This window comes from Nothobranchius furzeri, chromosome 4 (assembly GCF_043380555.1).
Source record: "Nothobranchius furzeri strain GRZ-AD chromosome 4, NfurGRZ-RIMD1, whole genome shotgun sequence".
Classification (NCBI taxonomy): Eukaryota; Metazoa; Chordata; class Actinopteri; order Cyprinodontiformes; family Nothobranchiidae; genus Nothobranchius; species Nothobranchius furzeri.
Genome location: NC_091744.1, coordinates 20725571 through 20797659, shown reverse-complemented (window position 1 = coordinate 20797659; position 72089 = coordinate 20725571). Strand labels below are relative to the sequence as shown.

At 41.4% G+C, this 72089-nt stretch overlaps 2 protein-coding genes across 3 annotated transcripts; both read left to right on the top strand.

The window, feature by feature from the left end:
* The first annotated feature begins 16564 nt into the window (after window positions 1-16564).
* Window positions 16565-26032, top strand: msmo1 (methylsterol monooxygenase 1). Of its 2 annotated transcripts, none has more exons than XM_015942271.3 (6): window positions 16565-16674; window positions 17891-18174; window positions 18258-18406; window positions 18567-18693; window positions 18787-18941; window positions 25293-26032. In XM_015942271.3, exons 2-6 carry the CDS (start codon window positions 17920-17922, stop codon window positions 25480-25482), a joined length of 876 nt encoding a protein of 291 aa, XP_015797757.1. In that variant the 5' UTR covers window positions 16565-16674; window positions 17891-17919; the 3' UTR covers window positions 25483-26032. The 2 variants fall into 2 exon arrangements, with proteins under 2 accessions (XP_015797757.1, XP_015797759.1); XM_015942273.3 differs by lacking the exon at window positions 16565-16674 and adding an exon at window positions 17281-17595.
* Window positions 26033-26890: 858 nt separating this feature from the next.
* On the top strand, window positions 26891-55383 carry cpe (carboxypeptidase E). Its single transcript, XM_015942270.3, has 9 exons — window positions 26891-27301; window positions 47529-47725; window positions 47810-47977; window positions 50041-50158; window positions 50420-50602; window positions 51618-51757; window positions 52084-52183; window positions 52417-52535; window positions 54291-55383. Exons 1-9 carry the CDS (start codon window positions 27061-27063, stop codon window positions 54387-54389), a joined length of 1365 nt encoding a protein of 454 aa, XP_015797756.1. The 5' UTR covers window positions 26891-27060; the 3' UTR covers window positions 54390-55383.
* The last annotated feature ends 16706 nt before the right edge of the window (window positions 55384-72089 follow it).

Sequence of the window (72089 nt, the reverse complement as noted above, 5' to 3'; positions counted from 1 at the left end):
ACCACCGACACCAATCCAGAAGCCGCCAGATTCAACGGCACCGGATCCAACTGGTGCTCCGGCGTCCCACCGTCCCCCTCAGAGCCAACAACTCCACACACAGCATCCGACATGCCACGTCGAGCCGATCCCAGCTTCATCCGGCGTCCGGCACGCTTCCCCCGTCTCCGGCGCCTCCTCCATCTAGGTAAGTTTGTCACGTAGCCCACGTAGCCCAAAGAACCATCCAGTAGTGGCGATCTATTCTGCCCAAAACCTCCAGAGAACGATAAGCCTTCAGCTGCTTGGCAAATCCCAAACAAGGTTTTACGATCATACACCCGGATTGAACTGCTAAATTGCAAGGAAAGAAAGACTAACATGAAGCAAAGGAAAAGCTTCAGGAGCAATAGACGAGCTGCCACATACACCGGCGCCATCTTGAGAATGTTGAGAATGCTGCCACAGAGAATGTGTAGACAGTGATTTAGAATACAAATACATATATTTATACCTGAACTGTCATGATCCTGTTCCTGCCGTGACCTGTTGCCACAGCAACCACAGCCCACACCTAATCAGCCTCATTCATTCCACCTGTTCCATCATCAATCCTCATTTACCACACCTGCTCCCCCTGCTATATAATAACCATCCAGCTACCCAGTCATTGCCAGATTATTGAAAGCCCTGCTAGAAAATTCTCCAGCCTGTTACTCACCTTGTCTTCAGATCCCAAACCCTGCTCCATTCCCGACCTCATCTCCTGGATTACCTTGTCTGCTCTGTTGCTTCTCCGATCCTCTGGTTCCGATCCTGTTCCATCCCTGACCTCGACTCTTGGATTTACCCTGTCTGCTCTGCTGCTTCTCTGATCCTCAGGCTCCAATCCTGCTCCATCCCCGACTTCGCTTCTTGGATTTCCCTAACAGACTATTCTCACTTAAGACCTCCTGGTAACGACCTCCTGCCTCCTGACCTAGCCTCAGCCTCTCTCCTTTTAATAAACATCGTTTAACTGTCATTCTGTGTTGGGTGTTTTTACGAATCCACCAGTCAGCTCGTGACATGAACGACAGATACTTTGGTATGTTTTTCAACCAGCATTAATCAAAAACTATCTTCTGGAGTCTTGTTAGTGCTGCAGAGCTCTTTGTAATCCATTCTTTATCTCTATCTTCCTCCAATGGACCATGTCGACAGGCCCCGAAGTACCACTGATGTTCATCCATCACATGATGCAGAATTCCAGTCCATAGATCCTGTAATACAATTTATAAGGTTAGTGAATCATGTTCCCTATGAGATTATTAGAAACACACCATTTCCACAATTTCTTATAAATTATATCTAGGAAATAAAACTTACAATGAAAGCTTCAAAAGATGTGGCTTCCTTACAGCAGTACCAAAAGTAGTTGCAAATGTCTCTGTTCCAAATCAGAAGCAGGGCACAGTCCTTCTCTCGTCCAGCCTGTAAAAATAAAGAGTATAGGAATGAAATAATTCGTATCTTACCAGAATAAAAGAAGAACAGGAACAGCACACATACAGCTTGAATCTTTTTACAGAGGTTCTTTGCACTGTGCCAGATATCCAGGCTGTGTTTAACGCCACAGATTTTGTATTGCCCATTGTCTGTAAAACATCCGATCAGAAATCTTATTATTAAAACATCAGTAATATGTATAATGTATTAAACATCATTAATACATCAGTATTTTTATGTGAACAATATTGGTAACAGACACTTACTAAAAAGTGCTGATATTTGAATGTTGGTGTCTGTGCAAAACTCTGTGACATTCCCCAGCTTTGGACAGTGTATCCATGGTCTCCATGAATGTCGCCTTTTCCATAGCCACAGAGTTCCCTCCAACCTGTCTTTTGTCCATGTTGACAATCAAAACTATACTTCTGGTGTCTTTCTCCATAGCAGTGTATGTGCAAAACTCAGCACAGAACCCAGGACTGTCTATCCGGGCATCACCTTCCAATGACAAATGGAATACACTAGTTCAAACTTTATATGACAATGCCCACAGATCAATGCTTTTTTGAAATATAAGTAGCAGTCATCTAATTTACTAACCGAGTAGAACAACAGAGTCCTGTGAAGTGAACTTGCTGATGATATTGCTAATATCCATCTTTCAAAAGTCTATGTTTGACAGACAAAATTTGGTTTGGATTTTGTAGAAGGTGTTTCGGTTAATTATCCCTATGTTCATAAACTTGTGGAGCAGAGCGATTTTGTTGAAGTTGTTCCCAGACAGGAGGATGTTTACACCTAACATGAAATCCCCAGCAAGCATTCCATACTTGAAATGTCGCTGCAAAGTCCATTTCCAAACTGTGTGACCATGAGGACATGTCTTGTTGGTCTTTTTCTTCTATGAGACCAGACAGGTTCGGAGTAAATGGAGAGAAAAACCTATCATTGGTAGAGAGTGGAGTCAAATAATCAGAAGGATCGATCTGTTTTTCGCCGCTGCAGAGGGAGAACACAGCAGCTTCTCAGCTAAACCCGCACTTAGCTCTTGTCTGCTGCACCCAAGTGTTCTGGTCTCCCTCTGACCATACAGCTGTATTTATTGAGAAATAATGGAATGTAACATATGCAGTCTGACATTTTCACCTGCAGTTGCACACGTCATTAGTCTTGATAAGCAGGAGCTAATTGCCTTGTTAGTCAGGAACTAATATATCACAAGAACATGTAATTCTGAGATAAGCAGGAACATCCTGGAACATCCTTGATAACAGAGACACACACTGGTACTGAGAGGAGCTGGAATGTTTCATTCTTTTCTTTTTAGGTACGCAGCTGTTTAGAGCTTGTGCAGAAAAGCACTGAGAGGCACTTGATATTATAACAGGATTCCATAATGTAGAAAATAGCATATGATAATGTATAAAAGAGCTTATGATAATGTATAAAGAGCATATATGAGAGATACATATATTTTCAATCCCCCTTTTGAACTCTTTTAAGAGTTCAACAAAGATTAGATCTATAAAAGTTAATAAAGACAGTAAAAGAACAACATCAAATATCACTAAAAGAACCCATCTCAAAACACGAGATGAAGTGCCAGAACAACACAGCAACGTTAAGCTCCAAGCCCCCTTCACACAGGCAGGAGAAAGACCTGGCCGCAGAAATACTGCAGCTCGGTGAGTTGGTAGATAGTGCTTGATGTTAGAAGTCTGTATGCCATCAGATAAACTCGCTCTTTTTTTTGTTTTGGTGAGGCTTACATTGAGGTGCGCTCGAGTCCGTAAATTATGGTAAATATTTTAAACCCATATGCTTAATTAGTTCTTTGTATGAAGTTTTCCTCTAGGTGATCCAGAGAGGCTTGACCTTTGGGTAAGCAACCAAAGAAGAGAGTGCTGGACTCCCAATTCACACTCCCGCTTGTGCAGTGAACACTTTGAGAGTCATCACTTCACCACGGACTCCAGGGTACAAACACATTACTTCATATTTTAGTTAAGATTGAGAAAATTGAAGCATTAGCTGTATAATACACAGATGTTACATTGCTGTGTAACTAGAAGAAAATCTTCCCCACCCTTGAATTGTCTGTGACTAGGGCTGTTTAGATGGGAAACAATTATGTTATTAATTTCCATCTAATTCTATGGTTAATTACTCAGAGAAACAATTTAATTTTTTGACAGTCTTTAATGTGTAACTTTATGTATTGGGATGAATGACAAATATTCATGTTAAACTAAAACGTTAGGCATTTAAGGAGAAAAAACAAAATAATAAACATTCTACTGGTGTCAAATAAATCAAACTGTAATTAAACTATATATTTTCAAAGTCTCGTTTCTGGATAAAATCCAACAACATATGCTTTATAAATAACAAACACTCCACATGGCTTACACACACGCGCGCACACGCACACACGCGCGCGCACACACACACACACACACACACACACACACACACACACACACACACACACACACACACACACACACACACACACACACACACACACACACACACACACACACACACACACACACACACACACACACACACACGTGCACTGGTGTACCAGTGTGTTTTTGAGATGCAGAAATTGACAATGTCTAATGTGTGTATATGTGAATCTTTTTTTTTATTACTTAATTTTTTATTTTATTTTAGGGGAGAGTTTGCCTGAAGGACACAGCCGTACCTACAATCTTCTTGTCCTTTAAGGTCAAAAACCCTCTTCCAAGAAGGGAAGAACAGGTAAGTAGGAATGACAAGGTAAGTTTTGAGAAGGTTGCAGATGTAGATGCAGGTTGTAGACGGTGCCATAAAAGTTGCTGTTGATCTGAGCAATATAACGATGCGTGAAGACTCACCTCAAGAGGCCTTTGTTACTCAAAATGTAACACCTGATGACATTCCTCTGCAAGCTGTTGAGTGTTATACTGCTCATTCTGGTCACAGTGTTCAACACCAGAATGACTCCAACTCTGGTCAGTTTAACGCTGTACCATTACAGCCAAATAGCATCCTGAGTGACCATTGCTATCAAATCACAGTCTCCCAAAACGCTTAAAAGGAGAGTTCTGTCAGCAAATGCAAAGGTACGTGTAGTTCAGAAAAAGCTTAGATTGCAATCCCAGCAGACAAGGAGATTTAAGGAAAAAATTTCTTCTTTGAAAAGTGTCACCAAAATTCTTCAGAAGAAACTTTTAATATCAACTGAATGTGCCTCTCTTCTTGATGGTTTGGATGGTGTTCCAAAAGAGTTGTTTCAGAAAATGAATCAGAAGAAAAGATAATCTTTTTCTGAAAACTTGAAGCAATTTGCAACTACGCTGCATTTCTACTCTCCTAAGGCTTGTGACTATGCTAGAGAACACTTTCACTTGGCTTTGCCTCATCCACAGACCATTCGCAACTGGTACAGCAGTATCTCTGCAGATCCTGGTTTTACTCTTTCTTCATTTACGGCTTTAAAAAGTCATGTTGTTGAGAAGAAGAAGGAAGGAAAAGAAACTGTTTGCTCTTTGATGTTAGATGAAATGTATATCCATAAGCAAACTGAGTTTGATGGGAACCAGATTCATGGCTATGTTGACATTGGAGCTGGTGAGATTGAAAATGTTGTTGCTACACAAGCATTGGTCATCATGGTTGTTGCCATCAACGAGTCTTGGAAGCTCCCGATTGCCTACTTTCTTATCAACAGCATGAATGGGAAAGAAAGGGCTAGCCTAATTCAAGAGAGTCTGTGTAGGCTTCATGACATCGGAGTTAGGGTTGTATCCTTGACATGTGATTGCCCCTCCCAAAACATGGCCATGATCAGGGAGCTTGGTGCCAATCTGGACATAATGGACATGAGATCATACTTTGTCCATCCAGCAGATCACACACAGAAAATCCATGTTCTCTTGGATCCATGTCACATGCTCAAGCTTCTTCGCAATGTCTTTTCAACTGTTAAAGTTATTGTTAGGGAAGATGGCCAGCTGATACGTTGGCAGTACATTGAGGAGTTGCACAAGCTTCAGGAGAGGGAAGGCTTGCGTCTTGGCAACAAACTCAAAATGGCTCACATTCAGTGGCAACATCAAAAAATGAAGGTTCATCTTGCGGCCCAAATCTTTAGCAGCAGCGTGGCTGCTGCTCTTGAGTACTGCGAGCTACAACTGAGGTATCCACAGTTTAGTGGATGTGCAGCCACAGTTGATTTCCTGCGCACAGTTGATGCTGCTTTTGATGTCCTAAATAGCCGCAATCCACTTGGAAAAGGACACAAAGCACCCATCACAGCAACAACTAAAGAAAATGCCATGGTCACTTTAAAAGAAACAGAGTCTCTCCTCAGAGGGCTCAAAATCATAGGGAAAGGCAACAGAGTGGTACATGTGCATTCCACACAGAAAAGGACACCCATCTATGGTTTCATTGCCTGCTTTAAAAGTGTGATCGGCATCTACGAAGACCTTGTAGAGCATCCAGCTGCTCTTTGTCGATATCTTCTGACTTACAAACTCAGTCAGGACCACTTGGAGCTGTTCTTCTCTGCCAAGAGAAGCAGTCTAACCCAAGCAGTTTTCTCTGGAAGGGTGCGGCTTATATAAATTCTGTGAGCCAATTAAGGGTCATTGCCATCAGCTGCTCAGCTGGCAGCTACATCCTTCACTTGGAGAAAACCTAGTGGTCAGGCATCCTCAAGAATTGACTATTGGCTAATATCTAATGCTATAGCAGACTATAAATGTTCTTCAACAATATCAAGTAGTCCTTTAACAGATCACTGTGTAGTTAATTTAAACATAACATGTTTACAAGAAGAAAAAAATATATTCGAGATTACTGGAAATTGAATCATAGTCTACTAGAAAATAGGGAATATTGTGACGGCATAAAGATAATTATAAGAGACACTAAAAAAAATAATGATCTTCAAACAGCTGTACAAAAATGGGAATTTCTAAAATTTTCAATAAGGAAACACTATTTTCTTTAGCAAAAAACTAAAAAGACAAAAAAATGAGAAGGAGTCAAATCTCATTCAAGTCATTCTTGATATATATGGTAAAATTGATTGGTGTGAAGAAGACAGAATAAATTTAGCCAAAGCACAAAACGAATTGGATGAAATTTATTTACAGAAAGCTCAAGGAGCTTATATTTGGTCAAGAGCCAGATGGATGGAGGAGGGGGAAAGAAGTACAGCGTACTTCTGCAGGTTAGAAAAACAAAGACAAAGTAAAAATTCTATCTCATCCCTCATAATTGAGGACAAAGAATGTACAGACTCTAAAAAAATTGCTAAAGAAGTATTTCAATTTTACAGCAAAATCTATGAAGCCTCATTTGATGAAGGAAATGCGGAAACATTTTTTAACTTAATTCAGCATAATATCCCCAAAACTGAAAACAGTTTTAAAAATGAATGTGAGGTAGACTTGAAATTAGTAGCGCTGGATGAGGCAATAAAAAAGATGCGCTTAAATCATTCACCTGGTCCTGATGGTCTGACGTCAAACTTCTATAAACATTTTTGGGATGAAATTAAATGTTTATAATGCTATAAAGGAATGTATTAATTCAAATGAACTAATGGTAACAATGAAACAAGGAATAATTAAATTAATACCCAAACCTGGTAAAGACAAACGATTTCTAAATAATCTAAGACCAATAACTTTATTAAACACAGATTATAAAATCCTGACAACTGCATTGGCTACTAGATTGAAAAAGGGTTACTTAAAAGTTATTAGTCCAACTCAATCAGGTTTTTTAAAAGGAAGATCAATACACAATAATATTCGTATGGTTCTTGATATTATGGATTACAAATCTTTGTTCCCAGATGACGGATTGATCTTATTCTTGGATTTTAGTGAACACATTTTGGCATCACTAGTTAACTAGGTGACACAAAAATGGCTCACTAGTTAACTAGTAAAGGCCAAAATGCATACCAGTCAGCTAGTTGAAGGTTTTTGTGTCTCACTAGTTAACTAGTGATGGCCAAAATGTGCACACCAGTTAACTAGTGACAGAAGAAATGCCCACTAGTTGACAAGTGAACACAGTTTGGCTTCCTAGTTAACTAGGTGACACAAAAATGGCTCACTAGTTAACTAGTAAAGGCTAAAATGCATACCAGTCAGCTAGTTGAAGGTTTTTGTGTCTCACTAGTTAACTAGTGACAGTTCAAAGTGTCCACATGTTCACTAGTGAAGGCACAACTCCTAACCAGTTGGAGTAGGTCAGTGCCACTAGTTAACTAGTGAACCATTAATGGCTCACTAGCTAGCTAGTTGATTGTAGCAGGCTCACTAGTTACCTAGTTGATGCATCCATTGTCCAAACTAGTTAACTAGTGAGGACATAAATGTATTCTAGTAAACTAGTTCAAGCCTACATTCACACTAGCTAGCTAGTTGCACAGAATTCTAATTAGGAGGCGGAGAATTTTTCAAATTGAGGCTTTCTATTGGCTCACTATGTCAAAATAAAATATGACAACCAATCACAGTGCGGAATTTCGCAAAATCCCACCCCAAACATTTGCATGCGGCACACAAGTTAACATGCTGGCCAGAGGAACCTCAGCTAGTGAACTAGTGGCTTCAGTGTGACACTTACATGTAAACTTGTGAAGGCGGAACTGCTCACTAGTTAACTAGTGAGGGTACAAATGTCCACTAGTTAACTAGTGAGGTGCAAAATAAGTGTCACTAGTTCACTAGTGGGCCCCAAAATGCCCACAAGTTAACCAGTAAGGTGCGGATATGCTCACTGGTTAACTAGTGAGGTGCAGATTTGCTCACTAGTTAACTAGTGCACCCTAAAGCGCCCACTACTTAACTAGTAAAGTGCAGATATGCTCACTAGTTAACTAGTGGGCCCCAAAACGCCAACTAGTTAACTAGTAGGGTGCGGATTTGCTCACGAGTTAACTAGTGAGGCGCAGATATGCTCACTAGTTAACTAGTGAAGTGCGGATTTGCTCACTAGTTAACTAGTGAGGCGCAGATATTCTCACTAGTTAACTAGTGAAGTGCGGATTTGCTCACTAGTTAACTAGTGAGGTGCGGATTTGCTCACTAGTTAACTAGTGATGTGCGGATTTGCTCACTAGTTAACTAGTGAGGTGCGGATTTGCTCACTAGTTAACTAGTGAGGTGCAGATATGCTCACTAGTTAACTAGTGAGGTGCGGATATGCTCACTAGTTAACTAGTGAGGTGCGGATTTGCTCACTAGTTAACTAGTTACACCTAAAAACACATACAAGCTGACCATTTTTGTCCACTAGTTAACTAGTGGAACAATTGAAGTTTCACCAGTTTACATGTGTGGCAGTGCAGCAGCTCACTATTTAACTAGTGCCTGAAACACAAATTATGCATATTCTAATGAGAAGGCGGGTAGAAGACTCCTGTTGGGTATAAGAATCTCACCCAGTCAAAAATGTATGTGCTGTGGCCTCGCAATCACATACTGATGGGTGCCCCTGAGCGCCAAGGCTTGCACTCATTAGTCATGGTTTGACACCTACTGGTTGGTCGTTGCGGCGGGTTCGAATCCCGCAGATGTCATTCCGCAATTGCCGCAACATTATTTATTTTCTCTTTGTGTTGTAATGTTCAAAGTTTTATTGTTTTACTGCTTTTATTCCCCCCTCCCGAATCAAGTAAAGCACCTCGTTTGGTGTCATGTAAGGGAGATCAGATGGCGAGTTCAAGTCCCATTGAGGAGAATTGGAATTTAGTGTGCCAGTTATCTATTTTATTGTAGTTCATTTTTGTTTGGTATTGAAAGTTTGGTATTGAAAAAGGCTATATTAAAAATAATTATATATATATATATATATATATATATATATATATATATATATATATATATATATATATGTATCCATCCATCCATCCATCTTCCCAAGAAATAGATCAAATGACACTGAGGGAAAAAACTGTGGTTATTTTAAGCTAGTACCAGAAGACAGTGTAAACTTTTTTAGTTCTCTCCAGTCAAAACAAAACTTTAGACTTTTTTCTTTTTTAATTTAACAGGGAACAGCAATCAATTGAACAGGGAACTGCAACCAGTAGTCACACAACAAAATAAAATCACACAAACAAAATAAAGTTACTCTCCTCTTTTCTTGGTGTCTGAAAAGGGCAGGGAAAACCATCAGACTCCAGTCACCCATCGAATGGACTCTTCACCCTCCTGCCCTCTGGGAAGCGCTACAGGAGCCTATGGACTAAGACTACCAGGTCCCAAAACAGTTTCTTCCCCACAGCTGTCAGACTCCTAAACTCTGCCTGCTGACATAACACCCCAAACCAGCAGCACCCTACATAAACTCTGTAGAAACAAGAAAGCCCCGCAAATCGACGCAGAGCGTCGCGGGATATGCCTGACTGGTCATATATATTACCTCCCATGACACTGACCTCTGACCCTATGAGCTTGTGTATGTGAAGAGTTTATTTACCTTTGATAGGGAGTTATGACCTCGGATTTTGTCAAAATCCTTCAACCCGTTCAGGAGATATTGCACACAAAAGCCAAATTTTCATATATATGGCCTCACACAACCTTGACCTTTGACCCTATGAGGTTTTGTACCTCATTAGTTTATTTACCTTTGATAGGGAGTTCTCACCTGCGATTTGGTCAACATATTTTAACCCGTTCAGAAGATATTGCACACAAAAACCAATTTTTCATATATACGGCCTCACACGACCTTTACCTTTGACCCTATGAGGTTATGACCTGATCAGTTTATCTACCTTTGATAGGGAGCTATCACCTCTGATTTGGTCAAAATCATTCAACCCGTTCAGGCAATTTTTGATATATATGACCTCACACAACCTTGACCTTTGACCCTATGACCTTGTGTTCCTAATCAGTTCATGTACCCTTCATAGTGAATTAGTACCTGTGATTTGGTCAAGATCCTCCAACTCTTTCAGGAGATATCACGCACACAAGCCAATTTTTCATATATATGACCGCACACGACCTTGACCTTTGACCCTTTTACCTTGTATACCTGATCAGTTTATCTACCTTTGATAGGGAGTCCTCACCTCTGATTTGTTCAAAATCCTTCGATCCATTCAGGAGATACTGCACACACAAGGCAATTTTTGATATATATGACCTCACACGACCTTGACCTTTGACCCTATGACCTTGTGTTCCTAATCAGTTCATCTACCCTTCATAGTGAATTAGTAGCTCTGATTTGGTCCAAATCCTCCAAGTCGTTCAGGAGATATCGTGCACACAAGATATCTATCACGCACGTACGTACGGACGTACGCACGCACGGACAGACAACTGGAAAACAGTATGCCTCCGGCCTTGTCGGCGGCGGAGGCGTAATGATCCAGACTGCACTACTGTACAATTCTTTGTAATAATCATTCTGTACAATACTTTATTGATTATTCTTTAATTGTACTACCGTTATAACATACATAGTATACCTGTATATCATATTACCGCATAGTTTTTGTCATATTAATAACATACTTCACACTGTGTACGTTATAATAGACCCATTCTGTAATATACTGACATATCAATACTATTGCTAATACATACAGTTTTCGCAATATACTTTATCACTGGTTTATTACTGGTTGGTTCAAAATGGGTTGAAATGTTCACATTTCTTCTTTGCTTTACATGCTGATCACTAAAGCGTGCTTTAATTAATATTACGTTTTCGTAAAACGTAAGAGCAAACAAGGGGGATTTTAATTGACAAAAATAATAAAATCAGCACATTTCCAAGCCAACTGTGGTTAACATTGGCATGTCGGCTTGAAAAATATCTCCTTTTTGCCATAAATAACAGACATTTCATAGCTGTTGTGGGTTATTTATGTGTTCATCAGTGCTTGAGAACTGTAACTTTGGGGAGCGGGTTGTAAATGTGGGCTTTTAATGTGGTGCTGTCTGTGGCGAGGAGTTGGTAGGGTCTGATCGGAGCTGCAGCCAGAGCGTTTCTCCCGACCAGCAGCTGCTGGGAGCTGGTCCACGGTGAAGCAGCCCACGCAGCCGAACGAGGGCTTCCCGGCTCTACCTAAGAGCTGACCGCAGCGGCCCCGACGACCGCGGGCCAGCGACCCGAGAAATAACATGGGGAGCCCTGCTGCTGCTCTGATCGTCCGGCTGGGGACCGTAGCAGCAGAGCAGAGAGAGCCTCTTCCCTCCAATGAGTGCGTCATGGGTCTCTGGACAAAAGCTGACCGCGGCTGCTGCCTGGCTGGGGGACCGCCACCAGCCCGGGAGTTTGGGGGATTTAAGGAAGGACCGTGTTGATGTGCTGTGTTGCCCGCCTTAATTCTGAAATGCAATGGTGCTCCTTAAATGTTAACGACAGAAAATTTCTCCAATCACAATATTTGGGGTTTGTGCCTGCGATTATTTGGGTATATGATGAATATGGAATATAAACATAATAAAAATGTTGTTTTTTTCCCGTAGTAAATCCCTGAAAATGCAGAGACTCAACAAGTCCAATAGAGCCTTTTTTATTATTATAAACTTGTCGCTTCCGTACAAATGTGAAATATATCTGACGGAGATTTCTGCGGAGTTTCTGCACTTTCCTGTCAACAGAAACAGACATGCTGTCTGCCGCTGCCTTCCGCCTCCAGGCTTTTTCAGACTAATAACTGAAAACTAAAGACTGTACACGTTAACTGAACAAAGATTACAGCAATACACCACAACTTTCTTGCTACAAATGTCTTCAAAACATATTTATATGCTCAAACGATCTTAGTTTATCAAATTTTCTCTTAGAACAGCCTGAACAGAGTCCGCCATACTTTCTCTGTTTCTCAGTCCTAAATGGACCAATCACATTGCTGTTCTGCATTTCTTCATTTGCATGTAAAGGCCGGATTTGCTCACTAGTCAACTAGTGAGCAGTACGGTGGTCGAACTAGTTAACATGTTACACAGAATGCCAGCCAAGTGTGTATTAATTCAAATTCCACTAATTTACTAGTTTTAGGGGCATTTTTCTGCAGCTAGTTAACTAGTGACAGTGTTTTGTGCTCACTACTTAACATGTAAGGCTCAGTTTGCCCTCTATAAGCTACTGAGAAAAAAATTATAATGCAGATATGCTCACTAGTTAACTAGTGAGTGCGTCCTGTCCCATTACAAGTGAACTAGAAAGGCCAAATATGTCAACTAGTTAACTAGTGAAGGTAAATTTGTCACTAGTTAACTAGTAAGAACACATTTTTAAATAACAAGTACACTAGATTGCTCCAAAAACAGCAACTAGTGTGCGTCTTGTGCGCACTAGTTAACTAGTGAACATATCTGCACCTCACTAGTTAACTAGTGAGCATATCTGCACCTCACTAGTTAACTAGTGAGCAAATCTGCACCTCACTAGTTAACTAGTGAGAATATCTGCGCCTTACTAGTTAACTAGTGAGCATATCTGCACCTCACTAGTTAACTAGCGAGCAAATCCGCACCTCACTAGTTAACTAGCGAGCATATCTGCACCTCACTAGTTAACTAGTGAGCAAATCCGCACCTCACTAGTTAACTAGTAAACAAATCCGTACCTCACTAGTAAACTAATGAGCATATCTGCGCCTCACTAGTTAACTAGTGAGCAAATCTGCACCCTACTAGTTAACTTGTTGGTGTTTTGGGGCCCACTAGTTAACTAGTGAGCATATCTGCACTTTACAAGTTAACTAGTGATGCTTTTTGCACCTTACTAGTTAACTAGTGGGCGCTTTAGGGCGCACTAGTTAACTAGTGAGCAAATCTGCACCTCACTAGTTAACTAGTGAGCATATCCGTACCTTACTAGTTAACTTGTGGGAGTTTTGGGGCCCACTAGTGAACTAGTGACACTTATTTTGCACCTCACTAGTTAACTAGTGGACATTTGTACCCTCTCTAGTTAACTAGTGAGCAGTTCCGCCTTCACAAGTTTACATGTAAGTGTCACACTGAAGCCACTAGTTCACTAGCTGAGGTTCCTCTGGCCAGCATGTTAACTTGTGTGCCGCATGCAAATGTTTGGGGTGGGATTTTGCGAAATTCCGCACTGTGATTGGTTGTCATATTTTATTTTGACACAGGGAGCCAATAGAGAGTCTTAATTTGAGAAATTCTCCGCCTCCTAATTAGAATTCTGCGCAACTAGCTAACTAGTGTGAATGTAGACTTGAACTAGTTAACTAGTATACATTTATGTCCTCACTAGTTAACTAGTTTGGACAATGGATGCATACACTAGGTAACTAGTGAGCCTGCTGCCATCAACTAGCTAGCTAGTGAGCCATTAATGGTTCACTAGTTAACTAGTGGCACTGACCTACTCCAACTAGTTAACTAGTTAGGAGTTATGCCTTCACTAGTTAACTAGTGTGCACATTTTGGCCATCAATAGTTAACTAGTGAGACACAAAAACCTTCAACTAGCTGACTGGTATGCACTTTAGCCTTTACTAGTTAACTAGTAAGCCATTTATGTGTCAACTAGTTAACTAGTGAAGCCAAAATGTGTTCACTTGTCAACTAGTGGGCATTTCTTCTGTCACTAGTTAACTGGTGTGCACATTTTGGCCATCACTAGTTAACTAGTGAGACACAAAAACCTTCAACTAGCTGACTGGTATGCATTTTGGTCTTTACTAGTTAACTACTGAGCCATTTATGTGCCAACTAGTTAACTAGTGAAGCCAAAATGTGTTCACTAGTTAACTAGTGCGCATTTATGTCTACCACAAGTTAAGTAGTGTGCACATTTTGACCTTCACTAGTTAACTAGTGAGACAAATACCTTCAAGTAGCTGACTGGTATGCATTTCTGCTTTTACTAGTTAACTAGTGAGCAGTTTTTGTGTCAACTAGTTAACTACTGAAGCCTAAATGTGTTCACTAGTTAACTAGTGCGCATTTCTGCTGTCACTAGTTAACTAGTGGGCACAGTTTCACCCTCGATATTTAACTAGTTGACACAAACATGGCTAACTAGTTAACTAGTGGACAGAAATGGCTTACATGTTCATGACAATTCTGGCTGAAATCCTGATATCAGAATAAATGCTCATTAGGCTTGCCATAAAAGGCCCGGAGACCTCCTTGTTTAACATCCCTGTTAAAAAAGAAGTCTGCTATCTAGGAATTTATATTACAAATGTTCCAAGTGATAGAAACCAGAAGAACTTTCTGAACACAGTAGAAAAAAACAAGAAAATTTTAAATAGTTGGCTTCAAAGAGATCTGACAGTATTTGGAAGAACTCTTCTAACAAAGATGGAATCCATTTCTAGACTGATATACCCTGCTCAATCATTGGCCATATCTCCTAAAATTATTACAAAAATAAATAAAATGAATCTTGATTTTATATGGAAGAACAAAAATCACTACATTCGAAAAAGTGATTTAATTAAGAATTATGAAGATGGTGGTATAAAAGCAATAGATTTTGAAATTTTGAATGGAGTATTAAAAATTAAATGGCTTAAATCCTTCTTAATAAATAGAGAGGAAATTTGGCATACAATTCCAAAATTTATATTTGAAAAAGTTGGAGGAATGGAATTCCTATTAAGATGTGATTTTGAAATCCCGAAGTTGCCTCTCAAACTTTCTGAATTCCACAGACAAGTCCTCTTTTTTGGGAAAATGGTTTTCAAACATAACTTCAGCCCACATGATGTTCCGATATGGAATATTAGAACTATTTTGGATAGAACCAAAACCATATTTGTAAAAAGTTGGATGGACAGAGGAATTTGGTCAGTGACACATATTTTAGACGAAAATGGAAATATTCTTTCACTTAAAAACTTCAATCTCAAATATGATGTTGACATTTCTGAAAATGAATATAATAAGGTGATTAAAAATATCCCAAGTGCTCTGGTTCATTAAAGCTTCTATCGGTTATATATTTAACCCTAGACTCAAAATATTACCAGTTGATGGGATAGAAATTTTCAATAAAAAATGCAATAATATTTTCCTGAGAAAATATTAGACAAAACCTTTTATCCAAACCCAATACTCTGATTCTCGTTACTACAAAACTTTTCAAAAGAAGAAATTAAAATTTTGAGAACCAACTATCTAAAATTCTCTTTACCCCCAAAGTATAAAGAAGTCCATTTTAAAACCTTGAATGATATTTACCCATCTAACCATTTTATACAAACTAGATTTAAGTTCAATGTGGAAAAATGTTACTTATGCAAACAAAACGATGAATCGACCAAACATCTTTTCTATGAATGTGATAAAATTTTAATGATGTGGAATTCACTCCAGGATTGGCTGAACTCCAATCAAATTTATATAAACAATTTCACAGTTGAAGATATCTTATTTGGCATTATACTAAAAGATAAAAATGATGAATTTCTAATTAATAATCTCATAATCTTAACAAAATTTTTCATACACATATGCCGATATCTCAAAAATCCACCTACGTGGAATAATCTCAAAAATGAAATTAAACTGCTGTCGAGATCCTTAGGTAAAATGTCCACCCCCAGTGCTATAAAGCTTTATTATTTCATTATGAACACTAATCTCTAGCCGCTTTTTTGGATGGTATACACAATAGACCTTGTTTGCTCTTTAACTTCCCCCTTGTAAAACTTTATTTATATACACATAATTTGTTTATTCATGCTGTCTTACTTGTATCCTTTCATGTTCTACATATTTTTTTATTTTTATTTTATTTTTTAAATTGTCTTCTTGCTATACCAAGTTGAATTGTATCTACAAAATGCAAGTTGAGATGAACACGGACTTCGGACATTCTGCTAACAAATTTTGAAATGTAGTCACTTTTGTTCGTTTTGAAAAGGTTCAATAAAGGTTCTTTTAAAAAAAACTTAAGGAACACCCATGACTGAAGTTCTCCGGACAGACCCCCACCACCCCATGTCTTCCCTCATACAGCCAGTTACGCTGAGGAAAACCAAGCTAGCCTCTAATTGGCTAACACTGTAGAGCCCTCCTGTCTCACTATTATCACTCCATTCAGCCAACCAATCAGCGAAGCCTCTCTGCTCCCTGACGTAACTCACCTCTCTTCTCATCCAATGGAATTCGTCAATATTACTGAACTTGACTCAGTCCACGGCCTAGCGTTCAGTGGAACGGATCAGACAACGGAAGGGTGAGTGCCTCCTGGGAATATCTATCCGCACCTGAAGCTACAGAACAAACGTTCCTTGTTTTTGTAGATAGATAAACCTCCAAGGGAAGAATTGCGTCTAGAGCAGCTGGCTGCAGACCTCCACTGTCAGGCTGCTTCCGGTGGAGGCTCCACTGTCAGTATTACTGTATTACGTAAAATCTATCAATTATTTCTCTATAGTTCATATATAGTTGTCATTTAGTAAACCTTAGTTTTGTTTGTCATGTTTGGTGTGTGCTTTCCTTTACTGTTGCACAACGTGGTCATTATGATATATTCTGTCATAATCTAAGACATAATATTAAAAAATGAATGCGTTTCTGAGGAGAGCGATTCAACTGTACAGCATTTGGGACTTTATTTAGAAATATGACGACCGGAAGTATGTTGGCGTACGTTAGCGTTTAATGTTGAAACTTATCGCGGCCATTTGTTAATTCATTTTGAAAAATTACAACCGTAAGTATGTTAAATAATAATAATAATAATAATTATTATTATAATTATAATAATAATAATACAACAATAAACAATAAAAATGACAACTACATATGAACTATAGAGAAATAATCGATAGATTTTACGGAATATTTTATATTGAAACCTATCAGTTACAAGCGTAAGTATGTTTGCCGTTTTATTTTGTAATTATCCCGTGCATTTTCCGTCCTGACAGTCCTGACGGTGGAGGCTCCACCGGAAGCAGCCTGACGGTGGAGGTCTGCAGCCAGGAAGTGTCGCGCTATTTAAGCGTTTTATTTTCTCTCCACAATCTATCGTGTTTGAACTCAGACTTGTCATGGGCATATTCGGGTTCTTTGAATGCGTAACACCAAACCCAGACGTTGTGATGATGCTCCAATGCGTTTCTAGAGAAAACTATTCACCCACCCAGATGTGGTACGTAATGACCCTATTCAAGATTTCGGAGATTATTCAGACTTAAACGAAATTTATTCATAATCTTCGTACTAATAGGAAAAAAACTATTTACAGTTTCAGCAAACATTTCTGTATACCCACCCCCCTCCCCATGTGTCATGCATATGATAATGAATATTGCCCTTTTGATAATTTGCTTATTCTCACAAAACAGATTTGTTTTTTACTAACTTATAAGAACATATACATTCAATAACTTATAAGAACATGCATTGTGTAAGTTTTGTATATTTAAAGATGCTTGATCTTGCAGCCCTCTGCAGTCACCTTGCAGCGTGCATCATGGCGGTGAACGGCACAGCAGACATATTAAGCTCTGCCTATCTGGCAGTGGAGTATGTGGACGCTGTGCTTCCAGGAAACCCCCTTCAGCCCTCTCTGAAACACGCCTGGAGCTACATGCTGGACAACTACACCAAGTTCCAGATTGCTACATGGGGGTCGCTCATTGTCCATGAGTTAATCTATTTTCTGTTCTGTTTGCCCGGCTTCATCTTTCAGTTTTTACCCTTTATGCAAAAATACAAAATCCAACAGGTAGGTGTGTGTTTTTCTATTTGTTTTTATTTTTTTACTTTAGCTAAATGAATGTTTGTGATGACTGATGTGTGTTTGAGCAGGATAAGCCAGAGACGTGGGAGAAACAATGGAGATGCTTCAAAATGCTGCTGTTCAACCATTTTTTCATCCAGTTTCCTCTAATTTGTGGGACGTACTACTTCACTGAGTTCTTCAGCATCCCCTACGACTGGGACTCAATGCCACGCTGGTCAGTGCACGGACAAAATAACAAGGAACAAATCACACCTACATGACATTACCTTCTTCTAAAATCCTTAACGTGCACTTCTTACCGCCATTGTAAAACAGGGTGATTATTACTTTTGAACCATTTATAAAATCTCTATTTTGAATCTCCTCTCATCCAGGACTTCTCTCCTGGCTCGGTGCTTTGGCTGTGCCGTCGTCGAGGACACGTGGCATTACTTCCTTCATCGCCTGCTGCACCACAGACGGATCTATAAATATATCCACAAAGTCCACCACGAGTTCACTGTGAGTAGAACTCACCAGCGATGAAAGTCAACAAACTGTCTTTACTGAAGAGTTATTAATTAAACACGCCGTGTTACCCCTGCTTTTCCCCAGTCTCCCTTCGGCATGCAGGCAGAGTACGCTCATCCTGCTGAGACCATCATCCTCGGAGCTGGATTTTTCATTGGCATAATGATGTTCTGTAACCACGTCTTCTTCCTTTGGGCCTGGGTGGCTTTCCGTCTGCTGGAGACCATTGATGTTCACAGGTGGGATAAAATCATAGTTTCATCAGACACGGTCAAACAACTTTCTGTTTAATCAGAAACAGATCGGTTCAGTTGTACAACTGGATGTTTCTTAGAGTTCACATTGTCTGTAGTTGGTTGGGTTGACCACCGGGGGGCGACAGATTTACAAAAGATCATGTATCTTCTGCAGACTCCATAATAGCCTTTATGTTTGAAAACAACTATTTAAATAGTGTATTTTTACATATCCTGTGTTATATTCTGATATTGTTTTTTGTAGTGCTTTGTGATCTTTTTTCTATGTGAATTTGATGCTAGCCTAGAAATCTAGATCAACCGTAGCAGCTACGTAGATTTTGCTCTGCAGGTTGGTCTGGCCAAGCTCCATTGTAGCCTCAGCAGATCTACCATGTGTCTCTTGCCCATCACTGTGCTATACGTTTGTCTCAGCTCAACTCAGTCTTTTTTTATGTAGCGCCTTACAGGCATAAAATGACACCAAGGAGCTTCACAGTCACAAACAAAACAACCAAGAGTGAACACCAAATAGTTAAAGCAGGCCTTCAGCCTAGTTTTAAAAACCGTCAGGGAGTGGAAGCCCTTATGTACAATAGAAGCTCATTTCAGAGCTTCAGACCTGCCATGGAGGATGCTCTGTTTTCTCTCGTCTTTAGGCTTGTTCTGAACACCAGTAGGTTCTCCGAGCGAAGCCTTCGTGCCAGAGTGTGGTTGTAACTAGGAGTGGGAATTGATAAGTTTTTATCAATGTCAATGGCATGGTCGATTCTGTCCATCGATCCAATTCCTTATCAGTTCGAGAGTAGTTAAACAGGTGACAACAAACTAGCTGCACACGCCTCCTGCCATATAATTGTCAGTTTCTTTATGATAAATAATCAGTTGTACCTGTATCGGTTGGAATTTGGGCTGAAACGATTCCTCGAGTACCTCGAATAATTCCAGTACAAAAAATCCTCGAGTCAAATTCTCTGCCTCGAGGCTTCTTTAATTCATGTTTAATTAATTCATGGCTTTGCAATCGCCCGGGGTCATGTTTCACCCGGACCAAAATAAGTGATGCACATACACACTGAACTGAATGCACACGCGAGTAGCGAATGTAACTTAACTTTCTCTTAAGCCATGGCGGACAACATGAACCCCGGTGGAGTGCGAAAAAGACAGAAAATGTCAAAGGTGTGGGACCATTTTTCATGTCGTAAGGCGGAAACGTAGTCCAGTATAAATACTGTAAAATGGATTTAGCCTACCACAACACCACATCCTCCATTCTGCAGCACCTGACCAGGTAACATCCACATGTAAATGTCTCTTCTGCAAGCGGACTCGGAGGTCCATTATATATTCTGCAGACACTATGCGACTTTTTCATTTGTAGCACTCAGTTTCAGCTCACACTGTGTCTGCTAGCAACACGTCGGACCTAAAAATGTACTAAAAATAGCAGTTTTTACACAACCCGTCAGACTTTTTATTGTGTTGTTATTGACGTCTGTTGTCCCTCGGGATTGCTGCAGGAGGATGTGGGTATTTATGAGAGGAAAATGAAATGAAGTAAATGAATGTTTCAGGGTGTCCGTTGGGTTTTTAAAAAGTATTAAAAAGTGATAAATAAAAATAGTCAAATTTAAGGCCATTAAAAGTGTTAAATTTGGTCCCAGAGGTATTATTTTTTCCAAATTAGGTATTATTTTTTTCAGACTATCAGGTGTCGTATTCTGAAAATCGACATAGAAATATATTCCGAATGAAATGTTTTGAACGATTATAAAAACAAAACAAGCCGATTATTTGCTCCTCCCACTTGCGCTGCCCTGAGTTACAAATGAAGCGCTCCTCCCACAGTGTAGCCAACTTAGCGACTTTGACGCTATTTCCAACAGCTTCTCAGACCCACTTCTTGACTTTTTAAATCTTATAAGTACCTGGCGAACACCTCAGAAACATCTCTGGTAACCCTTAGCTACTTTCTGGATAACTGTCGTAGACATTTCCTGCAGGTTAGCTGAACACTCCGCCTGCGCTCCGGACCGTTCTTCAGGACATTAGGAAAGGGAATGATATAGTGATGTGTCAGTCGCTAAAGAAACGGCTCCCGGAGCCGGTGTTGTGCCATAAATCGACTCGCTGCCAAAAAATGATTAGCTTAGTTTTTTTCCAGTTCGGAAGTTGTTTTAAGTGTTGCTATTTGTCTTAAACGTTCACAATGAGGATATTTTAATCCTTTTTTGCAATATTTGCGATTGAAAGATGGTTTGTGGTAAGAACTGGCTTTCTTTATGTTACAGCCTTGATACTAAAAAATTAATAAACAATGTAAAATGGCGCCCTGTATTGAATGTAAACGTTGTATAAATGTAAATAAACAATTCTCCAGCGATTTGATTTTTTTCCCCTTCCTTTCTTTAGTGGCTAATCATTTTTTGGCAGCGAGTCGATTTATGGCACAACACCGGCTCCCTGTTGGATTAACCAGAGAGAGTGACACACACACCGCACCTGCGGGCTCCTGAGCCACTAAAAATGGCTAAATGTGCGCGTGCGGCGCGCTAAACACACGTGCAGCTTGCCCCGATTGCTGAGACCAGTTTGGGGGGTGGGGGTGCAGCTGTGGTTGGGACAATTATTACATTAACTGATGGACTTGTAAATAAATAGTTTATAAATAAGGTAGAAATAAGTTCCTCACGCTGATAACTAATAACTAATCTCTCTTGAGGACATGGTGCTAGTGCACTCTCCTACAGCACCTTGACGCGACTCAATAAATGTTATGCAACATTTTGTGAACATCAATTTATCTGCATTTATTTGTTATAAATGCCACTGTATAATTCTTGCTGTCAGTATTTGCAAGATATTGGTATTTGGGTCTGTACTGGTTAGACTTAAATGAGTTAAACCAATGACTAAAGCCCTTGGGTCATAGACTATGAGCTATAAGTATATTGGTCTTTTTATACTGGTAATCAGGAGTTATTTTAGTGATCATCTTGTTTCTTATTTTTGTCCTGATTGTGCCCTGAGCAGTTTTGACTGAATTAAAAAAAAATAAAAATCTACATAAATTGAAAAATCGTCTTAAATAATCGAGATCTCAATTTCAGTCACAATAATCGTGATTATTGTTTTTGCCATAATTGAGCAGCCCTTTAGCATATCCGGTCACATAATGATGACGTCATATTCAGTGGTCGTTCTGCATCATTTCAGGCCTCGTGGTCAACTGAACCGCTTAACAGAAGTGCCTGGCTTATTCTCTAAGTAAAATAAATATGTGCAATACGTTGTCAACATCAGTGAGTCTCTAAGTCTATTCTTTTTGTATGTTATATATGTTAAAATATGTGTAAATAGGTCGCTGATTAACACTTGCAATTTAGTGTTGTGATGGTTTTAAAAAAATTCTGAAGGTACTAAAAATAAGTATTAAAAAGTAGTAAATTTTACTTAAGGATTGCTGTATATACCCTGTGTTTAGTGATCAGCATAATTTGACATAACCACGGCAAACATGCTTTCTCAACAATCCTTGTTATTGTGTGAGAAAAAAAAAGTGCAGAAATTAAAACGGACGTGTGTTAATAGGGAAATAGTTGATGAGCCATGTTTGCGCATGTGCCGTGAGCGGTTCTGGTGCTGTATGGACCGCAGCCGCTCGCAGCGCTACTTCAACAGTTATCCTCCAAGTTTTTGTCTGGCTTGCCGGGCTAGTAGATTCTTGCACGAGGGGAAAATCGGCTCTGCCGATATACTTACTTTTTGCACAGGCATGTGTTTACTGTGAAGTAAAGTTGAAGTGCTGAAGTTTTGAAAACTAATTTTGAATAAAACTTGAAGAATAACTGGCAATTGCGTGCTCATTTTAAGAGGTCTTTCATATTTTATAACATGCTATTTGATATAATGGTTTACAAACACAAAAGGGTAATTAGAGTACTCGATTACTTGATAAAAGATTCAATAGAGTGTACTCGATTACAAAAGTATTCGACAGCTGCAGCCCTAGTTGGAATTATCTTTCCAAATGTTCTCCTTTATGCGCCTTGTGAAGGCAGAGTCGTCTTCTTGTTGTTGTAGCTTTTGTAGAGTAGGACAAACCTCTCCACAGGTCAGACCTTTGTCACTGGAGTCTACTCGTGTGGAGTTGTGTACAGGGGCGGATTTAGGACTGAAGAAGATCCGGGGCTTAACACACGCACACACGCGAGCACGTACACACGCACGCGCACTAGTCAATATCATATATATATATCTTGTACCACATAATTTTTAATCTGAAGCTACATATTCAGCATATTCAGGGCAGAGTATTGTTCCTGTTAGTGTTTAGTGTGAGATTATAGTAAATATTCCCTTTCTTTCTCCATCAACTTTACCTGATAGTGAGCTAACTTTAGGCAAACCAGCAGCACAACAAATATTTTCAAATAAGACTCACAAACCTGAGTCAACACCAGTATCATCAAAGCTGGGGTTCTGTCGTCGTACTTTTGTCTAAAAAACGTCCTTATGTCCATCTTCACACATGCATTTCAGACAGAGACTGCAGAAGAAGCCGGCTGCTGAAGGGCTTCTTCTTCAGTGGTGGAGGCTCAGGCAGGCTGTATACAAACTACTGCCAGCTGCGCCCTCTCTGTTGGACTTTGGTACTGCATGTTACTTCCGCGATTTAGATCCGGGGCTTATCATGAAAGATCCGGGGCTTCAGCCTAAGTAGCCGGGCCTAACGCCGCCCCTGGGTGTGTATATAAGGTAAATGATGCTAACATGATAGGCAGTGGTAGTTGATTAGTTACCTGCAGTGTTAACAGGAGAGGACGTGCGAACATCACTGCTGCTGCTGCTGCGTTGAAATTCACTAGTCCAGAGTGGGTCAAAACATCAATAACTTTAAGTTATCGCGTATTTTGTGCCCAAAGGCTTTAGTATGTTCGTAATGCTTCCACTACTTTGCAATTATTGCAAGTTACCCTCTTGTCATGCTATCTTGTAAATTATAGCCAAACTTTCAAGTGTTTGTGCCGCTTAGAGGCCATGTTACCTGCTATCGTAAGCTACGCAACATGTGCCGTGACGTCATTTGAGCTGACTAAAATCGATAAGGGGAATCGTTTGCAAAAGTGGTGAATGATTCCTAGTAGTGATGCACCGATATGAAATTTTTGTGCCGATATCCGATATAAAGATCACTGTTATGGCCGATAACCGATATTTGCCGATACCGATAAACTGACATTAATGCTTCTAAAATCAGCAGATTTTGTATAGAATGAAAATTATTAAAGCTGAATAATGTACACACAACACACACATTTATGGTTCTGAGATTATTTCATTCACTGTTCATATGAATAAACAATTGCACATCACCCCCTCACCCTCTGAAAACAAATGGAAACAATATGGAAAAAATATCGGCCCGGTTTTATTTATCGAACCGATACCGATATGTTAAAAATTACTAAAATCGTCCGATTCCGATATTGATGCCGATATATTGTCCATCCCTAATTCCTAGGCATTGAAACATTGGTAACCAACCAGTTTTCGATTCCCAACCCAAGTTGTAAGAGACTGATGAGTGGGCTTAACGCTAGAGCTGCAACAAAGAAAAACTACAAAGATGGCATCGGCTCAGGAAAGGCGATTAAAACGGCTTTGACATCAACTTTAGATGATTTAGACTTGGGCTTTTCTTTGAGACATGAGCAGAGGTGCTTAAGTCATTTATGTAGAAAAAGCATATATTGTATTTTCTTTTTCCACGCTGCATGACGGACTCCCCCGTTGACTAATCTGTCACGTTGTTTGTTGCTCTGATTTGTCCTATCACTGCTCAATTGCATGCAGAGACGGTTTAAACGACAACCACAACTGTGTTGTTTCAGTGGCTCGTGGTCAGACTATATTTACATATTTATTTCCCAAACTAAATCATACTTACAACAGTATGCAACAGGTAAATAGGTCTAACAGCAATAATTCTCAACCTTATAGAAAAGTTTTTGTCACTTTCAAAGTTGTGAAAAGACCACATTGAGAGATTGTGTATTTAAAGGGCTAAAACAAACCTTTATAACTACCAATACAGGATGTTCATTTGTTGTCAGACTCTGTACACAGGGCAAAGTTAAAAGCATGTTTATTTAAATATTTTGTCATTTTTCACAACAAATTACAAGTAAACATCAGTTTTTGCAGCATCATCCTCACTAGACCATTTCCTCCCATCTGACATATTTGTGCTTTAGAAGAAGTGTTGTAATTCATGTTTAATTTCATTTTTTATCGGTCCCTATTTAGTCTGAGAATGTGACTCTTCATCTCATTTATTGTCCCCGTCAGTGGTTACGACATCCCTCTTAACCCGCTCCACTTGATCCCGTTCTACGCCGGAGCCCGCTTTCACGATTTCCACCACATGAACTTTGTTGGGAACTATGCCTCCACCTTCACCTGGTGGGATAAAGTTCTGAGCACTGACAGTCAGTACAACAAGCACATGCAGAAGGAAGGAGAGAAGAAGGAGCAGTAAACAGCAGAGCCTCTACCCACACCGGGTCTTCAGCCGAGAGGAACAGAACTCTGACCGTAAAGATGCAGATCCAGGCCTTATTCTGAGTCGAGCTGAAAGTTGACTTCAGTGTGCCTTAATAAATAAATAAATATGTCCGGTGTTTGGCAGCAGCTTCCTTCTGGATTAAAACCAGCATCCTCTTTTCATGAGTTGCATGTCATCTGCAGGGGGGAAAAGAAAGATGTGACTTTTGTGAAAAGCGCTTGTTAACCTCTGAATGTTTCAGCACTTTAGCACTTCCTCTTGAGTTGATCTGAGTCACAATGACCATCTGAAATGTTGCAGTTCCATCCATTGAAACTATAGATCTATGGAAACTGCCTAAACTTAGAAGTGACTTTATGCAAATACATGATGTTTGAATGAAATGGGACCTAGCTTATGTCTTTTCCAGGTTTGACTGTATATTCTTTAAGGTTATTATAATGATTAAATGCTGTTTAATTTTAACAACACAATAAACTTTTGTTTCTCTATTTGTAATAAAAAATAAAAATATTTGAAAAGATGCATTTGTGGATTTATGTATAGGTTCAAAATTACTGAGAAAACTGCAGTTTTTCTATAAATCTGGGTATTTTGGAACAAATGTGACAGTGGACTAGAATAGAAAATCCCTTTATTGTTCCTCAGTGGGGAAACCTTGGTGTCAAAGCAGCATTTACATTTCTTATTGGAGTTAACGGGAGAGTAGGCTATACAAGACAACAACAGAAATGCTTAAAAGATGAAAATACTCAAAGATTAAGCATAAAAAAACCTCAATATTTACAGCCTGCACTCATGACACACCCCTACAGCAACATCCTGCTCAAGCGCACGCAGGCACTCACACACACACACACACACACACACACACACACACACACACACACACACACACACACACACACACACACACACACACACACACACACACACACTCACACTCGAGAGTCTCGTCAATTCACCTAAGAACACTGAGCCGGAAGTGAGGCAGGATTTCCATATTAAACATGCGCAGCTTTGCGGCATGGGAAAATTCTAATATATTCTATATAATTTGTTTAAATGACATAGGTTTCAGTTTCCACCCATTTTTGTTTGAGTGATTCTTTTGTCCAGACATAATTGGTTTTGGGGATATTTTATAAACTATTCACTGCAGGAATTATTGACATGTCCAGAATTGACCCTCTTCTTTACTCCGCAGTGGAAAAGCAACATCCATAAACCTGGTAAAAATAAAAAATGCATGTGTTTGTTGGTTATCCAACAAGTTGCGTTTAAAAATGAGACCAACCAATACATTTCTCCTGACTTAATTAGCTAAACTAATAACGAAAAGCTTTTATTTTGTAAGTCCTGCTTGTGGATGTGAGCGCGTTGTCTGGCTTTACGCAGGAGTTGGAGGATCTTGCGCTCTGCTCAGGTACATCAGTGCATCACACTCGCACAGCCAGATTATTTATAGCCCAGAGCGAAGCTGCAGCACAGAAATCAGGCTTGGGACTAAGCCGCAGGCAGACAGGGCTTTAGCTCACACGAAGACACAAAATGAAACAATCTTTTTGGGTTTTGTTGTTCGGGTCCGCGCTGATCGTCCTCGCCAGCGCAGCCGGTTCCGACGCCGGGATCTCCTTCGAGTACCACCGCTATGAGGAGCTGCGGAAAGCGCTGCTGTCCGTGTGGCTGCAGTGTCCCACCATCACCCGCATCTACACCATCGGAGAGAGCTTCGAGAGGCGAGAGCTGCTGGTGCTGGAGATGTCCGACAATCCCGGGACGCACGAGCCTGGTCAGTCTTTACGCACGCTCCCCGCTGCTTCATGATGCGTCGAACACACACACACACACACTCGTCCCATCCCATTGTGCCAGCTGTCTCTGTCTGAGGGACAACCTTCATTATCATGTAATAACGCAAACACACACTTTTGCGCATATGGCGCAGATTTTGTGTGAGGGTTATGTACAGCAAACCTGAGCGGATGATAAAACAGGTGAGCAGGTGGTGTGTGTTCTAGCTGCATGTGATCACAGGGCCTGCCGCGGCACCTCTCAGGATTTCACGTGATACATTGTGGGATCAGCAACGCAAATCCGCCATTTTGCTGGCTGATAAGGATCTGCTCATGCCTCTAAGGCTTGACTCTGAAGAAAACACCTGAAATGTGATGCCTGCAGGTGTTTGGAGTTAATTTCACCCAAATAAGCGTTTCTTCCTCACACCATGAAAAAGACCAAGCGTGATGGCCCCAGCTACAAATAAACATCTCAGGCAGAAGAGGGAAGTGTGTCACTTTTGTAGAATGATAGAAATGTGTTACCTCTAAAGCACAACGAAGCCAGGAACTCAGTGTTCCTATTGTGATTCAGTAGGGAGTAAAGCTTAACTCTAAATAAAGAAATGTTTATATTAATGATTTTTGTACCAGAGCTTTTAAAGACCATGCCCAGGAACTTGAGCTTCATTTCACACTAATGGGCAACATTAACACCCATCTATTTCCTTTTATTTAGCATTTGTGGCTTCATTTTCAGAACCTTTTTTCCTGTATTGCCTTTTTTATTTTTATTTTTTCTGTTTGAACCATTAACTCAAGGATAGAAAAATACAGCATTTCCAGATGAGTATTATCCTACAACTCCCAGCAGTTTTAACAGGAAGTGATTAATACTATTTTCAGAGATTTGATCTCTTATTTGTCATGTAGTTGTTTTGTTTTTTGCAAAAAGGTGTGTTTTCTCCTCTGGGTGTGTCTGAACAGTTCACCGCAGGATTTTTTGTGGATCTCGGCTCACATGGCCAGGCACACATAATGGTCATGCATGTTATAGAGCCTGTAATAGTGCTGTGGGCGTGTGCAGGCATGAGTCACAGTAGCATCCAAGCCCTTATTACTACCAGATGAGTTTCCAAGCCACTTCTTTGTACCGCCTCCTCCTCCTCTTCTCCCTTTTCTGCTGAGCAAAACATCTGTTTCATGAAAGAGAGTGACAGGATGAGCCGAGGAAGAAGGAGGGAGATGAGTTGATGAGACTGAGAAAAGAAAGATGATAACCACAGCAGATGTGTCTTTAACCTGAAGAGTACAGTCTGCAGCTTTTATTCCCACTGCGAGGTGTCTCACATATCTAGTGTGACTCTGCAGTATGTTCAGGCAAAGGTGGAGCTAAAATAATGGTTGCTAGGGCAACAGATCAGCTTAGTGCACTGAGAAGACTGACGGCCCGTGGTTGGCTGGCCGGCAGACAATGTTTCTGAGCGGATGCATCAGTCAGTACATAGCCATCTGTCATCTACACTGCAGCACAGGGACTTCACATAGACTAGGAAGTAAACAAGATAGATAGATAGATAGATAGATAGGTAGGTAGGTAGGTAGGTAGGTAGGTAGGTAGATGATAGATAGGTAGATAGATGATAGATAGATAGATAGATAGATAGATAGATAGATGATAGATTGATAGATAGATAGATAGATAGATAGATGATAGATAGATAGATGGATAGATGGATAGATGGATAGATAGATAGATAGATAGATTGATTGATTGATTGATTGATAGATGATAGATAGATAGATAGATAGATAGATAGATAGATAGATAGATAGATAGATAGATAGATAGATAGATAGTGTCACGATGGTCGACTGGGTACGGGAGTTGAGCTTGGTAAGGATGTTTGATGTCTGGATTATTTGGTAGAGAAACTCTGATCATGGGTTTCAATGAAACGATGACTGAGTGAAGAGCCGGTGCGGCGTCTTCCATATATAGGCTTGGGTGTGACTGGGAGATTGCCGGGAGTTCCCGCGAGGAGCATGCTGGGAAATGTGGTCCAAGATGGAGGCCGGTTAGCTGGGAGAGGCCGGTCTGGGGGCTTGGGTTCTGACAGGACCCCCCGGTCCAGGGACGGCTCCAGAAGTCCCAGGGCGACCTCGGCGGTCCCAGAAGTAAGAGACAAGGGCAGGGTCCAAGATGGAGCGGCCCGGCTCCCAGGAGCATTCCTTGGGGCCGTAGTCCGCCCAATCGACCAGATACTGCCAGCCCCGTCCCCTGCGTCCAGGATGCGCCGGACGGTGTAGATGGGCTCACCGTCAAGGAAGCGGGCAGGCGGAGGAGCCGGAGGCGGAAGGAGGGAGGATTCCACGTAGGGCTTGAGCCGGGAGATATGGAAGGTGGGATGGATGCGGAGACTCGCAGGCAGCCGCAGCCGGTACGTGACCGGGTTGATGATCCTTTGCACGGGGTAAGGCCCAAGGAACCGGGGAGGGAGCTTCCTGGACCCGGCACAGACACGGAGGTCTGCCGTGAACACCCAGACCTTATCCCCTGGAGCATAGGAGGGACCAGGACGGTGTCTGCGGAGGTGTTGGTGAGAGTAACGGGCGTTAGCTCGGGTTATGGAGGCCCGCGCCTTGATCCAGGCGTTCCTGCAGCGCCTCACCAGGGATTGAGCGGCCGGCACCGCAACTTCGGGTTCCTGGTGGGCAAAGACCGAGGGCTGGTAGCCATAGCAGACTTCGAACGGGGACATCAGAGTGGCCGAGGAGGTGTGGAGATTGTGGGATAACTCAGCCCAGAGGAGGTACTTAGGTCACTGCGAGGGTTGGTCCGAGACAAAGCAGCGGAGGTACCGACCCAGTTGTTGGTTTGTCTGCTCCGTTTGGCCATTGGTCTGCGGGTGATAGCCCGAAGATAGGCTGACTGATGCTCCCAACAGATGACAAAAGCCCTCCAGAACCGGGCCGTGAACTGGGGACCACGGTCCGAGACCACGTCGACAGGAAACCCATGGAGACGCACCACATTCTCCAGGAACAACTCAGCTGTGCGTCGGGCTGAGGGGAGGCCCGGAAGGGTGATGAAGTGAACAGCCTTAGAAAACCGGTTAGTGACCGTCATGATGGTATTAAGGTCGTTGACTGGTGGGAGTCCTGTGACGAAGTCCAACCCCACATGGGACCAGGGGCGGCTGGGTACCGGAAGAGGTCTGAGGGTACCAACCGAGGCCTGGTTGGATGTCTTGGAGCGGACACAGACGTCACAGGCGCTCGTATAGTCCTTTACATCCCTCTCCATACGTGGCCACCAGAGAGCTCGTTTAAGGAACCTGAGTTCGTGAGAAGCCCGCGTTGCCAGACAGGCGTGATGAGAGGGCCCAGGACAATGCCTCGCTGCGATAGGCCGTGGGGACGTAGAGCCGACCCGCGGGGGTCTCTGGAGGCGCGGGATCGTCTCGGAGGGCGTTTTGGATAGCCTCCTCCAGTGGCCACCTCAGGTGGGCCAAGAAACGGTGCTCAGGGAGGATAGGTGCCGGCTCGGACGTGGGCGTTGGATGTGTGATCTGGCAGGAAAGGGCATCCGCCTTCTGGTTCTTTGTCCCTGGGCGGTAGGCGAGATGGAATTCATAGGGCTCGAAGAAGAGGGCCCAGCAGGCCTGGCGAGGATTGAGCTGCTTGGCTGATCTGATGTGAGTCAGGTTCTCGTGGTCCGTCCAGATGGTGAACGGCTGAGTGGTGCCCAGAAGCCACTGCCTACATTCCTCCAATGCCCACTTTATGGCCAGCAGCTCATGATCCCCTACGCCATACTTCTGCTGGGTGGTGGAAAACTTCCTGGAGAAGTAGGCGCAGGGATGAAGCCTGTCGTCAGTCCCGGCTTGGGACAAGATGGCACCGGCGCCAACATCCGAGGCGTTGACCTCGACCACAAAGGGGACTGCATGATCCGGATGGCGGAGGATAGGAGCCGACGTGAAACGGGCGACTAGGTATTGGAAGGCCCGAACGGCGTCTGGAGTCAGCCGGAACGGTTGGCCGGGAGGGCTTGGTCGGGTGAGAGAAGTGAGAGGTGCCACAATGGTGCTAAAGTCCTTAATAAAACGGCGGTAAAAGTTGCAGAAACCCAGAAATCTCTGCAGTTGTTTCAGGCTTGTCGGGAGGGGCCAGTCTGTCACCGCCTGGACTTTCTGAGGGTCCATGGTTAGTCCTTTATCCGAAATCACGTAGCCCAGGAATGATACGGACCGCTGGTGGAAGGAGCACTTCTCGGGCTTACAGAACAGGTTATTGTCCAGGAGCCGGGTTAGAACAGCGCGAACATGGTGGAGGTGTTCGGCCTCGGACTTGGAGTACATCAGGGTGTCATCCAGGTAGGCAAACACCCACCGTCCCAACATGTCTCAGAGGACATCGTTTATGAGGCGTTGAAAAACGGCGGGGCTATTGCACAGCCCGAAGGGCATGACCTGGTACTCCCAGTGACCGGTGGGTGTGATGAAAGTGGTCTTCCACTCATCTCCATCTTTAATACGGACCAGATTGTAGGCGCTTCGGAGGTCCAGCTTGGTGAAGATCCGCGCCTGGGAGATGGCGTCCAGGGCAGATGTGAGGAGCGGCAGAGGATGACGGTCTTTGACTGTGATTTTGTTCAGACCTCGGTAATCGATACAGGGGCGGAGATCACCCTCCTTTTTCCTGACAAAGAAGAAGCCTGCGGCACCTGGGGAGGAGGAAGGTTGGATGAAACCCTGCTGGAGGGCCTGGTCAATATATTCCTCCATGGCTCTGGACTCGGCGGGAGAGAGAGAAAAAAGGCGCCCCCGGGGTGGACTGGTTCCTGGTTGCAGCTTGATTTCCATGTTGTACGGGCGGTGAGGCGGCAGTGTGGTGGCGCGCCGCTTATCGAACACCGCAGCCAGGTCCCGGTAGGGCAGTGGCAGATTGGGCGGTGTTGGGCCAGGGTCACCGTCTGGGCGGTCTGGCATGGATGGAGGAGGAGAGAGGTGGGCCTGGCACTGGGTCCCCCATTCCAAAAGGCGGCCCTGGGACCAGGAAATCCGGGGGTCGTGGAGACGGAGCCAGGGAAATCCCAGGATTAAAGGAGAGGAGGGAGCACATATGATCAGGAACTGGAGGGTCTCTCGGTGGCCTTGGACAATCATCTGGAGTGGCTGGGTTCGGTTTTGGACCGGATAGGGTTGGAGGGGCCTACCATCCACCGAGGTCACTGGCACAACTCTCTCCAAGGGGGTCATGGGGATCCATAGGCGCTTAGCCAGATCCATGTCCATAAAATTGTCAGCGGCCCCCGAGTCCAACAGCGCGTGCATCTGAAGTGAGGTCTCACCATGAAGGAGGGTAACATGAAGAAGGAGTCGATTTGGAGAGGCGGGGGCTGAAGGTGACCCAGGCTGAGCAACCCCGATACTCAGTGGGTTCCTTCGTTTCCCAAACGTAATGGACAGTTCAGGCGTCTGTGGTGGGAGGAGCCACAATGGGCACAGAGACCCTCGCGCCACCGTCACTGTCTCCTCTGGAGGAAGGTGGCCTAATTGCATGGGCTCATCAGTAGAAGTGGGTCCGGGAGCAGGCGTGGGGGAACGAGGAAGAGGTCCAGGCGCCCTGGAGGGGCGAGTGAAGGGCTTGGGCCGAACCAGAACTTGCTGATCCATGCGCAGCGCCAGATCGACCACTTCATCCAGGGTCTGGGGCAGTTCGTTTCCCGCCATCTCATCACGGATGTAGGTCGCCAGTCCCTCAAAGAAGACGGCTCGGAGGGCAGAGTCATCCCACCGCAGCTTGGCGGAGATGGTGTGGAACTCCGACGCATAAGCGCACACCGTGCGCTCCCGCTGGCGGAGCTTTAGGAGTTGTGTTTCTGCTCCCACTTCGCTGCTGGGTGGAACAAAAGTCTTTCTGAGGGTGGACACAAAAGCAGCATAGTCATTGCAAGCCGGTGATTTGGAATTATAAAGCGCAGCGGCCCACTCAGCCGTGCGTCCGGAGAGCAGGGAGGTGAGATGCGCCACCCGAGAGCGCGCAGTGGGGAAGCATCCTGGCTGGCACTCAAACTGCATGTCGAGGGTGGCGAGCAGACCGTCTAGGCTCCCCGTCTCACCATTCCACCTCTCCGGGAGACTGAAGTGCGGCCCCTCTCTTGGTGGAGCGAGGGCTTGCTGCTGGAGAGCATGGAGGGCTGTGGATAATTGCAGGATGAGATCGGTCTGGGAGTTTTGTTTGGTGTGGAGCCGATCGATCAGGGCATGGAGCTGAATGAGTTCATTTTCCATTTGCTACATCTTTCTTTTCATGCGCTCGAACTCCGCTGGATCTACGGACTCAGTCATCCTGTCACGATGGTCGACTGGGTACGGGAGTTGAGCTTGGTATTGGGCGACGGTGGCACAGGAGTTAAGTGCTCGCCCCGTAATCGGAAGGTTGCAGGTTCGAGCCCCGCTCAGTCTATCGCTGTCGTTGTGTCCTTGAGCAAGACACTTAACCCACGTTGCCTGCTGGTGGTGGTCGGAGGGGCCGGTGGCGCCAGTGCTCAGCAGCCTCACCTCTGTCAGTGCGCCCCAGGGCAGCTGTGGCTACATCGTAGCTCATCCCCACCAGTGTGTGAATGTGTGTGTGAATGGGTGAATGACTGATTGTGTTGTAAAGCACCTTGAGGGGTTCCAGGACTCTAGAAGGCGCTATATCAAATACAGGCCATTTACCATTCACCATTTGGTAAGGATGTTTGATGTCTGGATTATTTGGTAGAGAAACTCTGATCATGGGTTTCAATGAAACGATGACTGAGTGAAGAGCCGGTGCGGCGTCTTCCATATATAGGCTTGGGTGTGACTGGGAGAATGCCGGGAGTTCCCGCGAGGAGTATGCTGGGAAATGTGGTCCAAGATGGAGGCCGGTTAGCTGGGAGAGGCCGGTCTGGGGGCTTGGGTTCTGATTGATTGATTGATTGATTGATTGATTGATAGATAGATAGATAGATAGATAGATAGATAGATAGATAGATAGAATATGATATATGGATCATTGACTGTGATGTGATGTTTGCTGTTGTCTCTGAGTCAGTCACAATGCCGTTTTGATTTCATTCCATTCAGGATTCACTGATCGATATAAAATAATGTTCCCAGTGATTGATCACAATCATTTCCCAGAGGAGAGACATTTTCTTCACTGAGTGATTTCCCACTGGTCCCCACGACACTGCTAGCTTCATTGTTTAACTTGGTGATGTACAGGAACAGGTGGAAGACGGCATGTCAGCAGAACTTCAAAATAAAGGTGTTTTCTACGTAAATTAAGGTGCATTTGATTAATAGTTATTTTATCGATTTTTGCATTTTGGATAGATAACCATATTCAATGTAGATTAATATATTGTGACATTTCTATAAGCCAGTGGTTCCCAAACTTATTTAGCCGCGCACCCCCTTCTATGTACCGACCATGTCGACGCACCCCCAACCCCACGTCAGTGCATGGCTATATATATGTATATATATATATCAGACTTCAAGCTAGAAAGACAGGGTTAAAAAAATATGATCGACCTTTTTCCCCATCACTTTCATTTTTTAAATAGTAATTAATAAACATTCGATACCATTACAATTTCCTTTGATTTAATTTTAAATAAATATTTAGAGTGCCCAGGTAGCACATCAACAATACAATTTAACAGTTTTCTTAAAGAAGGAACGTTTAACCTGTGCGGCCAGAGCGCTCTCCTTCCTTCTGCTCCGTGTAAACCTGAGCTGATCACCTACTTGAGCGTAATCAAATGTCTGTAGGGGAAAAGATGGAAAAGCTATAGCCATGAGGTTCACTTTTGTCTCAAACTGACTTATTGCTGTTTTATGGTGTGGCTGAATCTGCGATCCACTGCCACGCGGACAGGAATAACAAATGCTGCAGTAACATGGGTTGTAGTCAGGTTCATGAGGAGTCACTGGCTTGAGCGGACTCGACTTTAATACGTCATCTCAAAATAGAAGCTAATATCTTAATTTGACCTGGAATGAAAAATGTTGTTATAAAACCTCTTAAAAGTTTTTATCACAGAGGAGGCAGAGCTCATTTCTGTCTTCAGTCTGACGGCGCGCCGGAGTTTGCGCGCTTATTGAATCTCTCTGTGTGTGTGTGTGTGTGTGTGTGTGTGTGTGTGCACGCGCGGCACAGCTCCATGAGCCGCTCGAGTCACCGCGTCTCGTTATCGGTGCTATTTAAACCGATGTTGTAAAATTACTTCTGCCCAGCCCTGATGTGCTCACATGTGCACCAGTGGGCCGTGGTTCCGCTGAAACGCGTCTGACCTTTGACAGACGCACTCTGAACTTCAGTTCTTCAGCGCACTGTTAATAGCCTGAATGGGAATAATTTGTTGATTTATTTAGTTACATCCACAATGTTCTGTGTGTGAGGTTTACAATGTCAGAACACGTGCATGAGACAGGGTGTTAATTACAATCTGCCAGAATGACTCGCCACCTTCAGATTTCTCCAACATCGTTAAAAATGATCAAATACGGAACATATCGGCGTGCGCAGGCCAGAGTGCTGAAGCTCGGCGCATTGTTATTATGAAGCTAGGGCACATGTGGAGGACACGCGCGCGCGCGCAAAGATATACTTGTTTTCAATTACATTTATTGGGCCCACTTACTTTTTCTTAGGCCCACCCACAAATGAGTTTCTGGCTACTCTAATGGTGACATATGACAGACTTCTCTGAGCTCCGCAGCCATTACACTTTTCACGTCGCGCACCCCCTAGCGGCAGCTTACGCACCCCCAGGGGTGCGCGCACCACACTTTGGGAATCCCTGCTATAAGCAATACACTTTGGTCTCTGTTGCACTTAGGCTGGGCTGCATGGTGTTGCTTTGCAGCAAGAAGGTTGCAGGTTCGAAACCCGACTGTGGTCTTTCTGCGTGGAGTTGCATGCTCTCCCCATGCATGTGTGGGTTCCCCCAGGGTGCTCCGGTTTCCCCCACAGATCGCAACATGCCCTATAGGTTAACAATCGTACAACGCTTTGGATAAAAGCGTCTGCGAAATAAATAAACATAAACATAGCCTAGCTGTTAGCCTGTCAGTTCTGCAGTTTTAACACACTGTAGCATAACTTGGAATAGAGTCACTCTCTCTCTTTCCCAGTTAGATGTCAAAGCCCCAACTTCTCACTAATTACTGATACCACCAGTTTCTTTATCATCCTCCTTCAGCCGATGGTTTTATTCCATCTTCTGGTGTTCCTTCCTGCTGACGTCCCTTTCACTTGGGATCACTACATCTATCATTACCTTTCCATAGTTTGTCACCCATCATGTAACTTAAAACGGTTGTGTGTTCGAATTCCAGTTCAAACTCTTCTCAGACACGATAACAATGTCATGCTTGGATGTTGAACCAAAGTAAGAAGGTCAAACATAGCTTAGCTTTACTGCTAATCTACATGTAGCCTGCAAGCTGAGTCCTTCCAGTCTTCTCCACTGCATCCACCTGAGTGTAATCCTTTCTGCTACAGAACATTTGAGTTTGGACGGTTTCACTCGTGGTTGATTTGGAGACATCTGAGCTTATTAGAAACAGCAAACACAGTTTATCTTCATAGCTGCAGGTCAGGCAGTTGTGGATGCTGCAACATAAACTGTTATTCATGTTTTTGATAGACTAGCATTAAACTGATGTTGGAAAAATGAATGGAAGTGAAAAAAAAAAGAAATACGGAGCAGCCAGCCACATTACTATGTGTCCTATTAGGTAACATATGGTATATTCAATATGATGTGGCTTTTAAAGGGCTCAAATTTCTGCTAGAAGGCCTCATACTGGGGAATGAATCCTATAAAACTCCACACATTTTTGGATGTTTTCCTGTTCGAAGACTTGGCGCCTCTTCCTGTTGAGCAGTTGATGGAAAAGAGAGATAAAAAAGAAGGGGACATCGATGGAGAAAACTGCAATCGTCCCAGAAATATGAGTGTGACGAGGGAATATAAAACGGGTTGGTGGACGGAAAGGAGTGGGTATGAACGAGAGGCAGAAAGTGGATGAGATTAAGGCCAATGCATCAGCTAGAGATCATTTATTGTACATTAGACACACACACACACACTTATATATATACATATATCTATCCATCCATCCATTTTCTGAACCCGCTTGTCCACGCGGGGGGGACACACACACACCTCAGGACAATTTGGACAGACCAATAAACCTAACAGTCATGTTTTTTGGACTGTGGGAGGAAGCCGGAGTACCTGGAGAGAACCCACGCATGCTCAAGGAGAACATGCACACTTCATGCAGAAAGATCCCAGGCTGGCAAGCGAACCCAGGACCTTTTTGCTGCAAGGCAACAGCTCTAGCCACTGCGCAGCCTATATGTGTGTGTATATATATACATATATATATATATATGTGTGTATATATACATATACATATATGTATATGTACATATATATATACATATATGTATATGTACATATATATATATATGTATATGTACATATATATACATATATGTATATGTACATATATATACATATATGTATATGTACATATATACATATGTATATGTACATATATATATATATATATATGTACATTTTTTTTATTTATTTATTTAGGAAGAGGGGCAATACATATTAATGAACATTTCAATAAATGTAAATATGCCAGATTATAGCCTTGGGCTAATTTCCATCTGCAGACCCTCCGGCAGGTTGATGTTAGACACAAAGTAGTGTAAACATACAGAGATAGTATTTACAAGTCATGTGACAGAGACAAAAACAGTCATCCCATTATACTAACACAAACAAATGTCCAAGAAAGTGGACACAGAGAACAACATAGACAGCAATAACGGAAACACATCAATTGTATTGCACAAACCCTGATACTGCATATGCCCTGACTGTCGTGAGATTACATTCACCCATTACACTAGCAGTTGTTTCCCTTTTAATACTGTACCAACTCTTTTCCCGGGCAAATAAAAAATATAAGTATTAGACATGATCACATGTTTGTGTGTCCCTCAGCCGCTGTTTTAAGTGACTCTTAAAGATGTTTAGATTGGTACTTTCCCTCACAGATAGTGGAAGACTATTCCAGAAGGTCACTCCCTGGTATGACAGAGCAGTCTGTGAAAAGGTAGTCCGCCTGAATGTCAGTTCACAGTCACCTCTAGCAGTGGCTCGAGTCAGTCGAGACCCGATAACACTGCTAGACTTTTGTTTAATAAAATCACTCATTGGTGGTGGTGCCAGACCATGTATAACTTTATATATTAAACAGGCTGATTTAAATAATTTAAAATTAGTAAAATTTAAAAACTTGTATTTATCTAAAATTTGACAGTGGTGATATGAGAGAGGTTTTTTATCTAATATTTTCAATGCTCTTTTGTAGCATACTTCAATTGGCCCAATAGCAGCCGAGCTCGTATAGGACCAACTGGTAATACAATATTCAATATGAGCCAGTATCATAGAATGCAGGAATGTAATCACTGCTGTGTCTGTTAATGACGTACGGATATATCTAAAGTTCCGTATATTAACATTAACAGTTTTCACTACTTTACTATTATGTTTTTTAAAAGTTAATTTAGAGTCTAATCGCACTCCCAAATACTTAAATTCCTCAACATTAATTAATTCATGTACACCCAAGCAAACTTTTCCTGCAGCCACGGTTGTTTGAGGTTTACTGAAAAACATTGATACGGTCTTGTTAAAATTAAGGCACAGGCATGAGTCTTTCAGCCATTTTCGTAAATCACGTAATGCCAGTGAAAGCTGATGGGCTGCATCATCCGGAGTTTCGGCTTGCGTAAAAATTACCGAATCATCAGCATACATAATTGTGTCCACATTTGTACATACATTAGGCAAGTCATTTACATAAAGTGAAAATAACAGGGGACCCAAAATTGAACCCTGGGGAACACCTTGCATGCAGTTAAGATAGGGTGATTTGCTATTCTTTATTTGCACACATTGTATTCTATCTGATAAATAAGACTGTATCCATTTAACAGTATGATTACTAAAGTTAAATGTTGACAGTCTAGACCAGAGTGTATGATGATTGACAGTACATGTACATATATATATATATATATATATATATATATATATGTACATATGTACATATACATATATATATGTACATACATACATATATATATATATATATGTACATATATACATATATATATGTACATATATACATATATATATATATGTACATATATACATATATATATATATGTACATATATACATATATATATATGTACATATATACATATATATATATGTACATATATATATATATATATATATATGTGTACATATATATATATATATATACATATATATATATATATATATATATATATATATGTGTGTGTGTGTGTGTGTGTGTGTATATATATATGTACATATATACATATATATATGTATATATATATATATATATATATATATATATATATATATGTATATATATATATATATATATATATGTCACCAAGAGCAACATTTTAGTGATTTTCTCCGCAGCGTTCCTGAAGGTGTGTAATAAGATATCAGAGCAGCAATAACCAATGGCCGCTGTATTATTGTAATGTTATGTTTACTCAAATCAAACAGGCAGACAGACTTAGATGGAGAGTGTGTTTACTCACTAACTCAGTTCATATGTCTCCCTAAGCACCTGCTCCTGTCAGGGTTGTCACGACGACAGAAAGGGCCCCCATATCTCACAATGTAGGCGCACTCGTCACCTGAGAAACCACTTATTAGCTGTCAGACAAACTGGGAATTTCTGACAAATATAAGATTGAGAGTTTTTGTCAGGTCAAATAAGTCATGTTGACCATTAGCAAGAGGAAAATGTCTGAGGTAAAAGAAATGCAAGTTACGCATGCACGCAAGTACACACATCTAAGCATCAGATCTTTAACATTCACACCAAAAACAAAAATAATAATGTTAGTCTTTTGCATTTTTTTTATTAATTGCAGGCAATTGTGTTATAACAATACTAGTAATATGCTAAGGTGATATTAAAAGGTTTTAATAACATTTAACTATTTTCCAAACCACCCCTGTATTATAGAGATTTTAAGTCATCGGTTGTAAGAGCTTTCTTCAATGAAACATATGAAGTCAAATATGTGGATCACCTGCCAGTTAAAGTGTTTTCAAAGGATGCCTTGTGAAGTCGTACATAAAAAAGAAGTAAACCTTAACAGAATATTCCAAGACACCATAAAAAAAGAGAACATTAAAAACGTTGCTCAAAAGCTGGTCATTGTCTTTCAAATCAAAAGCTAAATATTCCTTGAAAGAATGCAAATCCTAACTGTAGAGAAATGATGGAGATGTTCCTTATTTATGACTCATCTTCTCTTATCTGGAAGTGGTTGAGTGTGGTTTGTGAACAACTCACAGCTGTAACAACATTTCCATTTCTAGTTGAGTCGTAGCTGTTTTGTGTCTCTCTACCAAAGCTGCAGGAGTATTTGTAATGATTGTTGTCGAAACGTTTGATCGAAGTCCATCCTGTAGTTTGAGAGACATCGGGCCTAAAAACAAACAAATGTAAAGGAAAAACACGATTGACTCCATATCACCAAAAACAAAATAAATAAATAAATAAAAATAGACATTTTGAGATTGCTTCTTAAAGTTCTGCTAAACATCATTTAAACATTAAAGACAGTAAAGGATCTTTGTTCTGTAACAACCTCATCCTCCATGTCTGCTTTGTTAGAACGTCCTAAAGCCTCCAACAAGCGCTTGTGAATGTAGAACATCTGGGCACAAGATAAGCACACGCTACTATCCATGACAGTAAAGATCTCAGAAGTGGTCTTTTAAATCAAAAAGAACTATATCAATATGTGTTTGAGTATAAAATATTTTTTGGACACTAACTCTTCTTAGTGCTTAGTCCTCTGATATTTTCAGGGAGAAAGGTAAAAAATAATTCAAATCAAAATGAGCTAATTAATAACAGTAATTTATGCAGAATTCAGATGAGTGCACCATTCTGCCTGAGCTGCTCACAAACACATCCCATCCTCAGACCTAAACCACATGAACTGGTCTGTATGTGCTCTACATGAAAACACGTCAGATCTGTTGTCCGTCGCTCACTTCTCTTGTTGTCTGCCCCATAAAACATGTTTCTCAAAGCAGAGAAAGGTGGTGGTCTCCAGGTACATTGCATCTGTGTAATAACTTAAATCTGTGTAACTCAGTTTGGCAGAGACCAACTTCAAAGTTTAAGCATGTGTGTGTGTGTGTGTGTGCGTGTGCGTGTGTGTGTGTGATAGCTCTGTCAGGCTTCTGAAGCCTGTGAAACATATTCACCGATCTCAAGAGAGAACAACTTAATTTTAGTCTTGAAAGCATTAGTGGCAACTCAGAAAGATGGAACAGATTGGGGCACTTAAAAATAACCTAACTGCCAGATGTGTGTGTGTGTGTGTGTGTGTGTGTGTGTGTGTGTGTGTGTGTGTGTGTGTGTGTGTGTATAGGCGAGCAGCTAATAAAGCTACTGGCAGCTGAAAATACATCAAACACTCCAAGAAACAGGGAAAAAAAATTCACAAAAGAGGATGAAATGGAATTTTAACATTCAAATGCTTCTTTACTTCAATACTTTATACTCAATACTCGACATTTCTAGTTTCTAGCTGTTGAATCAGTTCTAAGGAGTGAAAAACAAGTAGTCCAACTTGAGCCAAATGTGAACTACAAAAAAAGCACTAAAACGTTATTAATAAAGCGGACGAAAACACACACACACACACACACACACACACACACACACACACACACACACACACCCCTTACAATCTACCAACCCTGGGCTATGCTTCACAACCTGATACGGATTTGATCAAAATAAGCCTTTCTCACCAACATTTAGAGACATTTGTTCAGGAAAAGCTACAGAATACATTTGAGTGATAGTTTAACCATAATCTGCTGTCTCTTTCAACATTAGGCAACATAATTTTCCATGTCTTGCAACTCACAGTCTCTAACATGTTATACAATATGGTACAGGCCATCCTTTTTCACAATTTGAATACCATCCATCCATTTTCTGAGCCCGCTTTGTCCACGCAGCGCCGCGGGGGGGGGGGGGTGGGGGGGGGGGGGGTGCCCTGGACAGAGAGCCAGTCCATCGCAGGGCAACACAGAGACACACAGGACAAACAATCATGCACACACACACCTAGGGACAATTTAGACAGACCAATTAACCTAACAGTCATGTTTTTGGACTGTGGGAGGAAGTACCCGGAGAGAACCCACGCATGCACAGGGAGAACATGCAATCTCCATGCAGGAAGATCCCAGGACCTTCTTGCTGCAAGGCAACAGCTCTAACCACTGCGCCACTGCGCAGCCACTTTTTGAATACGTCTTTACTAAAGCAAAAAACATCACCCCTGTTTGCTGTACCAAACAGAAACATGATGCATATACCTCACCGCATACCTGATCATATTTCTGAATGCATTTCTTCCAACCCAACACAAGAAGAAGAAGAAGAAGAAATCATTTCTATAGCGCCTCTCAAGATAAAAATCATGAGGCGCTTCACAAAAACAAAAAAATGTTAAAATATAAAAAAGCATTTAGAAAATGTTTAAAAATATATTTAAAATGAGCAAAAATAGACAATTGTGATTAAAACATGTTAAGAAAGAGAGAGAGTGAACAGGAAAGAGGGAAACCAGTGGATCCTGAGGAAGGTGGAATAGGTGGGGAGAGCAGAATAAAGAGAGAGTGGTGAAGAAGGTCATACAAAAGCCAGCTTGAACAAGTGAGTCTTCAGCTGCTTTTTAAAGGAGACCACTGAGTCCACTGATCTCAGGCTCAGGGGGAGAGAGTTCCAGAGTCTGGGGGCCACAGCAGCAAATGATCTGTCACCTTTGACCTTTAGCCTGGTGCTGCACAACCAGTAGGCTATGATCACTGGACCTCAGGGACCTGCTGGGGGTGTAGGGACTAAGAAGATCACCAATGTAAGATGGTGCTTGTCCATGTAAGGCCCTATAGACCAGAACCAGGATCTTGAAATGAACCCTGAAGTTAGTCTCTGACTTTGAGAACCAGCTTGTCTGGGGCACAGATGAGGATCTCAGTCTTATCTTCATTCAGCTGTAGAAAGCTCCCACCATCCAGGTTTTGATAGAGTAAGCAGGTGTGTAACAGCTGCAGCTTAGACGTCTCATGGGGCTTAAAGGAGATGTACAGTTGGATGTCATCTGCATAAAGATGGTAGGAGATTCCTTTGAAGGAGCTCAGGATGTGCTGAAGAGGAAGCAGATAGAGGAGGAAGAGCATAGGCCCCAGCACAGAACCTTGTGGGACACCATGGGTAAGGGAGGTGGTGGAGGACCTAAACTTGGAGACGGCCACAGAAAAAGAGCGCTCAGAGAGATAAGAGGAGAACCACTCCAGAGCAGATCCTGATAGGCCTACCCAGTCTCTCAGCCTCTCCAGTAGCAGGTGATGGTCAACAGTGTCAAAGGCTGCAGTCAGGTCCAGCAGGACCAGAACAGAACAGTCCCCTGCATCACTGTGGGTCAGAAGGTCATTAGAGACCCTAAGAAGAGCTGTTTCAGTAGAATGAGCTCTACGAAAACCTGACTGGAAGCTATCATAGACGTTATGTTCATCAAGAGCAGCTGTGAGTTGTTTAGCCACAACCTTTTCCAAGATCTTGGAGATGAACGGAAGTTTAGAGATGGGTCTGAAGCTGCTATGGAGAGAGGGGTCGAGACTCGGTTTTTTAAGAAGCAGGTGTATTACAGCATTCTTAAAGTAAGCAGGGACCTGACCAGAAACCAGAGAATCATTAATTATAGAGAGCACGCTGGGACCGATGGACTGAAAAGCACTTTTAAACAAAGATGAGGGTAAGATGTGGAGGGGGCATGCAGAGGTCTTCATAGAGTTAACTAGTTTGGTTAACTCAGGCAAAGAAACAGGAGCAAAGCTATCTAGGATGACGGGCCTGGTTGGAGTCGGGAGAGGCAGTGATAAGGCTGAAGGAGAGATGCTAGATCTAACCATATTGACTTTGTCCACAAAGAAAGACAGAAAGTTCTCACAGTCTGCAACAGAGTGGATGGAGGCTGTAGGAGAGGCAGGAGAGACGATGCTGCTGATGGTGTTAACAGCACCTTGGGGTTCCCTTTGCTCTGGGACAGCAGGTTGGAGAAATAGGAAACCCTAGCGTGTCTGACTGCAGAGTTAAAGGATGTCAGAAGGTCCTTTAGGTGCAGCAGATGGACGTGGAGATGGGTTTTCTTCCACAAACGCTCAATTTTTCTGCAGTGGCGCTTCAGGCTGCGAAGGCTGTCATTAAACCAGGGAGTAGGGTTCACTGCAGGAACTGATCTGGTTCTGACAGGACAGATGTTGTCCAGAATGGAGAGGCAGTGCTCGTTAAACTGAGAAGTTAAGGAATCTGGGTCGTTATCAGAAGAACAGGGTGGATCAAAAGCAGCAGAAAAATTGCTAGCTGTGCTCTCATTAAAAAAACGAGACCTAACCATACGGCGAGCAGGAGGTGGGGACGCAGAAACTGATAAGGTAAAGAAAATGCAATGGTGATCTGAAATATAAACATCCTCAGGACAAACACTGTCAGCATTTAGACTCAGGGTAAAAACAAGGTCTAGAGTGTGCCCCCTGGTGTGTGTGGGGCCAGAAACATGCTGGGTAAAGCTGAAGGAGTCCATAAAACCGGAGAAATTCATGGCAAAGTGATCGGAGGGATCATCAACGTGGATGTGAAAGTCACCAACAATCACCAGTCTGGACAGCTTCACAGTGGAGAATAGAAAATCACTAAACTCCTGAAGCAAAGAGCTGTTTGGACCAGGTGGACGATAGACCACAGCACAGTAGAACGGGTCCTTACGCCCGACTTTAATCAGCTGCAGTTCAGAGGAAGCAAAGTGACCAGAGGTTGTAGAGCTACATGGAAGATGGTCTCTGAAAACAACAGCTAGGCCTCCACCACGACCAGAACCCCGGAGCTGGCTAAGAAAAGAATAACCACTCGGGCAGAGTTCAATCAGAGCAGAATAATCAGATGTTTGCTGCCAAACTTCAGTCAGAAACAGAAAATCCAGGTTTTTAGAGAGAATTAGATCACTGAGCAGGAAGGTCTTATTGTTAACAGAGCAGGTATTTAATAGAGCCATGCTGAGTGAGGTGGAGGAATCAGAAACTACAGAAACAGCTGGAGTTAGAGGACGTAAATTAGCAGGGTTAGATCCACGGTGTTTATAAAAACCACTTATGGAGGGAACAGGAGAAGAAACCACTGAGGAATGAGGATAAAGATGCATTCATAATTTGTACATGAATGAAAAACAATGAAACATGATTTTAACACAATATTTATTACCTTCAAACATAAAACCCAAATGTTTCATTCTTTTTTACAGTGCAGCCCTCTTATTTAATGTAAAATGATGAAAATTGTTGATAAAAAGTTGTTTTTCTGACTAAATTGACACATTTCTGCAGGAATTTCTGTGCTTTGTGAAAGTTGTCCTGAGGACACCTAAATCATTAATGCCCTCTGTGGGACGTTGGTAATAGACCTGCCACCAACAGGCTGCTCTGCTCTTTGCATCAGGCTACACACTCAGTGACCACAACCCTCCTAATCTGCTGTCTGTGAGTCATTACTGTCCAAACGGAGCTCCAGGCCGCCACGTCTACTTCTGTAACCTTTCAGCTGATGAGTCACGGTGTGTTGCTCTGTGTCAGGCTATCCCTTTGGTAATTAAAAAGTCTTTATTGATTTTCTTTGGAAATATGGAAACAGACAATAGATACTTTCTCAATAATTTAAGAAGCGGAACAGTTCAAAGGGGGAGTAACACCATGGGTGGAGACTTACCGTAATTCCCAGTCTATAGAGTGCACCTCAATATAAGCCGCACCGGGCTAAAAGTCGCAGATATCTACTGAATTGAAAACGTAGTTTAACTGAACGTAACTGAACCGATCAGTATCAAACAAAACAGAAACGGTATTGATTAGTTTATTCATCGTCCTCCTGCGCTCTGAAACCACTGAAGTCCTCTTCTTCAGTGTCGGAGTTGAACAGCCTCAGAAGAGCTTCGTCACATACCTTTTCTGTGGCGATGTCAGTGTCGCTTTCCGTGTTGCTGTCATCATCCCCGGGTGAAGCTGGGAAAACAAGCAGCGCCGTTTTAATGTGAAAAAATCCTCCTGGGTGCTTTCCGTAGCGCTCCTTTAACCATTCCTTCATTAGACTTTCCAGCATCCATCCTTTCTGGTTGACTAAAGCCGCACCTCATTATAAGCCGCATGGTTCAAAGCGTGGGAAAAAGTAGCGGCTTATAGTCCAGAAAATACGGTACTTCAACCAGACTTCCTGTTAGAAAAACACCTGGAAAAAAGGCGTTGTCTGGAGGACCGAGAGCGGCACTGAGGCAATGATTGATATCACCCCCCTCAACCCCCCGCATGTGCTCTCGAAGTTTCTCAGTCAGAAAAAGAGTTGTTAACATTGCTGTTTGTTGATTCCAGCAACATAAACAAAAATACAGATTCTGTGCCTGCCACGTGAAACAGTAGATTTAGTTTGTCTCTGTTTCACATTTCATTCAAAATAATGAAATATTTCGATAAATACTAAATAATGCTAAATAATAGCTCACGATGAATGATATTAGCATCACGGCTAGCCGGCTGTCGTAAGAAGTGTGTTGTGCAGTAGTCTGGATGTTGGCACGTCTGTGAGAAGTGACGGGTGAGGCACCGAAGTGTCCTCGCTGCTTTTAAAACATCCATCCACCGCTGATGTGCCGCCATTTTAAACAAGCGAAACAGCAAACGTGTGAACAAGCAACCATAAACAACACAGCAAGCAGAAGTAAAAAAAAGATGTCTTCTGCAATGAATCATGGGTAATGGTGTGAAGCCGAGAATACCGTTGATATTTTGAGTAAGTTGCATAAAACTGCCAAAATAATGATTACACATGTTAACAACTCTATCAGACACTCATCTATACAGTACAGGTTATCAGCCAAAAAAAAGCTGATTTAGATGTTACTCAGAATCAAACAGATAGTGTAAAGCCTTTGCTCCACCTGTTAACAGCTGTGTTTTTCTCTTTTGCAGGTGAACCTGAGTTTAAATACATCGCCAACATGCACGGCAACGAGGCGGTAGGCAGAGAGCTGCTCATCAACCTTGCCCAGTACCTCTGCAACCAGTATCAGCAAGAGAATGAGACCATCATCGATCTCATCCACAACACCCGCATCCACATCATGCCCTCCATGAACCCCGATGGCTTTGAGAAGGCAGCCTCACAGGTGACACCAAAAACCCAAATAACGAGTTTGTTACGACTTTCTCAGCGTGCGTTTCCTCTAACGTTTCTGTTGTTTTCTGACAAGCCCGGAGAAATCAAGGACTGGTTTGTGGGCCGCAGTAACGCACAGGGGGTGGATCTGAACCGTAACTTCCCCGATCTGGACCGTATCATCTATATCAACGAGCGGGAGGGTGGAGCCAACAACCACCTGCTGCAGAACATGAAGAAAGCCGTGGATGAAAATACTAAGGCATGCTAACAGTTCGTGTGATTTCATAAAACAGCTGGTGAATGTTGAGTATTGCTATGGGATCATCAAGGAGGTTAATGGAAAATGGGAGGCAGGGCCTTTGTGTTCTTTTTGCTCAGCAGAGGTTTCAGCCATTTTTGCCATACTGACTCTTTCTCAGGGTGGAATTATGAACACTGATCTTAATGTTTTCCTGTTTTTATCTTGAATGTCTTTAGAACGCAGGGCATTATGCTTTACTTTTTGAGATCTTTTAGCCTAAGTCAGACAGATTTTATAGAAGTGATTTTGTTTTACCTCTGACCTAATAATCACACCTGGGTGTATTTAGGGAAATTGAACTCAGTTTCCCCATTGATGTAGTTAACCACTAGCCTACAAATCTTGTCAGACCGCGGCAGTAGCAAAATATTTTGCTCTGCAAGTCAGTCTATCCACGCTCCATTGTAGCCTCAGCAGGTCTTCCATTGGCCCAAATGGTTTTGGGTCTATGGTAAATGGCCTAGCACCTTCTTAGGGTTCTACAACCCCCCAAGGTGCTTCACAACACAATCGGTCAATCACCCACACATTCACACGCTGGTGGGGATGAGCTGCGATGTAGCCACAGCTGCCCTGGGGCACTGACAAAGGCGAGGCCTGCCGAACACTGGCGCCACTGGTCCCTCAAACCACCACCAGCAGGCAAGGTGGTCTTGGCCAAGGACACAACAGCAGCATTCTCTGGTCGGAGCCGGGATCGAACCTGCAACCTTCCAATTACTGGACAACCTGCCCTACCTCCTGAGTTACTGCTGTCCCCTTTTTAGCCAGTTACAGAGCTCTAGGTTTGTTGGACAGGCTTAACTCTAGAGCTGCAACAGAGAAAAACTACAAAGATGGTATTGGGTCATGAACAGTGCTCAAAATGGCACCAACTTTGAACAATTTAGACTTGGGTTTTTCTTTGAGACATGAGCAGATAGAGACTTAAATCTTTTAACCTATAAAAGGATGTATTTGCTTCTGCATCTACGTCAGTGTAAGGCTTGACTTATTTCTGTAGCAATGAATACGGTTCATTGCTTTTTGCTGATTGGTCATAGCTTTGTCCAATTTTGTATGCAAACACTTAAAGAGCAAGTCACCCCCTACAATTTACTAACTCCACTCCCACTTCATGTTTGAAAAATGCAATAAATGCTGTTGCCTGGCAGACCGAGAGGGTGGAGCCGCTAACAAATACACACACACTCAGGCTCACAATGGCATTGTGACGACATAATGTACCAGCTAACATCATAGCATACCTCTTAGCCAATAGCGGTGGCAGATTTAAATTAAAATGCAGTGCAGAATTTTTCCCTGACGACGGTGCAACACTGCCAGTTTTAGGCAGAATATTTAAATTTTAACTAAGATGCACTGAAGTGCCAAATTATTGACGACACGTGTCTGCAGCACAATTGGACACTCGTTTATATAGTTTATCAGCAAAAAAAAAGTTGATTTGGGGGTGACTTGCTCTTTAAAAAGTCAACCTTAGATTCTTTCCGAGAACCAAGCTCCGTCTAAGGGTGCACATAAAGGATAGCTAGCCAGGCTGGTTGATCACGTGATTTAACAAGAGGGTGATTTATTTTTCACACAGGACCAGGTTGGTTTGGATCACTTTTATCTGCAAATCAACAAAATCATCATTAGAGAACCTTTTCTATTTACTCGGGTTGCTGTTTGTGATGTTTCCTGATCTGTAGCATCCAAGTATTTAGCAGAAACAGAAGAGAGAAATTAGTCACCAATGATTGAGTTTGTTTCTCATGAATGAAAAGATTATTTTTGCATAAATTCAAACTCATAGTACATTTGTTAGCAAAAGCACTGTTCCAGGTCTTTTTAAACATAAAAGATAGATTTCTGTCTGTTGCCTATCTTTTTAATTGTCATTCTTATCAGTAACACTATTGCATACAGAGATAGCCCTGTGTGAATATTTTAGATAAATACATTCTCTATTTTTTTCGTCTCAGTAAATGCAAAATGTTTTTAATGGTTCTCAACATTATTTTTATTTTTTTTGGTAGCTGGCTCCTGAGACTAAGGCTGTGATCCACTGGATCATGGACATCCCCTTTGTCCTCTCAGCAAACCTTCATGGAGGAGATGTTGTAGCCAACTATCCATACGATGAAACCCGCACCGGTAAAACACTAAACACATTCTAGGAGGAGCTGTGATAACTTTCTTTTATTACTTGGCTATTTTGGTGAAAGTAAAGGAACAACTATTTAAGGTGTGACTGAAACAAACTTTTTATTAGTTTTGTTTCCAGAATTCCTTCCAATGTAAACTCAAACCAGGTGGATAACATGTTTCATTTTAATCAGAAGCAGCTGGAGGTGTGCTGTTATCTAAAACACGTCCTGCTTTTGTTTCACTCCTCATCTGTTTTCATTATTTAAGGATCTACTCATGAATACAGCGCCAGCCCTGACGACGAGATGTTCAAGTCCCTGGCCCGAGCTTTCTCCATGTACAACCCTGTCATGTCCGACCCTCACCGACCTCCCTGCCGCAAAAACGATGACGATTCCAGTTTCAAGGATGGCATCACTAATGGGGGAGCCTGGTACAGTGTGCCGGGAGGTAAGAGACAACCTATTCTAGTAAAGATACTCATGTATTTCCAGTCTAATGAAGGTTTCTTTTGAAATGTGGCATTGCAGATGAAAAGTTACTTTGTTTAACGTCATGTTAGATTTGGTGACTTTTAGTGGTTCGATTAAAAACCAAACACACATTTGGGACTTTTCAAAATGAATCAGTTCAGGGAGCCAGCTTTCCAGGAGTGATATTAGAGTCTCTGGGTGGAAATTTACTGTTTAATGAGAGATAGCTGGTGAAAATGATGTGTAAACAAATCAGAATGCATATAGGCACAAACAATTAAGAGAAACTGACACATTTATATGGTGCTGCATCTGCAGTGATGCGGGCGTTGTGCCGGTCTGTCGTGGTGAAGAGATGGCTGAGCCGGAAGGTCGATCTACGTTTCTACCCTCACCTATGGTCACGAGCTTTGGGTAGTGGCAGAGAGAATGAGAACGCAGATACAAGCGGCCAAAATGAGTTTTCTCTGGGGTGGCTGGGCCTTAGAGATAGAATGAGAAGCTTGGTCATCTGGGAGGGGCTCAGAGTAGATTTGCTGCTCCTCCACATTGAGAAAAGCCAGTTGAGGTAGCTCGGGCATCTAGTTAGGATGCCTCCTAGACGTCTTCATGCTGAGGTTTTCTGGGCATGTACAACCGGGAGGAGACCCAGGACACGCTGGAGGGACTATGTCTTCCAGCTGGCCAGGGAATGCCTTAGGATCCACCCAGAGGAGCTGGCCCAAATAGCTGGGGAGAGGGAAATCTGGGTCTCCCTGCTTAGGGTCTCCCTGTTCCCGAGACCCAATAACAGAAAAGCAGCTGAAAATGGATGGATGACACATTTATATATAAATAGTTGTTTTCTTTATGTTTAACTTTTTCTCCCTTCACATCGGGGAGGGCGGTGCCCCTATGAACGAGTGACCCCAATGATTCTGTCATTGTTATTTTTTCAGTCTCTCTGCCTCTAACATCAGTTTCTTTATTGCATGCTGTCTCATCTCATGCAGGGATGCAAGATTTTAACTATCTCAGCAGCAACTGTTTTGAGATCACTCTGGAGCTCAGCTGTGACAAGTTTCCCAACGAAGACACTCTCAAGACCTACTGGCAGCAGAACCGCGACTCCCTTGTCAACTACATCGAGCAGGTTGGCAGCACTCTGCCATCAAAACTATTAAATTATGGATGGAAAGGAAAATTCCTGACTCGTGACTCTACACGCTATTGTACCTGCACCTGCCAGACTAATCTCACCAGTTTTTCTTCTGCTTAACATGATCTGACCAATGAGCACATCGATTTACAAATGGAAGAGAGATATTGAGATATAGAGAGCTTTTAAAATCCTAAAACGAGCAGAAAACATTTAACACTCAGCAGAACATTTAGATTACACACTTTATTAATAAAATAATAATAAATATTAATAAAGTATCCTTGATTGATTATTTTGTCCATGTGTGTTTGGTGCAGGTTCACCGTGGCGTTAAGGGCTTTGTGCGTGACCTACAGGGCAACCCCATTTCTAACGCAACCATCTCAGTGGAGGGCATCGACCACGACATCACCACGGGTATCAGCATTTGATGAAAACTCACACCACCTGTGTTATTTCAAACATTTCAATGCTAAAGGAAGTAGAATGGTAAAATGCTGCGACGCTGCCATCTCATGGACATAGTTAGTAATACATTTTCTGCAAGTGTCTTTTTTGTTTGTTTAAATGAGTTTAAATAAACAGAGGTTGATTTAAACGTGACTTGATACTTGATAACCATTTATTAAGGCAAAATCTGCATTTTATAGCCAAAGATGGAGACTACTGGCGCCTTCTGGCTCCAGGAAACTACAAAGTGGCAGCTTCTGCTCCAGGATACCTGACTGTCATCAAGAAGGTGGCTGTTCCCTACAGCCCTGCAACAAGGGTAAGGCACACTAAATAAATAAATAAATAAATAAACAAAAACTTGCTTCCACTGTTGTGCAGAAACCTTCTCCTCCAGAATCTCAATTTTAAACCTACAGCAAATTTAAATTGTGGCACAAAAAGTTTGTTTTAATGCAATTAAATAAAAAAGACACAGCAAATGTTAAAAATACTAGTTTAAACGTGGATCTGTCCTCGTTTATGCTCCCTTATTAAGCCTCCCTTCTAGTGTTACTGTTTAGGATTTTTGATTTTCAGAGACTGGAAGTGAGGAAGAAGGGTCTCTGAAACCTAAATTTAGGTAGAAGGTGACCTAAATTGTGTGACAAAATTACAATCCTCTTCTAATTATTGAGTATTTAGTGAGCATCTTAAGTACAAGTGAAACTTAAACAATTGGAATATGATGCAAAAGTTAATTTACGTCAGTAATTTAACTTAAAAGGTGAAACTAATGTTTGAAACAGACTTATTACATGCTGTCAGGGACCGAGCAGTAAAACTCCAGGACAATGGTATAAAAAGAATATCTTCTCCATTTATTTCATAAAGAATTAAACAAAATCAAAACAAAAAACCAGGCCCAAAGGAAAAAATGGCCACAAAAATAGCCTTAACTAAAAGTAAAAAGCAAGACTCTCTCAAACTGAGACACAGGGGAATTTATACACACAGGCTAGCCTACGGACAACGAGGAGGGGAGAGACAGGGGAAACACTAAGACAAACAGTAAATAAACCTAGGAAACTAAGTCAACAAAGTATAACTACCACAAAAAAGTTTAACTAATACATTGTAACAAAATCTGGTAAACTCAATAGAGCTTCAGAACGTCTGGTTTCTGGTTTCTTCATTATCAAGCTCCCTGCTTCCAGCAGCCAGATGGAATGTTCCACTTCCTGCATGGAGTTACACTGGGCGTGTCCCCTCTCTCTGCCAGTTCATCCAATCTCAGAATACAAATGAAAATAGTTAATGATCAAAAAAACTATGTGTAAGATAAATTACTAAATGTGTGCACCCATTAGTAAGCATCATACAATATTGCCAAAATGAAATAATAAACCAGCATATAGAAAAAGATATTTAAATAATACTAACACTGAGAAATGGCTGGAGGAACCTCCACACATGCAAAACCAGATATTTCAGTCTCGATGTGTTATAATTGCGATGCATACGGTTTACAGCTTATGAAAACTAATTGTAAAATCTCAGACAATTGTGAAAAGGTTCAGTATTCTAGACTCAAACTCTAATCCAGAACTCCTGCAAAGGGTTCTTGAGCCTTTAGATGGTCTCTCAGTCTGAGCTGAATTACTGAAATAAATAGATTTTTACATCACATTCTAATTTTTCCTCTAATAGAAAATCAGTCAGGTTAAACAATGTTTGAGTGAGGTTTCAGATGTTTATTTTTATTATTATTTTTTTTGCAGAATCCAAAATGTTATTAAAACAAACACGTTGTCTTTAACAATTAGTCATTTAAACTTTAATAGATTTTTAAAAGTTGTGAAATTAATATTAAATAAATTCCAATGACATTTTCTCGCCTTTTAATGATCTCAGTTTTGAACCTAATGAGGCCCTGATACCACCGTGTCATGTTTTAAAGACAATTACCAGTTTTATAATTTTACTTCCACGTGAAATAAATAATATTTTGTGAAAGATATTTTTTATGAATCTGTTTACTAAATGAACACGTCTGTACTGCTGTTTTCTCACCTCACACACTCTTCTCTCTCAGGTGGATTTTGAGCTGGAGTCCCTGATGGAGAGAAAGGAGGAGGAGCGAGAGGAGCTGATGGACTGGTGGAAAATGATGTCAGAGACACTGAACTTCTGAAGCGTTTCCTTTTTTTGTCTCGTTGATGTCCGGCGCCTCCACACATCCATGTAATTTATTCATTTTGTTTGTGCGTGCGTGTGTTCGTCCACACTAAACAGAAAGCTTTGATTCTTTTTGGTTTTCTTCCTACTGCTAATCGAATCGGTTATTCTGTTTTGCTTATAACTCCCGTTGCTTGTTAGAAATCCTGCACACGTAAAAAAAAAGGGAGGATATCAGCAGGGTGCCTGGTGGCAGTCAGAATGGTGTAATTATTGTGTTCTTTACTGTACATGTGACATATAACCAATGAATGACTGAGTAATTATGTAGAAAAGCCGCTTACATTATTATATCATAGCTCTGTCGATAAAAACTCACCTCTCTTCCCATTTTTCGATGTCTCTGTTTCTCCAGATTTTAGTGCAAAAATAAAAATGACACCATCACACACAAAGAAAGTCCAATTCCCATCGACTGTAAACAGTCTGACAATTATTCACGATGTCTCAACTTTGTAAAATATACACGACATAACAACACTGGTTCTATGGAGAAAATAAGGGACGTTATAAAGCACTGTACTCAAACGTTAAGACTCATTTCCCTGTATGTTATTGATGCTAAGCTTTTTTTTTAATGCATCAAAGCTTTGATCATGGCACAACGTTGATGGTTATAATATAAACTGTATTTATGACTAGTATAGCACAAAAAGCTGTGTTTTTATTACTAAAGTTACATTAAATATATTAACAATTAATTACATTTCTTCATGTTGATTTACTCAAAGCCATGTCTTTGTATGTGCACTACAGGGGCTACTGTAGTCCCCGGACAGATATATTATTGTAACATTAATCTGATGCGGTTGTGACAATTATTTGGCTGTTTGGATGCAGTTCTCAGATATTTGAAACTACAGATGAGATTTATTGAATGTAAAGCTTTAAAGAATAAGTGTGAAACAAAGTTTGACCTGATAAATAAAAATCCCCTTTATGTTGTCAAACTGTTTTTTGTCTTTGTTTTCACTCATTCAGAGAAAACTAGAAGCCTTAACAAGAGGTTATACACACCGCCGCTTCCTGATGAAACTTTTGTAAGTTTTCACAGAACTTTTAAAGTGGATTTTTGTGGAATTGCTAATTCATATCATACCTGTGGTATAGAAAGTTTTATGAACAGACTCATTTTGGAGTAGCCAAATAGATGGCTAGTGTGAGCTAAAAAAACCTTCATTTTGAATAAACAGTATTTCATAAAACTTTATGACTTCATGAATTTCAAATTTTATGGTTGGTAATTAAAAGTTTGCAGCAGCATTATTTGTTGCATCCCTTCAGGTTTGAAATGTGTCATAATTCTGTAAGTAAGTGGGGGAGTAAGTAAGTAAGTTAGTAAGTAAGTGAGTAAGTAGGTAAGTTAGTAAGTAAGTAAGTAAGTAAGTAAGTAATTAAGTGAATAAGTAAGTAAGTTAGTAAGTAAGTGAATAAGTAAGTTAGTAAGTAAGTGAATAAGTTAGTAAGTAAGTGAATAAGTAAGTAAGTTAGTAAGTAAGTGAATAAGTTAGTAAGTAAGTGAATAAGTAAGTAAGTAATTAAGTGAATAAGTAAGTAAGTTAGTAAGTAAGTGAATAAGTAAGTAAGTTTGTAAGTAAGTGAATAAGTAAGTTAGTAAGTGAGTGAATAAGTAAGTAAGTTAGTAAGTAAGTGAATAAGTAAGTTAGTTAGTAAGTAAGTGAATAAGTAAGTAAGTTAGTAAGTAAGTGAATAAGTAAGTAAGTAAGTTAGTAAGTGAATAAGTAAGTAAGTAATTAAGTGAATAAGTAAGTAAGTAAGTTAGTAAGTAAGTAAGTAAGTGAATAAGTAAGTAGGTAAGTTAGTAAGTAAGTGAGTAAGTAGGTAAGTTAGTAAGTAAGTGAATAAGTAAGTAAGTAAGTAAGTAATTAAGTGAATAAGTAAGTACGTTAGTAAGTAAGTGAATAAGTAAGTAAGTAAGTGAATAAGTAAGTAAGTTAGTAAGTAAGTGAATAAGTAAGTAAGTGAGTAAGTAAGTAAGCCAGTAAGTAAGTAAGTAAGTAAGTAAGTTAGTAAGTAAGTGAATAAGTAAGTAAGTAAGTAAGTAAGTGAGTAAGTAGGTAAGTTAGTAAGTGAATAAGTAAGTGAGTAAATAGGTAAGTTAGTAAATAAGTAAGTAAGTAGGAAGGTAATTATGTAGGTAAGTACATAAGTGCGTAAGTAGGTAAGTTAGTAAGTAAGTGAATAAGTAAGTAAGTAAGTAAGTAAGTAAGTAAGTAAGTAAGTGAATAAGTAAGTAAGTAAGTAAGTAAGTTAGTAAGTAAGTGAATAAGTAAGTAAGTAAGTTAGTAAGTAAGTGAATAAGTAAGTAAGTGAGTAAGTAAGTAAGTGATTAAGTAAGTAAGTAAGTTAGTAAGTAAGTGAATAAGTAAGTAAGTAAGTGATTAAGTAAGTAAGTAAGTTAGTAAGTAAGTGAATAAGTAAGTGAGTAAGTAGGTAAGTTAGTAAATAAGTAAGTAAGTAGGTAGGTAATTAAGTAGGTAAGTACATAAGTGAGTAAGTAAGTAAGTGAGTAAGTAAGTAGGTTAGCAGGCTTGTAAGTAGGTTAGTATGTGATTAAGTAGGTAAGTAGGCTTGTAAGTAGGTTAGTAAATAAGTAGGTAATTAGGTAGATAATTAGGTTAGTAAATAAGTAGGTAATTAGGTAGGTAAGTAAGTGAGTTAATAGGTTAGTAAATAAGTAGGTAATTAGGTAGGTAAGTAAGTGAGTTAATAGGTTAGTAAATAAGTAGGGAATTAGGTAGGTAAGTAGGTTAGTAAATAAGTAGGTAATTAGGTAGGTAAGTGAGTAAGTAGGTAAGTAAGTGAGTTAATAGGTAAGTAAATAAGTAGGTAATTAGGTAGGTAAGTGAGTAAGTGCAAGTAACTAGGTAAGTAAGTGTGTAAGTAGGTATATAAAGAGGTAATTAGGGAGGTACGTAAGTGAGTAAGTAGGTTAGTATGTGATTAAGTAGGTAAGTGTGTAAGTAGGTAATTAAGTAGGTAAGTAAGTGAGTAAGTAAGTATGTAAGTAAGTGCGTAAGTAAGTAGGTAAGTAAGTGTGTAAGTAGGTAAGCAAGTGAGTAAGTAAGTGATTAAGTGTGAAAGTAGGTAAGTAAATGAGTAAGTAAGTAGGTAAGTAAGTAAGTAGGTTTAGTAAGTAAGTAAGTAAGTGATTAAATAGGTAAGTAGGTTAGTAAGTGAGTAAGTAAGGAGGTAAGTAGGTAAGTAAGTGAGTAAGTAAGTAGGTAAGTAAGTAAGTGTGTAAATAGGTAAGTAGGTAAGTAAGTGAGTAAGTAAGGAGGTAAGTAGGTAAGTAAGTAGGTAAGTAAGTAAGTGTGTAAATAGGTAAGTAGGTAAGTAAGTGAGTAAGTAAGTAAGTGTGTAAGTAGGTAAGTAAGTAGGTAATTAATAGGGATGCGCCGGATACTCGTTTCAGATGAGTATCTGGTACGGATAAAACATTTTTGACGAATACGAGCATGAAAAGAGTAAAACTCGTAAATATCTGTAATCGTGCTGAAGGAAAATCCTCATTAGGTAACTGACTGTGTTCATGCTCTGTGATTGGCCAGTCACATAGAGCACCCGCCCCTCCCTACACACAAAACTCTGCAGCCGGGAACTCAGTCCCTGTCTGGCCCATCCACGCACACACACATACAGTAATGGATCTCTCTGTTTTCAAGTTTTCTATTTGTTAAAATAAGAATTTTGGTGCGGCTGATGCTACAGTAAGGTCACACAATGTGATAGTGGCTATCACAGAATGTGGCCATCTGCATCTCAGTAATAATGCAGATCTCAGAGTTCAAATGCATTTTTATAAACCACATCATCAGAGAAGTTATTAGAAACAGTTAGTGTGATGTAAACGTCATTAAAACTGAAGTTACAGTAAGGTCACACAATACGATAGTGGCTATCACAGAATGTGACCATCTGCATTTCAGTAATTATGCGGATGTCTTTCATTTTCCCTCAAGATAACAACAACAAAAGGTGTTTTGTGACGTTTGTGTCATTTTATTTCCCTTTTATCTCCACCATGAGTGGCATTGGAGTCACAGGGAAAAAAAATGTAGTAACCAGAAAATCTGCAGTGGTTTCTAATAAACTGAGGATGTGGATCACAACAATTTATTTCAATAAATGGAAGTTCAGAACATTTTACCTGCGGACCTCGCATGTTGTAAAATCTGTTTCATGTTAGGAAACATTTCATGTCAAAGTCCTGCTTATCGCTGCATTTATTGTCCCGTTTGTTTGCAATAAGCATTAACAAACGCTCTTTTTAATATCCATGGTCCGCGCCGTACAACTTCCTCAAAGCTTACGTAGTTTATGGTTTTAGCGTAGCTTCTTCTTCTTTTATGCCAATTCAGGAAGTACAGATGCAACAAAACACACCACTGCCCCCTGGGGTCACAAATTGTGAAGGGTCGCAGAATTTGGTGTAATACCGGACGCGAACTGAGCCGGGAGGCTGCAGAGTTTTGTGTGAAGGGAGGGGCGGGTGCTCGATGTGACGTGCCATTCACAGAGCGTGAAGACAGTCAGTTACCCAATGATGATTTTCCTTCAGCACGATTACAGATATTTACGAGTTTTACTCGTTTCATGCTCGTATTCGTCAAAAATGTTTTATCCGTACCGGATACTCATCCGGCTCATCCCTAGTAACTAATATGTCTAATTATGTCAAAATACAATAAAAATTAACAACTTCCATTGTCTGTGCCACAAATATCCAATTTGTTTAATTTTCAACATTTGCCAACATTTGCTTCACCCTCAGTTTAATGCTTTTGCCTGACAGGTGACAACCAAACACAAATTAAAACCTAAAGATTGATCACAGCTACAACCGATTCAGGTCCAATTTAAGCTGAAGGAAAGCAAGTCTTAATCTGACTGAGGCTCATTTTATCATTAAACCAGCATGAATGGAACTGTTCTTCTCTATTTAGCTTTGCTTTTATTTTACTTAGTCCTCAAAAAGGATCAGAAGAAGGTTATTAGCAGCATGCTACACAATATTCATTTAGTACTGAGGTAATTTTGTGTTTACTGGGTGGAAAAGAATAAAAAACACACTAATGCTTTTACTATTTTAGTGCAGATGTAAAAACATTTTGTTTTTCATTTATATTCTCCTTAATAAAACACAGCACCAAATGCATTTGAAACATGAATATTACACTGATGTACTTTATTGTGATCCAATAAAAGAGATGATATTGTTAGCTACAATTCATTTATAGCAAAATAAATCATTAGCTGTGCTTTCTGGCTGCAAATAATCAATTAAAATAAAATATAACAATGAAAAAAAAAAAGAATATTTACTCTGCAGACATCTTTCTTTCCAAACTACCTGAACTCTTCCTGGTAAACAAAAGCACTAGAGCCGTTTAGACAGCTTGCACAGTCTTTCTTGGGATGAACAGTGTTGGTTTAATGGCAGTTCCAGTCAAACTTCAACTGGAAGACTAATTATTTAGCCTGCAGAGTGCAATGAAAGTGAACTGACAAACTGGTGATGAGAGAGGAGAGATGATGGGCAGATGTGCTTCTGAGGGTAATTGGCTACAGGTGAGTGGAAAAAAGTTTTCATTGAACCAGTCGACCATTGAGAGAGAAGCACGGACAGACGGGAAGAAAGAAACATTAGGAAAAGAGGAGTGGGAGGCTATGCCAGATCCAAACATTACACATATAAAACACATTTGCTTCAAGATTTCATTTTTTATCACACTAATGAGCACATAGCTGAGATATTTTAGTTGGAATTTGGTGGGAAAAGGGAAAACACCTGCATGCATGAAAATGTTAGACACAGAGATCTGCTGTGAGTGGGTGAAGGACATCAGAAAGCACACGTCTCTCTAATCTTTACAACAAGGAATGTTTCTTTGTATTTTTTATTCTGCTTTTGCAAACTGTTCAAAAGTTAAAGTCAACTGCAAACAGCTGACATCAAACAGTAGTGGTCTAGCACTGAAAGAAGCAGCAAAAACACAAAAGGTGATCAGTGCAAACCATGCAGATGTAGAGATGGCTGCCAAAACTGTGCATCTTTCATTTTTTTACTCCACATAAATTTAATTTAACAGTTTTTCTCTATCATTAATCAACACCTACTGTTGTAAATAACAGATATAGATGATATTTATCCATATCTATAAGTTTTTATGGGCTTACAGGAATATTCCTCCCCAAAATTAATTTTCCCCTTCAAATTTCTTTTGTTGCCATAAGACCCAGAGTTAGATAAGTGGGTCAAAGTATTTTCAAATTCAAATTCTAAAATACTTTATTAATCCCAGAGGGAAATTGATTGCTGCAGTAGCTCAGAATAATAATAAAGTCATCAAAGAGTTGTTGTATATTACAATGGCTGTTGGCAGGAAGGATCTCCAATAGCGGTCAGTGTTGCAGCCTGTTAGGTATTTTATATGCGCCACCTGAAATAACACACCTTACATAAGTAGAAATAGAGGAGAGAGGGAGAAGGCATAACTCCCTCCGGAGCTTTCCATCGACTCCCTCCCATATTACCTCTCCTCCACTACCTGAAAGAAAGTTAAAGCACATACAGATGACTTGGTAAATTGTAACAAACCTTTAAACAGACAACAAACTCTGCAAAGTGTGACACTTTGCAAAGGGTGAGAGAAATCAAACATCAGACACGACAGCCATTTTCCTCTCACAATCAGCCGAAGCTGTCACGATCTGCCCCTGCCCTCCTGACTGTGTTTCTCTCCTGCCTTGATTACCCTTATTGTTCTCACCTGTCCCTCGTTAACCTGCCCATGTTTCCCTAATTAGCCCTCTGTATTTATACCACCTGTTTTGCCCCTGTCCTTTGTCAGATCATTGTTGTTGTTTGTTGGTGTTGTTCCTGTTCATCCCATCCTGCCATTAAACCATTTTTTACTTTATACGAAGCCTGCATTTTTACCTCCTGCTCAGCTCATCCACACATGGTCCGCCGTCTCCACCTCGTTCAACGTGACAGAATGATCTGACCAAACCTGGACCTGTGGTGAGCTAACACCTGCTCCCTGGAGGATTTATTTTTTACTTTTTTCTCCTTTAGCAGAAGGAGATTCTGGCCCAGGGTGTTGGCGCATCCAATCTGTTCTCCGGGATGGTCAAGCCTCTGGGTGGGTTTCGGCGCATCCAGTTAATTTCCTGTGGTGGTCGAGCCCTTCTCCTCTCCTGCTTTCTGCCCCCGTCCCGTTTTTGTCATGGAAGCCGCGGATCCTGGAGCTTTAAGGGAGTTACACCCCCTACGCATGCCATCGTTCTCCGGGGTGGTAGGGCTGGTCTCACCGCTCTTCTCCTGCTTCCCTGCACCCAAGCCTCTTCCTGAGATCCAGCTAATCGTGCCGTGCACCTGCTCTGACCGGCTGTCGAGTGCCTGCCGCCGATCCAAGTCTTCCCGTCTCCAGTCCAGTCAAGTCTTCCCGTCTCCAGTCCAGTCAAGTCTTCCCGTCTCCAGTCCAGTCCAGTCTTCTCGTCTCCAGTCAAGTCAAGTCTTCCCGTCTCCAGTCAAGTCAAGTCTTCCCGTCTCCAGTCAAGTCCAGTCTTCCCGTCTCCAGTCAAGTCCAGTCTTCCCGTCTCCAGTCCAGTCCAGTCTTCTCGTCTCCAGTCCAGTCCAGTCTTCCCGTCTCCAGTCCAGTCCAGTCTTCCCGTCTCCAGTCCAGTCCAGTCTTCCCATCTCCAGTCCAGTCAAGTCTTCCCGTCTCCAGTCAATTCTTCCCGTCTCCAGTCCAGTCAAGTCTTCCCGTCTCCAGTCCAGTCAAGTCTTCCCGTCTCCAGTCAAGTCTTCCCGTCTCCAGTCAAGTCTTCCCGTCTCCAGTCAAGTCAAGTCTACCCGTCTCCAGTCCAGTCAAGTCTACCCGTCTCCAGTCCAGTCAAGTCTACCCGTCTCCAGTCCAGTCAAGTCTACCCGTCTCCAGTCCAGTCAAGTCTACCCGTCTCCAGTCCAGTCAAGTCTTCCCGTCTCCAGTCCAGTCAAGTCTTCCCGTCTCCAGTCCAGTCAAGTCTTCCCGTCTCCAGTCAAGTCTCCCCATCTCCAGTCAAGTCTTTGAGTCCCCAGTCTCCTGTATTGTGTGGCCTTGTGGGCGTCTGGTATCCGTCCTCAAGGGTGGGGTATTGTCACGATCTGCCCCTGCCCTCCTGACTGTGTTCCTCTCCTGCCTTGATTACCCTTATTGTTCTCACCTGTCCCTCGTTAACCTGCCCATGTTTCCCTAATGAGCCCTCTGTATTTATACCACCTGTTTTGCCCCTGTCCTTTGTCAGATCATTGTTGTTGTTGTTGTTTGTTGGTGTTGTTCCTGTTCATCCCATCCTGCCATTAAACCATTTTTTACTTTATCCGAAGCCTGCATTTTTACCTCCTGCTCAGCTCATCCACACATGGTCCGTCGTCTCCACCTTGTTCACCGTGACAGAAGCTTGTGAAGAGCTTTTATTGAACATACACACCCTCAAATAGGTGAAACCCCTGTATGACCAGTTTGCTTTAACTAATGGAAAAACACCTCGAGCCGTTTCTGAAAACACCCAAACGTAAACAAGTAACTAGGTCAGGGTTTTTCCTAACACATTTAAGCAGCAAGGGTGAATGAACTCTTCGCATAGACAAAGGAAAAGATTTCACAACAAAGATGAACAATTAAAAATACCTATCAATCCCTCCTGATGTTCATTTTTGTTATAACAAATCAGAATAAGATGTCACTAACCCAATAATCAATGAACATGAATTATGAATCAATACGAGGATTTTAGCTTAACAATAACCCAGACACCAAAATCTACTTTATCCTGTGTGCCTAGCTTTATTAAGATAACTTACATCGGTCATCATCAGTTTGTTTACCATGTTCTTCCTAAAACTAAGCAAATCATGACTAGGATAACCATAACAGGTGCAAGAAACTTTAACACGAGTTGATACCAATTATCAGATACCAGCCAACTCAGTCTATCCGTTGGATTTCAGGAAGTTGCTAGAGGGGGAAAGTTGATGTTAATGGTAATGTACGCAGCTCTAACTGTGGCAGAGCTGAGGTCAAAGGCCTTGTCCGTGGACTGGAAATTGTAGTTTGAGCTCAACAATGTCTTCCGTAGAATGGTGTTGCCCTTTCGTCGAGATGAAACAGAAGGGTCATCACAGACCCAGACACTCTTTCTTCAGCTCAAATGTCCTCGAGCCTGTCAGAACAAAAGATGTGTGCGTCAACAACGTTGATGATGTTATAGCAACAGCCATGAAACCAGACGGGAGATTTGGGGTACTGGATCTTGACATCGTTGGAGGCTGGTCACAGCGTCGTGTGAACGGACCCAGGAGGGGTCTCAAACACCAGGTGTTGTTTCCTTTGTTCCTCCCAACTGCTGCTATTTCCTCTCGTTCCATCAGATGCTGAGGGGCGTTGTCAGGGCAAAGGGCGATATCTATGGCGTTTGAAGCGTGCCACAACCCGTGCACGCGGATTGGGTCCACAGCGCGCGTGTGAACGGGACTCGCGAGCGAAAATATACATGGCGAGAGGTCATTTGTGCACTGAGAGGGAGCAAACTGTGTCTGTGAGCGCACAAGGATGTGCACAAGTGACAAACCTGCGTGTGCGCGTTGTCAACGAGCACACGGCAGAGGAAAATGTGCAGCACGGCAGCCTCTCGCGCGCTCGGCAGCCTCTCTGCGCGCTCGGCAGCCTCTCTGCGCGCTCGGTTTCTGACTCTGCTCGCTTGGCTGTAAGGGGTTTTGGCACTCTGGAGGCGTGGCCTGTGGCAGATCTTCTCTGTCCTCTGATTGGTTAGTTTACCCCGCACTTTACCCTCTACCTATCTATATAAAAAAGTCTGATATTCAGTAGTTGCTGGCATAGCTCAGCTGGGAGAGCGGGTGACTCTCCCCCTGGAGGACCCAGGTTTGAGTCCGGGCAAGGAAAATAGAGTAGATGTCATGTTATTTTTTCCTAATTCCTGTGATATTATTTTACAGTTGTGACCGTTCAACTGTCATTAAACGTCCGAATGTTTGCTGGGCAGTGTTTTAAAAAGTGCACATAAGCTAGATGGTTTTAACCATATAAAATTACATTTTTTGTGATACTGGAAAAATACATACTGAAATAAAACTACTGATTGAAAAATTTATGACTGTGGTTGTACAATATATGACTCACTATTACACTGCAAACTCCCTTAGAGTGGGGCTTCGAGAGAGAGAGAGAGAGAGAGAGAGAGAGAGAGAGAGAGAGAGAGAGAGAGAGAGAGAGAGAGAGAGAGAGAGAGAGAGAGAGAGAGAGAGAGAGAGAGAGAGAGAGAGAGAGAGAGAGAGAGAGAGAGAGAGAGAGAGAGAGAGAGAGAGAGAGAGAGAGAAAAGTTCTTGCCTCATTAATGAATTGTTTATTTTTTCAGCATTTAATTGACAAATTATCCTTTCAAATAATTAATTGATGAGTTACATAATTGTCCATTAGAATTGTTGAATGGACTGAGTCAAGTTTGGTGCACTTTATATATTTCAAAACATGTTTTATTTTATTTTAATGATGCATATAAATAATTTAAATGTTAATTTAATGAAATATTTCTATTTTTTCATTACCTCACCCTTGTTTTGACAAAAACGGGACCTTGCTGGATAATATCATGGAGAAACTATTTGTTCACAGTACATGGCTCAGTGAGGATCTGTGTACCAAAGGAGGAGATACTCAGAAATCTGTCTGCAGATTGTTACAACCCAGACTGGAAGTGGTGGGCTGTAATAAGAAAGGAGACCAAACAGAGGAGTGGGAGTTCAACAACTGATTTATTTAACCAAAGTAAGGGTTTACTAAAGCAAGTTAGTGAACAGAAAATGGCCATCTCAAGGTTTTACTCGGATGTCCCTCAGCAGGGTGCAGCACTGTTGAAAGTCATCTGAATGAAAGCTTGATATGCAGCTTCTTTATGAAAGTGTGTAAATATACAGTGTGGTTGCCGTACATATGTTGAGGTTCTCAGACATCAGGCTTCTTTGCCCAGGCCTTCACTAGTGGGCTATTTTAAAAGTTGGTAAGGAGAAAAACCACAGCATATAGCTGATTGTTTACAAATGCAAGGAGGGGAATAACAATCAAAAAGCTTGTGTTCTTGGACCAGATGAATGGAGTGCTCCACATGCACTCTCAGACATGTTATGGCTTCTGTTTCTATAACTTCACATGCAGACATTTGAGGTTTGCCAGAAAGGAAAGCTGGCCTGTACACTTTGCAGGGCACAATTTCATCAATGAAGAAACCCCTGTCTACCATGATGACCATCTCTAGTTGTAGCATTTTCAACACACCAGATTCCCAGGTTGGTCGCTGATAGTTCCAGTATACAGTGCTGAGACAAAGGTCACTGGCCTATGTGGCACAATCCAAATGAGCCTCTTCAGAGTGCAGTTGAACTTGAGGAAAATATATGACTCTGGAAGAGAGGGGAATATGGCCATTGACACCTCAGATCAGTGCAGTCAAGAATTACTGGTGTTTGGGTAGTCCTGAACGTGTTGTGATGCCCCCGCCGTCTCATTGGGTTTTCATTTGTGTTTAATTGTGTTTTTCTTCTGTTGGCAGCTCGTTAAGCAGCCTTGGAGGCACCTGGGCTCAGGGTGTGGTGCTGCCTACAAAGCCTACTGTGTTTCTGCTTTCACTGGGTCTCTCCTGTGTGGTGGAGAGACCTCACTGGCCATTTTCTGTTCACTAACTTGCTTTAGTAAATCCTTACTTTGGTTAAATAAATCAGTTGTTGAACCCCCACTCCTCTGTTTGGTCTCCTTTCTTATTACAGCCCACCACTTCCAGTCTGGGTTGTAACAATCTGCAGACAGATTTCTGAGTATCTCCTCCTTTGGTATACAGATCCTCACTGAGCCAAGTACTGTGAACAAATAGTTTCTCCATGATATTATCCAGCAAGGTCCCGTTTTTGTCAAAACAAGGGTGAGGTAATGAAAAAATAGAAATATTTCATTAAATTAACATTTAAATTATTTATATGCATCATTAAAATAAAATAAAAAACATGTTTTGAAATATATAAAGTGCACCAAACTTGACTCAGTCCATTCAACAATTCTAAATGGACAATTATGTAACTCATCAATTAATTATTTGAAAGGATAATTTGTCAATTAAATGCTGAAAAAAATAAACAATTCATTAATGAGGCAATAACTTTTCTCTCTCTCTCTCTCTCTCTCTCTCTCTCTCTCTCTCTCTCTCTCTCTCGAAGCCCCACTCTAAGGGCGTTTGCAGTGTATTAGTGAGTCATATATTGTACAACCACAGTCATAAAGTTTTCAATCAGTAGTTTTATTTCAGTATGTATTTTTCCAGTATCACAAAAAATGTAATTTTCCATCTAGCTTATGTGCACTTTTTAAAACACTGCCCAGCAAACATTCGGACATTTAATGACAGTTGAACGGTCACAACTGTAAAATAATATCACAGGAATTAGGAAAAATTAACATGACATCTACTCTATTTTCCTTGCCCAGACTTGAACCTGGATCCTCCGGGGGCAGAGTCGCCCGCTCTCCCAGCTGACCTATGACAGCAACTACTGAATATCAGACTTTTTTATATAGATAGGTAGAGGGTAAAGTGTGGGGGTAAACTAACCAATCAGAGGACAGAGAAGATCTGCCACAGGCCACGCCTCCAGAGTGCCAAAACCCCTTACAGCCGAGCAAGCAGAGTCAGAAACCGAGCGCGCAGAGAGGCTGCCGAGCGCGCAGAGAGGCTGCCGCGCACGCACGTTTTCCTCTGCCGTGTGCTCGTTGACAATGCGCGCACGCAGGTTTGTCACTTGTGCACATCCTTGTGCGCTCACAGACACAGTTTGCTCCCTCTCAGTGCACAAATGACCTCTCGCCATGTATATTTTCGCTCGCGAGTCTCGTTCACACGCGCGCTGTGGACCCAATCCGCGTGCACTGGTTGTGGCACGCTTCAAACGCCATAATCCCCAACCATCAGCAGCGACATGGTGGATGGGCCCTGCAAGCTTAAAGGAGACATAACATGAAAAACCCACTTTTTTATCCATTAACACAGTGTGTTTCACATTTTAAGTGTCTAAGTGAGCAAAAAGGCTTATATTATTCACTGGAGTTGCTATTTAGATATTTAATAATTAAGTTTTGGGCATATTTGTCCACCCGTTCAGTTTTTCAAATTATCTATTACGTATTTAATTTATTTCGTCAGGATAACTACCAAATATGGTCATGGCCCTCGGCTAAACACAGAGCCAATCCGCCATTTTTTCTTCTCGCTAAGATTTTTTGTAGTCCTATTGGAAAAATGCAGAATGACTGGTTATTTTAGCCACACACAGCTCAAAACTGTTCCTCGTTTTAAGGAAGGGTGGTGTGGCAGTATTTAAACCCAGCTGATGACACTACTGCTAAAAAAAAAACACAGAAGAAAAAGTAGTGTGTGTTTGTGTGTGTGTGTGTGTGTGTGTGTGTGTATGTGTGCGCGCGGTTCGTTCTTTCGTTCGTGTCTCCCAGGCTAGTGGCTAAGTACCGAGGGCTTCATCTATCTAGAAGGAGTCATTTCCATCTGAATGTGGCAGCGATGGGACCAAGCCCCCACAATGCCGCTCTAAAAATGGTCCCATCCCGGAAGTAAGAAAAATTGCAGTTCCACCCTCATCCGCAGGGGGCTGGTGCCAGAAGCGAGCAAATCCTCATTGACTCCCATGTTTAAAATGCCGATTTCACAGCAGAAATAAACATGTTTACAGCCTGGTTCCAAAACATGTTTTTTTCTAAATTATCTAGTTTATACTCATGACAACTCTGAGGGGGGTGAATTTTTTTCTCACTCTTCTGTTCAAGTGTATTGAAAGCCTAAAATTCTGTATAATTAATGAGCAGCCGACACAAGTGACCGCCGCCTCAGACCCACGTGACCACAGAGCTAGCTCCGTGGAAAGGCCTCAGTACAGCCTCGGTCCCTCCTGGAAACTGTGTGGGGATTTTGAGTCTCTGTGCTTGTGAATTCTGTTTTGGATATTATTGGTGCAATTGTTGGACAAAATGACTTGCTGTGGTATTAATTGCACTAATAGAGCGTCCAAGGAGTCTCCACTTCATTTTTTTTCGGTAAGTTAAAATCTATATTTGTATTTTATGTCACTGCCGCGCCTTTAAACTAGCTGAGTTTACCGAAGTAGCTAGCTAACTATCAGTTTAACATGTAGCATGTACTGTTTAACCATGAAATTTAAATGTAAAATACGGTAAAATAATTAATAGGGCATATTTCGATGGGTAAAAGGGTAAAGGTGTTTTCATCTGAACCCTTAAAATCTCCAGCAGGCTATGCTGCACTATTGACGTTTTAGCGCGCGGCGCTAACAACTTAGCGACGTGACATGTCTCTGAGAAAGCGTAAAACACGGACGCTTCTTCTGAAGCAGAAAATAACACTTCTTCTTAAGCAGAGCAGGATGTCGCCTCGGCTCGTTCATGGCCGAGCCGGACTGAGCTCGATAACATTGACCAAGCACAGCCACTGGGTCGTTGTAGCTGCCACCAGGCCTGCTGAAGGAACACCAGCGGGTTCAGTGTTGCCAGATCCAAAATCCCACAATATCGTACAGAGAGGCCTAAATTATCGTTTTTCAGTACAAATTATCGTACATTATAAATTTGATAATAACGTTCTATAAACGACTTCTCACTCCAATATAATATAACAAAGAAGGTGTTTTATATTGCCCTGTTTAATTAAACATCTTTAAAACCAGTAATATAATGCCTACAAACATGCTGAGTGTGTCGGCACCACTCCGACCTCCACGCATTGACACAATATGCACATTTGCGCAGTCCTATTTATGTCATTTCTACATAGGTTAAACGCACGCGACAAAACATCACAGCAGTGGAAAAACTGACCCAATAAATGACAAAGGAGCCTACTCACCTAGTTGCTGATCTCGATCTCATCTGATTCAGTGTCTGTTGCAGCAGAATGCTTTTAATCACCTGTACTAAGTGGTCTGTGCTTATTGCAATGTTGTGCTTGGCTAAAAAGCCACATAGCTTGATTTCAGCATTTTTCACATCATTTTCAAACTTCTTTTTCATTAGTTTGCTGGAGACATTTAAGTATAGATGTCTGGTTTGGCGCAATGCATTTTACCCTTTCTTTGTGTTTAGCTCCCTTTGCATGATTCTAGAGAACGGTGATTTCTGATACCATCTGGATGTTGCAGCAACAACAGAAAGCCTTGGTTTCGTTCCCCGTAACAGGTGCAAGCCATCCTTTGAAAATAGGGTCCAACTCCCACGCAGGACGATAAACTTGTGTCCGGTGTTGTTTGCTTTATCTTCATCCGTCCCTTCTCTGGTTTTTCTTTTAAGATTAGAAGCCATTGTCTCATCGCTCTGTCCTCCTAGCTTAGACTTAACTTGGCGCGCTCGTGGGCAAACAGCAAAAACTGGCGGGCCACTGCCACATTATATAACCTTACAGTTTCTCGCGAGAGTAGGCCCTATCGATGTGATTGGGCTATTTATTGTACAGATCCAGAGTCAGTTTTTGTAATAGACACAATAGCATAAACCTGTAAGCACTGAGGTGAAATCTGACTTCAGAACAGTTTAAAATTATGTAATGGACTTGGGAAAGCCACAGCAAAAGACGGTGTTACTAGGTGCAATGTGAAATTATCGTACATTTGAGGATTTTTGAAACTATTGATCGTACATCGTACAGAGCCCAAAATTATGGTACAAATACGATAATTATCGTACATCTGGCAACACTGAGCGGGTTTCATCAGACTCGTAAAGTTTCTTGTTTTTGCTGGGGATTTCTGTATTTTACCGCTCCCTCCTGCAGTCTTCCCCTATTAAAATTTAAAATGTGTAACTTTATGTATTGGGATGAATGACTAATATTCATGTAAAACTAAAACGTTAGGCATTTAGGGGGAAAAAACAAAATAATAAACATTATACAGATGTCAAATAAATCAAACTGTAATTAAACTATATATTTTCAAAGTCATATAGACAGCATGATGGTTTGTGTGATCCGCGCGGTTTCACTTACACCCCTTTAATGATCAGGCTGTTTTTTTTGTTTTTTTTTTTTAATTCAAGTTTTTATTGAACTTTCTTTGAAGGGCTGGTACATAACAGTCTCAATAGATACTAAACATGGAGGGATTAAACATACAGTTATAGCAGTTGATTTTGAATACAAGTCCCAATCATATAACTCCTGCAGACACGTAAAGTTGGAACAACAGCAGTCACATAACATGCTTGATTTCACCCAAGGCCTTTGTCTGTCTTTAAGAAGTTCCAGAATCCATCCCAGTGAGAAGTTCCCTCTCTGTTGTCTTCACTCATTTTACTGAGCATACATTCATATGATGCAGATTCGGCCATTGCACAGACCCATTCCTTAACCTCTGGAGATTCTACTGCTTTCCAGTGTCTTAAAATGACTCGACTGGCTGTTATTAACCCCACTGAGATGATTGAAAAACTACACTTATTTACATTAGGCAACTGAGATTTCTCTCCCAATAAGCACAGTTCTGGGTTAAAAGGGATGTCTGTTCCACACCAATTACTTAGGATCTTGACAATACAGGTCCAAAAACATCTGATAGGCGCACATTCCCAAATACAATGCATGAACGTCCCAATACTCGTTTTGCATTTCCAACACAAATCATCATCCACTAGCTTCATTCTAAACAGTCTAGATGGCGTATAATAGTATCTGTTTAGCACATTATATTGCGTGAGTTTACTCCTCACCTCTCTTACGTGTTTACCACAGTTAACAACAATTGTTTTCCATATATCATCATCGAACATTATGCCAAGGTCTTTCTGCCAGATCATTTTTAACTGGTTGGAATCATCACTGAGGAGAGAGTTAATGATTCTATAGAACTGCGAGGCTTTTTGTTTACTATTTGGAAGTTTCATATACTCAGTTTGTTGTCTTCAATATTATATGGCTGCGAGGTAATACAACTTCTCATTTGCAAGAACTTCCAAAAGTGACCCCTGCCCTCTAAGTTAAACTCTTGCATTAGTTCAGCATATGACAAAAACGCCCCGTCCTTAAACAGATCTCCAATAGTATTTAATCCTTTCACTTGCCACTCTTTCCAGTAAACAGGTTTCTTCCCTATGCAGACTTTGGGATTATACCATAATGGGGAATATTTCTGCTGAGTATGTTTGAGGTTTAACAGTCTATGAACTTTGTTCCATACATCCTTTGAATGTAAAAGTACTGGATTAGTAATGTTAGACGTTTGTGCTAATATCGCTGAAGGTTGAAAAGGTAAACATATCTTTTCCTCCACCTCCATCCACCCTGGTTTATCTGTTATTGTTTGCCGATACCTTGCTATTTTTGTCATCTCAAATGCTAGATAATACAGTCTCAGGTCTGGCAAACCCAGCCCTCCTTTCTCCCTATGTGCACATAATTTCCTTAATTTCAGTCTTGGTTTATTTCCATTCCATAAAAATTTTTTAATTACATCATCTAGTTGTCTAAAGATGGCAGGTGGAATCTTAATTGGCAACATCATTATAACATATGT

What these genes read in the sequence shown, in the direction of transcription:
- msmo1 (XM_015942271.3), top strand. Translation starts at nt 17,920, where the DNA reads ATGGCGGTGAACGGCACAGCAGACATATTAAGCTCTGCCTATCTGGCA. An exon ending in AAGTCCACCACGAGTTCACT is followed by an intron (nt 18,694 to 18,786) that starts GTGAGTAGAACT and finishes GCTTTTCCCCAG; the next exon opens with TCTCCCTTCGGCATGCAGGC. An exon ending in GAGACCATTGATGTTCACAG is followed by an intron (nt 18,942 to 25,292) that starts GTGGGATAAAAT and finishes TGTCCCCGTCAG; the next exon opens with TGGTTACGACATCCCTCTTA.
- cpe (XM_015942270.3), top strand. Translation starts at nt 27,061, where the DNA reads ATGAAACAATCTTTTTGGGTTTTGTTGTTCGGGTCCGCGCTGATCGTC. An exon ending in CCGTGGATGAAAATACTAAG is followed by an intron (nt 47,978 to 50,040) that starts GCATGCTAACAG and finishes TTTTTTTGGTAG; the next exon opens with CTGGCTCCTGAGACTAAGGC. An exon ending in CCTACAGCCCTGCAACAAGG is followed by an intron (nt 52,536 to 54,290) that starts GTAAGGCACACT and finishes CTTCTCTCTCAG; the next exon opens with GTGGATTTTGAGCTGGAGTC.